General features: G+C 37.9%; 2 protein-coding genes across 4 annotated transcripts; one reads left to right on the top strand and one right to left on the bottom strand.

Annotated features, from left to right (window-relative positions):
- Window positions 1–17,186: 17,186 nt before the first annotated feature.
- ACOX3 (acyl-CoA oxidase 3, pristanoyl) lies at window positions 17,187–51,066 on the bottom strand. 2 transcript variants are annotated; one of them, XM_072336012.1, is made up of 19 exons: window positions 50,946–51,066; window positions 48,516–48,575; window positions 46,333–46,516; window positions 44,600–44,833; window positions 43,464–43,535; window positions 42,395–42,484; window positions 42,137–42,280; window positions 41,398–41,486; window positions 33,904–34,000; window positions 33,340–33,522; window positions 31,890–32,012; window positions 30,244–30,364; window positions 29,387–29,506; window positions 28,660–28,773; window positions 27,917–28,032; window positions 24,978–25,152; window positions 24,437–24,504; window positions 23,906–23,992; window positions 17,187–19,409 (listed from the first exon to the last, which is right to left on the bottom strand). In XM_072336012.1, exons 3-19 carry the CDS (start codon window positions 46,498–46,500, stop codon window positions 19,290–19,292), a joined length of 2,121 nt encoding a protein of 706 aa, XP_072192113.1. In that variant the 5' UTR covers window positions 46,501–46,516; window positions 48,516–48,575; window positions 50,946–51,066; the 3' UTR covers window positions 17,187–19,289. The 2 variants fall into 2 exon arrangements, with proteins under 2 accessions (XP_072192113.1, XP_072192114.1); XM_072336013.1 differs by lacking the exons at window positions 48,516–48,575; window positions 50,946–51,066 and having other exon boundaries at window positions 18,277–19,409; window positions 44,600–44,828; window positions 46,333–46,495.
- Window positions 51,005–64,830, top strand: TRMT44 (tRNA methyltransferase 44 homolog). Of its 2 annotated transcripts, none has more exons than XM_072336015.1 (11): window positions 51,005–51,388; window positions 52,538–52,655; window positions 53,473–53,692; window positions 54,727–54,795; window positions 56,374–56,481; window positions 57,658–57,729; window positions 61,033–61,139; window positions 61,699–61,882; window positions 62,282–62,669; window positions 63,842–63,958; window positions 64,384–64,830. In XM_072336015.1, exons 1-11 carry the CDS (start codon window positions 51,019–51,021, stop codon window positions 64,614–64,616), a joined length of 1,986 nt encoding a protein of 661 aa, XP_072192116.1. In that variant the 5' UTR covers window positions 51,005–51,018; the 3' UTR covers window positions 64,617–64,830. The 2 variants fall into 2 exon arrangements, with proteins under 2 accessions (XP_072192116.1, XP_072192117.1); XM_072336016.1 differs by having other exon boundaries at window positions 61,717–61,882; window positions 64,384–64,760.
- The last annotated feature ends 7,259 nt before the right edge of the window (window positions 64,831–72,089 follow it).

Below are 72,089 nucleotides of genomic sequence, written 5' to 3'. Positions count from 1 at the left end.
GATGATTGTTCCTGGGAGAAGTACTTAGGATTTTGTGTGGTCCATATTTGAAAGACCTCGGACACAGGAATCCCATTTCATTCTAGCAGTAGAAATGTTATTCCAGTTTAAATTTTCCTAACTTCATCCTATGAGAGATCATCTAATTACACCAGGCAAGTGAGCCAAACATAGTCTGGCCAAATTTGGACTGGTTAAGTTCAAGTTTGATGAGTCTAATTTCCCTTGAACTTGGAAAAGCCCCATGCACGTGGCTGAGTGGTAAAGCTAAAACACTCTAGTAGTGTTGAATTGGCTTTCTGAGGCCCAAACACCTTCACATCTTGGCTTAAATCTGAGTGAAAGCTCACAGCTTGGGTCCATATCTCCATCATCCAGCCAAAATTTCCATCAGTTCAATTACACTTTATACCAGCTGCTAAGAAATTTATTTTTCTACTTACAAAACTGAACTGCATTTTTAGCAAATAGAAAAACTGTTCTATCCATTGCAGCCGCTGTCATTTACGACCAAGAGGACTGAATTTTATTCCTTTTTCCATGCTTTGTTTTGCTTCTCGAGTACAGGTAAATTTGAAATCCTCTATGGCATTCAGCAGGCTACATGCACCATATGCCGAGCATTTTGCAAAGAAGTTTAGGTTTATGATAGGATGGAAATGCTTTTAGTTCAAATATGCAGTTAGGGGATTGCAATTTTTTCATGAAAATCTGAATAGTTGGGATAAAAATTCCAGTGGACTAATACTCCTTTAATGTTCAGGCCTGGTGTGTAAGTTCAATGTCTCTCATTCAAGGTGTGACCCTCTTGGTTCTTCCCTCCACAGCCACAAAGTACCATCTAAGAAGTCAGGTGCCAACTGAGAAAAACTACTTCTGCTCTACAAAGGAGCCCTTTTCTTCCACCCTCCCCAAAAGCTGGGGAAGAGTTGCTTGAGTTGTGACAGGTGCCTTTGTAGGATAAATTGTTTGATGGAAATCAGCCCATGCTTGGATCTCTTTGAGAGAAATCTCTTGAGTAGCAACTGTGGAGGTCCTGTAAAAACACCACCCGGAATCATTAGCTTGCTGTCCTTTGCCATTCCTTTATCTCTGAGCAAACTAAAACTAGAGATAAATTATGGGGCTTCAGGCAACTATGTAGAGTGCAGTATTTGAGATGGTGATGTGTGTTCAACAAGAAATGTTTTATAATTGAAAAAGAAAGAGTAGGAGCTAAATACAGACTTCTTAATTTGTTGGGAATCTGGAGTTGGCAGTTTCACTGTGGTATTTATACTCATTTCCTTATTTGAACCAATGTGGTGTGTTGTTGTTTTTTTTTTTAATTTTCAAACTCCAAGCATTTCAGTGATCCAATTCATTTGGTACACATCAGCACGGACAATCTGATAATTATAAGTAAAAATCTAAAAACAGACATTGCCCCATAGACAAAGCACTTGTGAGAAAGAAATCAAACTGGTTGTTAGTGAAATGCTGGCAAAAGGAACCACACATTTTTGCCAAATTTTTGTCTTTTTGCTCAGTTGTGATAAGCAAGTCCAGTATGGTGTTACCTTTATTCTGATTGTAGAGACACAGGAATTGCTTCCTCCCATATTAGTCTCAAGTGCTCAGGGACACTTGCTGTTGGTGTACATCTGTTTGTTTCTGCCAGTCCAATCCATGTGTGATTTCCTGCTTTGAAAAGCTCCTGCAGAAATCTTTGTGCCACACTCCTTTGCAGATGTAGACTTAATACTCCTGGGCAGACAGGAAGCAGTTTCTGTAGGATAGATGTTGCTTATGCAACAAAGAACAAGAGCATGTTGGGTAAGATGTGGCCTGTAGATAGCTGGCTACCATTGGGCAATACAAAGCACAGCAGAACAGTTAACAGCAGAATGCAAAGTGAAGCACCGATGCTGCTTAGTCTTTACATTGCTCAATAGAGGAGCAGTAATATGCTAAGAACAGTCACAGGCCTGTATCTGCCTGGAAGTTAGGAGTCCAGTCTCAGCTAATTGTTTCCTTCTATAGTGGGAGAAAGACAATCTCATTTTAACACTGCAGTGTTTAGTACTGCCTAATGTAAGCATTACTCTCTCTATTGACTATTGAAAAAACCCAGATGCCAGTTCAGAGGCAGTTAAACTAGAAGTGAAAAATCCTCTCCTGGTGATAGAATAACCCATATAGACTTAGTATCAAAAATTTCTGTGGAGCAATAATCAATTTGGAAGCATTCCTTTAAGAGATTTTTCTATTTCCAAAATAAATCATTTGCCTAAAAATACCAGCACTGTTTCAGTTCAGTGAAAACAAATAAACAAACACAAGCAAACAAGAAAGATTTTCATTAAAGGCTTCAATTACTGAATAACAGGATATGACTTTCTACCACATCCTATTTCTAACTGTAGGCTTTTTGAAAAATGAACCAACATAACCGGTGTTATTGCCTGAGCTTTCTGGTAACTGAGCTTTCCAGTGAAAGCTTAGCCTTTACCTCTCCATCAGGTCTGCCAGTGGGTGAGTTCACAATTAAGACAGGAGGGGCAAAGACATCACTGCATCATCTTCCAGCTGTTCGAAAAAAACAAAGAGCACATACTTGGCAGCACTTTAATTTCTATGGTTACTGATGAATAACAGCACAGCTGGGGAACTGTTGCTACAACCCACTAGCAGAGATAATTTAAGAGGTCACACTTAAGCAGATCCATTATAAAAACACTTTTTTTTTGTGTGTGTGTTTGGTTGCTTTTTTTCCAGGCATAATAAAAGTGAAGGTTGTACTTTTTGGATTAGTATCAAGTATACTAGAAAGATAGTCATAAATTTTCCCCCATTGCCATTATAATTTAGAAAGCAACAGGAATCGGAAGGATGTTTATTTACTTATGATGTTAACTCCCCACTAGTGGCCTCTGGAAAAAATCTTGATCAAGACCATGATTTTCTTGGGTTTTACCCATCTTAGATGATGATACTAACACAGGGAAATGCTCCAGGGAGCCCAGAGAGCCTATCTGCCTAGGAAGAACTGTACCAAGGCTTGCTTGCTATGAGGGCAACAATGATACAATTCTCCTGGGAAGCCTGGAAGAAGGAATGGGGTAACCCTGAATCAGAATGCTTTGGGAACTCTGACACAGACTCCTTACATCTCCTGGGTGAAACGGCTGTTCTGTGCTTTTAATTTTGATCTCCACATCCTTTCTTACCTCTTAGGATAGAAGTCTCACAGCCATGGTGGCATCACTGCAAAAAGTCTGCCTGTAAATAATCGATGGATGGGACTGTATGGATCTTTTGGGCAGGAAAAGCCTGTTAGGTTGTTATATACAATGCCCCATTCAGGACAGAAATGAAGGCCAGATTCACTCTTCTTTGGCCTGCCATGCCCAAGACATGGGTTTGGCTGAAGAAAATCCGTTCATGAAAGAGACAGTAATAGAATTTTACTAATTCAAAAAAATAGCATGTGGTTAGGGAATGGAACAACTCCTATTTTATATACCTATAGGTGCAATTGTAAATGACACAGGTAAAAACAGATAACAGTTGTTAATGGACTGAACTTTTGAGTTGATCCACAGAAACGAGCTGCTGCTGTGAATGCAAATGTTGCAGTTTTACATTTCACCCGGCGTACTGTAGGATTACTATTAGTAAAAGGCAAAGGAAATCCATGTAAGTCCTTGTGCAAGGCTCTTCTTTCTACATGTTTTCTACAAGCACTGGAACAAGCGCATCATCGAGAATAAAACCACTGACATCAGTGGAGTTTCACCTGGGATGGATTTGGCCTGCTTCTGCTAACTGCGTCATTACCCTGAAGCCACGCTGAACAATTCATTAGTGGCAGAGAGCTGAATTTCTGAAAGTGTGTGTAACATAACTCTAACCACCAGCACAGTAGAAACTACTCTCAGTAGCTCCTCTGGGCAACCAAGGACACCACTAGATTGAATAAATAAATACAAACAGAGAATGTTTTTCAATTAGCTCCACATCTGGAGCACTGGATATTTTTCCAGCTCTAAAGTTAAGGCATGTTTACAGACTATGAAAGACAGTCCTCTTTACTGTCACACATTTCTGATGATCACAGGGAATTTGATAGCATTAATTCTTTGTATAATAGAGAGATTTTCACTCCATGTGGCCACTTCCAAAGAATGAGTCTGTATACCATTGGCTATCTCATTTCTGAAAATTACTGCTGAAATCTCTGCTTGTCGCCCCAGGCAGTGCTCCCCAGCAGTGTCCCAGCTCCTCCTGGGGTCACTCCCTGCTCACAGCTGCGCCATCCCGGAGGTGATGCAAACTTATGAGCGGACAGATCCATCTGTGCCAACCGGCGCTGATGAATGACAGCACTCTGAACTCGCTTGGTTTACTAGCAGAGGTGCAGCGTGGTCTGAAACAGTGCTTTCAGTGCCAGTTAAAGATTGGATTTGTGTGCTTTTGTCTTCTGTTGATAAGAAGTCTTAGAGAAGAAGGAAATTGGTTCATCTCTCTTGTTTTAGACTATGGATGAGAGATTGTGTCCTACTGAACTGCCAGTTTAAAATGCTAAAAAAGTCCAATAACCAATACAGAAATTCAGTAAATAAATAACACCGCAAACAATATTAGCTGTCACCTAAATTTTCATGCATTGAGACATGCTCAAAATGAACTAATCTGAAATGCTATTGCTTCCATCTTCTTCCCCTCTTTCTGGCTTATGAGCATATTTTTGCTCAGAAACAGCAGTTTGGGAGCAGAGGAAATCTCCTCCATCAGTGGAATGCTTTGCTCTTGCTCCCTGTGATGGCTGTAAAGGACAAAGGTCCTAGATGGATTTCAGAGGCTACTTTGTAGGTCTCACTGAGGCTGGATGGCTGCAGATCTGGAGACATGTAAATGTAGATTGAAGTGCAAATGTAGATTTACAGATCTCTCCCATTCTGTACTGATAGCAGGGGTAGCCATGACCCAGGAGCAAGGCATCGCACCTGGATTTGTGAATGTCATAAGGTTCACCTGAGCCCACTGCTCAAGCCTGTCTAGGTCTCTCTGGATATCATCCTGTCCCATGGGCATGTTGAGTACATCACACAGCTTGGTATTTCAGGAACTTTCAGGAAGATCTCCTTCCTTCCATAGAATTGGCAATTTTGGCAGTTTTTCAGGAGACAGAGTCATGTTCAGAGGAGCCCATTAATTCTGGAGCTGACCAGGCTTTTGTTTGTGAATATTCCTGATAGATGCTGACTAACGTGCACCTGCTGCTCCACCAGATTCCAGTTAACAAATTAGTTGTGGTATCACTTTGCTGTTGTCCCAGATGTGCTGATTCATCCAAACCTCTCCCTTTGCACTCTGATTCACTCTTTCCCTTTCTCCTGGGTCTGAGGCCAGACTTCATCATCTTCAGTAACTCAGGGTTCCTAGGAAAACAAATCACTCTTCCTCAGCCACCTTATAAGGCAGACATTTAATCATCCTCTGTATCTACTGATTTACTGAGATTCTGTGTAAATGAAGGAGCTGATCGTTCATATTCACAAACTTTTAACTTTCTCTAGTCTATTAAACAAAGGCATAAAAAGAATTTTATAAAGACATTATATGTGTCAGTTTTGTCTCTTTATAACAAAGTGTAGCCAACCAGAGACTATAGAGATGCTGACTGATAAGCAGAAGAAGTTTGTTCCTTACATATACATCGGTGTGTTCATGTGTTCTGTATGTCTACACTGTCAGTAAATCAAATATATTTGGAGCCAAAGAAAAGTCCAGTAAGGGCCCAATTAGTGAGACAGCAGTCTAAAAGTTAGAGGTCATGATGGAATATGTGGGCAGCAACTACTCAGGGCTTTGCTGTAAATCCATAGCAAACACATACGGTAGCTTTTTCATCAAGTGTTATCTTTTCATTCAATGTGCGGAAGAAATTCAAGCAAACATTAATTTGACTCCCCTTTTCTCTTCTCTGCTTCCTCAGGGAAATTATATTGCTGGTGACAAAAGAAGCAATGACAGTTTCTGCCTGGGCATATTCTTGGTCTCTTTCTCACCGCAATACTTTAGCCAAGTATTAACTTCAGGTGCATGTATGGTTGCTTATGATCTTCCCTTCTGATCCCTCCTCTCCTATTTTCAGTTCCACTATATATGACCAGACAGATAAGGCTCTGATTCACCTTACTTGTTCAGATTTCAATAGCATTGTCTCATTTCAATTTACAATATATACATATATATTATAGAAGCATGCTTTTATATTTACATATATATATATAATATATATTATGTATTTATACATATTTTCTTATGTTTACTCTTTTGCATGTGACAGCCTTTTTCACCCATACGCGTGCTAATCAGTTTCGAGTAGCATAATTACAGTGAGGATGGATATTCTCTTGTTCAAAACATCCATTGGACAGCTTAGACTGGCACAGATGTTCGCTGTCCCTTTTAAAGCAGGTTCTATGCTACAACTGTTTCAAGGAGATACTTTATCTTTTTCTGTGACATGAGTTAAAGATTTTAGGGACCATTTAATACTCAGAAATAAACCAAGGAGATAAATGGGACAATAGAAAAAGAACTTCTCAAAATTCAAGGAAACGTAGCATGCAGCAGTGCTAATTTGGCACAGATCTTCCACAATAGATTTCATTTTTCTTAACAGAATGATAATTGAAAACTGACTTCGCCTCTTAAATAAACCAGTGACAGCTGGGAAAATCAGCAGATTGGCCCTTTGTGCCTGTTTATAGTAGATTTTGGCAGCAAGATAGTTGATGTAGTCTCTATAGGACACAGCTATTATGTCTTCCAGATGTGCTTGACCTTTATCTTGGAGAAAAAAGAGATCTTGCCATAGAAACTATCAATTTATGTACTCTTAGCCCAGTGTTCAGCTACTTTAAGATGCTGGAAAAAGTGCTCTTGTGTTGGTTATGCTTTCATTGCCATGCAGTACAGTCAAGTGCTTAGATTTTCAAGTATGGGGATATAATTTCAGCTCAATGTGCCTCCAGGGTTTCTAGTATGAGGAATATCTTTAATATGCAAAGGGACATTTAGGAGTTTCTTCCTTAGTTCTTCCTCCTCTACTCACAGTGGGTGGAAGGAGAAAGAAAAATGGTGAGAGCTTTTTCATGGGTTGTCCTTTTATTATTTGCTTGTGTGAACAAGATGATGCTACTGTTCATTTTGACTCTTTGGGGAAACTATATGAGAGGCAGTTTCTGCAAAGAGTCAAGGTGCAGACAGCCTAATGTTACATGCCAGAGAAGCTGCGCTGAGGCATGGGCAGTGTAGCTGAGGTGGTATGGGCTACCTCACAACTCTTGGTGCTATGGGATATCAGCACGTGTTCTTCCAACATCAAGCCTGCATCAGTTTAACTTAGTGAATTAAATTCCAGCTTTTCTTTCTCAGATAGGCAAGATGTGAGGACTGCTGAGGCAGAATACAAGCTGAAATACCAGAAACCAGTGATACACTACCTTGGAGAGTCCTGCATCCTGTTGAGCACATCTCAGACATGCTCAGTGCAGCACTGCAGATATTTTACCACCCCCATAGTATAGTGGCTCATAAATCTGTATGCTGACTGAATCCAGCTCTGCACCCTAACATGGGACCTGAGAGTGTTGCAACCAGGTTGTGCATTCTGAGATGCCTACATACAGCACCTATTGCACTGCGTTGCAATGCTTCATCATTGAATAAGTCAGTATCTCTTGACCTCCTGTGCCAGATAGGCTCATAGATTTGTATCTGAGGCATAAAGATCCCACCATGCCACCTCATTATGTGACCTTGTGTACAGATGCCTCATGTTGGGAAGTTAAGGCACTGGAGGGCGCATAACAGGTTGGGATAAGGTTATGACAGGAGAAACACAGCTGAAAGAAGTCATGAATGGTTGTCCCACCAGTGCAATGCTGTTGGTGCTGCTACAGGTGACAGTGATGAATGTGGCCCTGCCACCTGCCTTGTCTAGGAAAGGGAGGTGAGCTTGTATAGCGCTGGAGGTGTAAAAATGCTCAGAAGAGACAAGAGAAGGCCCAAATCATTTTCAGTTATGTGCATGTTCTACCCAGAGATAAAGCTTTTGAAATGTTTTGACACAAGACTAGGCCAGTTGCAAAGGAGTAGGAGGATTCTGGAATGTGGTGCCTGGAAGACCATATAACAGTGTTTCTGCAGCTGATTTTCTGAGGAGTAGTTTGTGGGAAATAAGAAAGAAACATGGTAATTGTTCAAATTGGACCAAAACTGCATGCAAAACACAAATCTTGCTGTCCAGCCAGAGTGGCTGCCTTTTGGCTTTCCTACTGAGACTGAATTGCTCGCTGGCAGCAGATGGATGGCTGTTTATCTGATGTTGTTTCCTGGAGATAGGAATATTCTTAGGCGAGGTGATAGACAAGGCAGAGCCCAGGTCCATCATACTGAGCCACTGCTGTAATGTCCTTGGAGGGCATGACTTAGCTGTGCAAAGTGGTAGCTCTGAACACAGCCTTCTTTCTGCACTTAGTGACTCTCCCCAAAAGGTAGGAATGCAGCATGGTAAAATGTATTTAATAAAAATAATGGAAATGTTAAAATAACCAGAAGTAAAATGAATTTCAACAGTGTGGGAGGAGAAAACATCTGTATCAGCTGCCTCATTGCTGCATAAACAATACAGTGCAATCATAAAACTGCTTCTGGTCATTCTGTAGCACAGATAAAAAGGTTTTTCCCATACATTCACCAGAAGCCCTTCTACTGAATCACAGACTGCCTCAGTAATTTGGTAACATTCGGTGAACTGTGTAAACAGCAACATGCAGATGTTTCAGCCTGAGCCTCCACAGGCGCTGTTATTGTCTAGACCACTGGAGATGGGCAGGTGCAGGCCCAGCACACTGCCAGAGATGCTGCTTTCAGTCTGTGTCCTGCACTTTGTTTTTGCATGGAAGAAAAAACACAGATTGTCTTCTCAGCACCTCCCCCCGCCTCTTTCAAAATCCATGTCATGTGCGCAAAGAAATAACACATGCATGTGATTTTTGTCAGATTTAAACAGTTTTAGGATAAATAAGGAATTGTAAATCTCACTCTGGTCCCTTCATCTTTTTCCTTCCCCTTCCCCTTCCCCTTCTTCCCCTTCTTCCCCTTCTTCCCCTTCTTCACTTTCTTCCCCTTCTTTCCCTTCTTCCCTTTCCTTCCCTTCCCTTCCCTTCCCTTCCCTTCCCTTCCCTTCCCTTCCCTTCCCTTCCCTTCCCTTCCCTTCCCTTCCCTTCCCTTCCCTTCCCTTCCCTTCCCTTCCCTTCCCTTCCCTTCCCTTCCCTTCCCTTCCCTTCCCTTCCCTTCCCTTCTTTTTCTTCTCCTTTACTTTATTATATGTTGACTTGCTTGCTTTCCCACTGTAATCTGTATGAGATATATTAGAGTTTGCATAGGTGCACACTGTAGTATAATTCATATCCTGTGCAGTAAGGTTGGATTTTAGAGTGAGTTTGTATTTGAAACATGGAAACAGTACAATGTAATAATTCAAAACACATTGAAACTTGCTTAAACAATTAGAGTAGCTGTATGCATCAAAATGCAGTTTGCATGAAAGCTTCAAGCTCTTAAAAGCATTTTGAACCTACATCCCTATATGTTAATCCATGGACACTATATAGTTCTGAGTTTTCTCATAGCAACCACAAAACAACAAATGATTTCCCCAGGTTATTTAGGCATACCACTGCTATTAGGTCCTCTGATTTTTAATTAAAATGAAATAGCTTGTTTCTGAGCTCTAGTCATCTTGAGATAATTAGAAGTATAATATCTTCTGTCGGATGCATTTTTTAAAGTGACACTAAATCCCTTCTGTGACTTTACTACTCAAAAGTATAACTGCAACTTCATTAGACCAATGAGATGATCCAAAATTTTCTCATAGACTTAAAATGTAAACTATGCTTGCAATTCTGCTGCAATTCTTAAATGTAATAAGAGAGTTCCCTCTCCCATTTTTACAGTGTTACTCTTGTGATAATAGTCTTATTAACCTTAATTTTAACTATGGTTTGTTAACACCACCTTACAAGTACCTCTTTGCCATTCATAACGTTTTAATAATGTGTTAATCGCTCTGACCATATTATGACTCCTTGTTATAAAACATTTGGTTCAATCATACACACGTGCCTAACCTTTCACATTCATTTCTAGCTGAATTCTGACAATAAGAATTAACAGCTAGAGGGAAAATGACTTGGCTAAGCCAGTTTCATACAAGCACTTAAAAACCACTTACTCTTTGTCTGTACACATGTGCACAGATTGGCTTGTAAATAAACATGTGTGTTGCTGTATCTGCCTGTGTCCATGTGTTTGTGAAATCTGTATCTTCTAAATGTTGCAACATGCTGCAATGAACCGCTGGATTTTTAGATGTTTTTAGAGAATAATATTATTCCAGGTGTTGCCTAGATACATATGGAAGCAAAAAATAACTGAAAAACAAATGTCACAGATGTAATTACTTAAAGTAGAGATTTCCATTGTGGATGAAAACCTACTGTCAGACGGTATGGACCTTATGTCCAAGCATTCAACAATTTTTTAAGGAGTTTCTTGCAATAACTGTTGACTTTTGTCTCTCACATAGTAAAACTTACTCAATCTTTTATGTATCCATTATTTCTTTTCTTCTGGCCTTGAAAAATGCAGTTCTATCCATACAGTTTCCATGCCAAATACAAGAAATTATTTGCACGTTCTACTAGCACAGGAACTTGGCACTGTCCCTGTTCTTTGTATCTTTCCAGTGTCTTCTATACTAGATTAAATGTGACGTCTTCACTCTCAAGGTTCATCATAGCCTATTCCTATCTTCGAAATCTTTCATTCACTGATAATTTATGTACTCCAACCTCCATTATGCCATCCTTGATGACAAGTACTGGTTACCTGTTTTCTCATCACCTTCCTTTCTGAATTAGGAAGGTCTCTGAAAATTTCCAGAGACCCGTACCATCAACTACTTTTACAATCTCCCCTTTAAACTCCCATGACATCGAGCATATAAGGAAGATGTGGTCAAAATAGGGAACCGGAATGCTAATGCTGTATATACTGCTATCCTGTATTGATGTTAATTTGCTCATAATGCATTATTTCTTGCCCTCTATTTATATTGCTGAAGATAATGGGTAATTTGTTTCTGAGAGCTTTGTACAGTAGTTATGATGGTGGGACCCCAGTTTGTAACTTCATCTCTCAAGCATTTCAACAAGCCCTCCTTCTCTCTACACCAAGAATCCCACAAAAACATGCCATAAAAAAAATAATAGTAGACTTCTACAATAACAACCACACTAGACTGTTCCAGAATGTTAATTACAATTTAACTTTGAATCTGTACTTGAGAAAAGGTCAAATTTAAAGACTTACACAGATGCAGTTAGTCTTGTCTTGAAGAACAACATTTGATCAGATGAAATCTTGAGTCACCTGAAGTCCTGTGATGAGGGAACATCTATAAATATCTGTATGGGAACTTTTAATAGTTTCTTTTTAATCTGTTATATCTGAATGGGAATTTGAATGCATAGGAGAAAAAGATTCTGTCCTACAGAAGTAATGTGATGGCTCTGAGAAATGGTAAAACACACCTCATTATTAACAAGCTACTGTGTCCCTCTCAGATAAAAAAGGCAATAATTGATCATGTTGTAAGTTGAACATCTCAGAAACATACATTTTATGGAAGCTTTTGCTCTCTAATCTCAGTTGAAGTAAAATATTCTTTTTCACTGCGATATTTCCAGGTCAAAAAGAAAAAAAAACACATTTTTTTTTTTTTTTTCTCAAAATGTCTAAATCCTGTCTTGTGAGATTAGCTCGTGAATCAAGATTTGGATTAAAGTATTATGGGAGAAGTCAAGCAAACAGAGAGATGACTCAAACAGTTGAGTGCCAGGACTATTTCTTAACACACGGTAACTCATCCTCTGCTTGCATATGGAATCCTCCCACAATGAACAGGGAACTGGCAACAGAAGTGAAACTGCAAATGGTCCAAATTTTGCTGCAGAACTGGGCTCACAGTGAAGAGAAACCAGAAAAATGGACTGAGGATGATAGGACATGGCTAAGTAGTGCTGTCTCTATTTCTTTGCTTGTCAAAACAGACATTCTGGTAGATAAAAAGGTAAAATTTTCTTTGATCCTCATTAAGATTCAAACAAAAACCTTAATGAAACCCCAAAACAGGAACCGAGCCAAAAACATAGAAGGACAATCCTTGAATTTGTGCTCTCATTATCGTCCTGCTGGCCTAAAAGAATTTCTCACTCATGAAGCATATAGTACAGTGGTGCACCATCTGATGACTGTCACTGGGCCACTCTGGAAGTAAGCCCACAGGTGAAACCAAATAGCAGCTCTGGATGAATCCATACCTATGGGTCGTGCCTTGGATAAACAGTGCTCCATGAAACTGCTGTTAAAAGCAATACTTGGTTTTATTTGCTGCATTGCACAGCTCAGCCCTGAGAGTGCTTCTGTTGAACAAATAGCTGGGCTGCAGGTTGCTTGGTTTTTTTACACATTTGGGTGTTGCTTCCCTTTTATGATCCTGTTAAAGTTTGGATGGCACTACACTTCCTCAGGTGATGGAGGCAGTTTTTCTACACTATGTGAAAATTGTGCTACCCCTGGCCCATGCTTCTGGCCATGGAGCTCATCCATAGTTTTGGATTGGAATGGAATATGTAGTTCCTCTGAAGCTGGAAGAGATTCTTTCAACGACAATTTGTAAAGAAATCAAAACAAGCACAAAAACCCAATTCCACCCTCTATGTATCAAAAATAAATTTACAAGTGGGAATACTCCTCAGGAGATGTTTGTTCTGGCTCCTCCATCACACAGTGTAATTCAGCCAGTGCTCAGTTTTGAACTTTTCCAACACTCATCATTGATAAACTAGATGGAAAAAGCCAAAAGTTTGTGTGGGCTAAAAAAAAAAAGAAAAAAATAATCATTATTTAATGACACTCACAGAAGTACATTTGGAGACGGCAGTTCAAATGGCACCAGCTGTTCTGAAAAGATTTGCTCTGTACAGCATGCAACCATAGGCCATTGTTTGGTTGTCCCAAATAATGTGTGATTATGCACACACTTTCCTTCAAAGTAAACCATTTCCTTAAACCTCTTCTTAGTTGCTGGACACAAATTAGATTTGTTTTGACATCCAACATTTTGTTCCACTTTTGGACAAGCCACTAACGTTGTAATCGCATCATATTTTAATCTCCTCTTTGATGTACTAAACACTGAGTTCCTCCTCCTTCCCCTTGTACTACACTTTTCTCCAGCTTTGAAGTCAATATTGTTGCTCCTTTTTGCATCCTTTGCTGGTTTGTTTTTGAACTGAGGAAGCAGTCGTCTGGAATCTGGTGTCTGTGAGCGCAGACAGAGACAAAATTACCCTCCTCCACAACATTCTCATAAGTTAGCCATGTCTAAAATGTGTTATGTGAGTCTTTGCTACTATGCCGCATGAGGAGATCACACCAAGTTGCTTGCCCACCTTGACTGCTCTGAGTTGCTCTTATAAATAAATCTTCATTATCTACCATGCAGTTTCTACTCTCCAGGCAGACCAGCATTTTTATAGGTCTAAGTATGGATGTGATAGGCTGGACTTGAAAAAAAAAAGTGAGGATCTTTTCTCACTCTTCTTGCAACACTTCCGTAACCTTTAAAAGTTGTAAACACACGCTTTGCTCCCAAATAAATTAATACAGAGCAGTTGCTGATCCACAGTCAGCCACTGTGGAGAGGAAAGCTTCACCCTTATCTCAGCCTTATCTGACCTAAAGTGACAAAATCGATCTCTACCCCTATTTTTTTGAGGAAGCTGTTGCAATAGTGGGATCAACAAAAAAGGCTGATTTAAACTTATCAGGCCACTCAGACTGTGCTGTATCTCAAGCTTTATTTATCAGTACACTGATTCTGCACATTTTAATACAAGAGAATTTACACATACTTCCAGCTCATTTATGAAAATAATAAACAGTAACAGGTCTAGAATTATCCTTAATAATGTCCCTACAGCAACGATCATTTCCTCACTGATGGCTTTCTGAGACCTTGTCAGTTAGGATGTTCTTAATCCAATTTATGTGTGCTACTCATGTATGGAATCCTGATTTTTTTAAAGCACAATGTAATGTGACACCAATTATAGTGCCTTAGAGGTAAGTATGCTTATTGCTTATCAAATGTGTATAAAAAAAAGAGTTTGAAGAATCTCCAAGAATGATACCAATTTTGCCTGACAAAGCCTATTTGGTATGAACTTTTGAATTGATATTTATTGTATTGCTATATATATTGTTGCTATAATTGCTATAATTAGAGTTCTGTGTTGGTCCTTACCCAGGCTATTTTCTAACTCCAGGTTACCTCTCTGTGTACTTTGCAAGCAATTGTCCTTCTAAACAAAATCACCATGAATCGAGGCATCTTCTCTGTCAAATCGCTGCTTAAAGATGTTCTTTGCAGAAAAGGAGGAATAACAATGGATATTTTATGATTTGGCAAAAAGTGGGTTTATAGCAAAACTATGAATGCAGAGAAGGTAACAGGTAGGTGACATGAGCTGGGGAGGATGTCTTGTGGGAGGAAGGAAGAGCATGGGCCAGCAGGGAATGATCTACCATAGCCTCTCATCTTTGCAGTCTTCTGCAAATCTCAGCAGATGCTGGATACTAAAGTTTACACCAGTAAATCTGTTTCAGGAAATCCACTGGAAGTTGTTCTAGCTACACACCCGCCAGCCTATTCTTTAACAAACACAGCAAAGGAAGTTGTGATAGAAGCCGCATCTGTTCAAGAAGGAGATTCATGCTGTGGAAAGACTGAACAAGTGCAGCCCTGCTACAAAATTCTGAGAGAAAAAGATTGCTTTCATCAAACATTGCAGTTTTCTATCTTTCTGCCTCTGAAAGGAAATGATGTGAAATGTTCTGCTTGTGTTTGATAAACCGGTGGCCTAGCCTGCTTGGGGAAGAGTGAAGCCTGAAGCTTCTGTTCCCACTGACACTGCTGTGGGCAGCCTGCTGTGGTCATGGCTGTTCTTCCCTTGGCTGGATCCATCTGCCTCAGATTATAGCATCACATGGTTGCCTCAAGCTGTGATCTCCCCACTGCTCATAGTTCTCCTTAGGCCAGTGAACCGAGCTAAAACAATCCAGAGCCTTACTCTGAACTCAGCCTAATGAGACTCAGGAATAACAAAACACTACCAAAACTTGTGGAATTCAGTACTCCAAGAGGATGTTCATTCATCTGACAGCAGTATGTACACGAGTTAAATCACCACTCAGGTTTGAAAACACATTAGGTCGGAAAGGAAAATACATGAATAAAGGCAAACAGCAGAGAAACTTACCATACTGCAGAACACAAGATAAAACATATACTACTGTGGGAATGAGGATTACAGACAGAAACAGCGGTGTATGTGTCCATGCCTCTGTGCAGAAAACAAGCACCTGTGGAAAGCTGAATCTACAGATCTGCAGCTCTGAAGCTGTTATGATCCCATCTGACTCACTAATAACCACATCTGACACCACTGCTACTGCAAAATGTAATGTGAAATGTCCATCTACGTATCATGCCACATCAGCAAGGAAGGGTGTGCATTCAGTGTCCTATTGCACAGGAACACTTTGCTTTTTGCTGATATGGAACAACATTTTGGTTTAGTTGAGTCTCATCAGCACAAAAATCACAACACAGCGGAAACCAGTTTGAAATACTCTTTTCGTGCTTGACAGAGTCACAAGGAAAAGAAATGCCACCATCCAGGAGACAAGCTACAACGGGAACAGTAAAAACTGTAGTTCAGGGCTCCTTTAGGTATCTGCTTGGCATCAGCTTTCTGGTGACAGACTTAGCTGCCTGCCTTCATGTGAAAGAAGAGATTCCCATAGCAAAATTGTTCTGGGCTGAAGCTATTTGACAGCCTTTGACCCAGTGCCCTAACCAAGTTAAAATGTTACATCCAATATTATCTGGCATATTAACTTGGAAGGAAATGACTTTTCTGTTCAGCCAGAGGTCTCTTATTTAATGCCCTATAAGGAGGAACAAACTGCATATAATAATGACATCTTGTGGTAGGTGTTGAATTATTGGCCTACGACTTAGAAGAGAACTGGATGCCAAATTTCATTGCATCTTTCTTTCCCCATGATGCAACTCAGCAAGTTCACACAATTTCATCTGCTCTGAAAAAGCTGATATAGGAGACCTCTGGAACCTTTGGATTGTTGTTAATTTCAGAGGAAAAGGATATTTTTCTTATCTGGTTTTGTTGACCTGGATTAACATAACAAGTCAGAAATTAATAGTATTCACTGATTAAAGAATGTTTTTTCACGTAGATATTCTTTTAAAATATATTAAGACTTTGATAATTATTGAGCTCACAGAATGAGCCTGACTCTTATTGCACTGTGGCTTTGTACTGGATGTGAGTAAATGGAAATGATAGCCTCTGCTGGCAGCATATAAAGTCCAGCAGCTGCTGACCACCTGGCTTGCAAAGTCCCTGCGTGGGGGTACACAGATGTGGGGTGTTACAAAGAGCAGCTCCCTATGGTTTTCTTGTACACCTGTTTCACTTTTACTTATTCCAGCTTTGGCACTTTGTGATCCAGAGCGTGGTAATATGTTCAGGTGGCCAACTCCTTCCATGAACTGTATGGATATTCAAGGACCCTGCCGAAGCTCTTAATTTGGTGCAAGCTGTGTGGATGACTTGCACAGTTCATATTAGTGTCCATAAGCATCACATTTTAGTGAGTATGCAATTCTAAATGCCCATAATCATATTCTTCCCGATGGACTCCATGCAGTACTTGCTCTAGTCAAGGTTAGGAGCTTTACAGTACAAACAGCACACTTCCCTGTCACTCTGTACAATCCTTATCAGCGCAGCACAGCTCAGCTTTCATCAGGTCTTATGGTTGCTGACTAAATAGTAGTAATAAATAAAGTTAGCAGGAACTATTTAGGGATATATTTCTACAGAGGAGATATGATTCTTTCTCCTGTTGTGTTTTGTGGGGCTTGCTGTGCCTTCAGTTCTATTACAGCACATCTGATTTCTCTCTTTTTTTTTGGATTAAGAAAATGGACCCAGCACTCCTTTTCTTCTGGGCTACAAAGGCCTCACAAATAGACTTCTAGCCTGTATGTGAGGTTTATATACAGCTCTGGTAGGTTTATATATAGCTCTGCCGCTTTATTTTCCTTCTTCCCATCCATGTGGAACGAGGCAGGAAGAGACTGTGTCATTACGAAGCACTGAGAGCTTTTTTTTTTCCCCCACTGGAAGATGCCACCTATTGGACATTCTTAGAAAAGCAAAATATTTCAGAGAAAACAGCACCTCCGGGTACTCAGAGATGGTAACACTGTCCTTTCAATGCATTCTCTATCAAAGACCCTATGAAAAGAGGCTAAGGAAGCTGGGGCTGTTTAGTCTGGGGAAAAGAAGGCTGAGGAGAGACCTTATCGTCCTCGTCCAGTACCTGAAAGGTTCTTACAGTGAGAGTGGGGCAAGTCTCTTCACACTGGTGACAAGTGACAGGATGAGGGGAAATGGCCTCAAGTTGTGCCAGGGCAAGTTTAGGTTGGATGTTAGGAAACACTGCTTTACAGAAAGGGTAGTTATGTAGTAGAAGAGGTCGCCAGGGCGGTGGTTGAATTGCCATCCCTGGATGTGTTTAAGAGCCATTTGGATGTGGTGCTCTGGGATATGATTTAGCAGAGGGTTGTTAGAGTTAGGGTACTGGTTAGGCCATGGTTGCACTTGATGATCTTCAAGGTCTTTTCCAACCTGGGTAATTCTATGATTCTATGAAAGAAATGTTGCCTTTGTTCTGTGAGATTTGGATGGAATTGCAGAAGTCGCTACAGAACTCCCTGATCGCACTGTGTGTAATTACTTCCTTACAAACTTTCAAATACTGACACTGTAAAATTCCATAAAGAATCTGATTCTGCTCAAGTCAACTTCAACATTCAAATAACTCACACTTGTTTAGCATCCCAGGCTAAAAATCAGCCATAGTTAATCATAAGTAATACTCAACTTGCACATGATAAATATTCACTTTATATTGATATTGTCTACTTAAAAAAAGGAAAACAGAATTTGGGTAAAACAACCACATCACTTCATGTACACAATAAAGGAAAGCAGGAACCAGGTTTTCATAGCATATATTAAATATATTTCACAGCATCAAATATTCAAATTTTCAAAATTCTGTTAGTCTGTTCCATTTCTGAAAAGAAGTATAATAGTTAAAATTATCTTAGACTTAGCATAGCTGAAAGAGAAAAATCCCCATACATTCAATAAAGCCCATCACTATCATGTGTTCTTCTAACACTGTATTTATTACAACCCATATGAGTAAATTCTGACCCAAAACATACGTGCAATTTCTGTTTGTCACTGTATCCCAAGCTTGACATTAGTTCCGCAGTACAGAAAATGTTACAATCAGCAAAGAACATATTCAAGAGTTTTTTGTTTGCACTCTCATACATTTTAAAATGTATTTATGAGTCACGTTCAATTACTTGTATGTACACGATATGAAGGCAGATTATCTAAAAATCCAGCCCTCTTCTGCATTGAAAGGACAATCCATTTGTTTAACATAGAGCATATGAAGTAAATCAGAAGTGCCTCGAGGACTTAAAACAGCTGTGGGAAATGATTCCCATCCCCTTCTAAAGGGTTCTCACTCTTGGTGTTCTTGATGCCTTTTTCCTTTCTTCCCTCAGATTCCCTTTCATTTTCATAATATTATCCTAGAATCTTGAAAAAAATACCTTTATTCATCTTGCTCATGAACCCTAATGGAAATGTTTATTAATTATCTAACTTCTATAATATGCCTGTGAAGAGAAGGGAATGACTGGAACATTTTACTTACATAAACTCTTCAAAGAAATAATCACTACGAATCTTCATTCTTTGCATTTGAGTAAATATGAACAGCCTGCAGATGTGTTGCTCCCACTCCTGTCATTATTATGTTAAGAGTCCTTGAGAAGAGTTGGACTATATTTCAAAGTTACTTTAAGACTTGGCGCTTCTTGATGAAAATCTCTATCAGTGTTTGACACACAGACCCATTTCCTCCTGATGTCTGAAATACGGTGTCCATCTCAGGCCTATCCTCCAGCCACTTTCAAGTCGTTTGGTTTACAATCTTGAACTCAGCCTTCCTGTAACAGGCTTATTAATACAAAATTCTGCCCACCATGAAGGTCTGTTCAGAACTTTGTTGCCTTGAAGGATCTCGGCCCACATATTTTTATATAACTGGAAAAAAACAAAACAACAAAAAAGAAAACTAACTTACACAGAAAATAAAACCAGGAAAATTTCTGAATGATAGATTATCAAACACACTGGTTGAAACGAGACTGTGGCTGAGTTTCTAGGTAATCAGTGTGAATAATTATGCACAGATAAGAGTAAATGCAAAGATAAAGTGCAAAATTTCAAAGTACTGTGAGAATCGGGTATTTGTATAAGTCATTTCCACCATCCTTGGATTAAGAACAGTAATCCTTACAACTTTTTATTTGCAATTTGACATGAGTTGTATTATCAAGAGCAGAATCCTGTAAGCAAGGTTAAACTAAGCTAATCTTTGCTCTGTCCAAACCTGAAGACTGAAAGCACTCACGTCTGCTTTTACCTTTATTTCAATACACTTCTGAAACGTAACATAACTTATCTTCCAGATGTGGACTGCTCGGTCTGGATATAAGAAATTCCTCTCTTCGAAGCAGATTGTTAGCTCATCACTCTTCATCAATTTGAAATTTAATGTGGAACAGTTATAAAAAGTACACAGGAAGTCAATTCTGCAGAGATGTGATTTTAGAAATATTTGCAGGTCATAATTCACTTAGGCTCAAAACTTTAAATAACATTATAGAAAGGTGACGGTTGTATCTTCAGCAGAAAGGCTGAGTACAGTACAATACCACATTAGTGTATGTAGTATAAACATGGTCACTGATGTAAAGTGGAAAGCTTCTCACCTACTTGAAAAGGAGGCTTGGCCCTGTGCATTTGTGGTGATTTACATAAAGTCATTTAAATATTAAATACATTTTCACTGTGATTACATTGGCTAAATTTCAGTATTTCATCCATTCCAAGCTCATTATTTAACATTTTTTACTTAAACTTGAAATAATCATGGAGATATCACGCTTCTATGGGGAAATGTTGTCCAGATTATTAAAGCTTCTTTTAAATAAAATCTGAATTCTTAGTACTAACAGCTATCCATTATAAATTTGGAAACTTTATTATCTGTGGTTTGTGGCAAAAATCACTCCAGAATATGTACTAAAATGATTGCATTCATTTTTGATAACTTGCAAAGATAGCAGTGAATAGGAACCAACACAGTTAGGAGGCAGGAGTTTTATTAAGTATTATCTTTGACCAAATGGCTGGTAGCCTCTTTCAAATTAGAACTGAAAATATTTGCACAAGTTAAGAGACACAGACTTAGAGGCAGTTCAGAAATCCTTCCTGAATTCTACGGAAGATGGGTTGGATATCACAACTTGAAATTACTTTCTCAATATGATGTAATAACTTTGCAAAGACTTTAGCAAGTATTTAGTACAGTAGGAAATCAGTGCTGTTTGCAGTCCTATCTGCTTGTCTCACATTGTTCAAAGTCTGTACTGCAATAAATGCAGGTAAAGCTGTCTGATGGTTTCAGAAGTCCCAAGATGCCATGCTGCTGAGCTGAAGATACATGGTCTCTAGAATAAATTGATATCACTGTTTCACGATTGCTTTAATAAACTAAAGAAAGTCTGTAAGAAGTGTATACATTGTATTAACTTCAGTGATATACGTAGAAATAAAACAGTCCCAAATTCCTAATAGTAACAGTATTAACAGTAATCCCTAACACTAATAAGTCCCTATGGCTTTTGTATTAGTGGAAGAAATCAACCCAAACTTTTTGTTAGAGTGCACAAAATAACCCAAAGAGAGGCAAGTCAAATCCATGACATGACAGCTTTATCAGCTACTGATAAGCAATCTCCATCTGACTGTTAGAGCGAGGGTAGTATCTCAGGATCAGATTACTGTGTATTTACCCCATATTTGATATTCTTGGCTATAGCATCCACAACTTTTACGTGAGAGAGACTATTAGGTACAAATGGGCTTTTGGCCAATACAGATATCCTTAGAGTCTTCGTATGATGTTCCTTCTTTCAGAATTAGCTTGGGAGTGTTCATTAATTTAAGCCTCAAAAATCTACAGAAAGGAAAAAAAAGGCTTCCAGTGATAATTATGATCCTTTTGTTGAGGTGGTTTGATAAGCAGAGCAAGCCCTTCCACATTTATTTGTAGAGACTGGGTTACCAGAGTAATCACTCTGTTAGGTCAGCGTCTCTTTAACATCTGGGCTGCCTTCTTTATTTCTTGATCACCATGGGAACAATGATCAACTTTGACATAAAGACACAGACAAAGAGTACTGAAAAGCATTGTGTACACTTGACTCAGCAATCCTGTCAAACTTCCTGGCAGTCTCCCCAGGCTGCAGTGATTCTCTGCAGGGTCTCTCCATGCTAAATGAAACTGCTGTACTGTGACATCAGTCTCTACATAACACTTATCCCACATCTTGGCCTGCTGAATAGGGTTGGCCAGTAAGCAAGAATGTTGGTTTGCTGAGGCTCTGCAATGAAACACAGCTCTTGAAATATGCCAGGAGAAAAAAAGAAAAGAGAAAAAAAACAAAGCAAAGAGGCACCATGACCTCGCAAAGCCAAATCCATGGTACAACCACATCCTGAATCGTACTCATAGGTCTGGTTATGACAACTCTGAAAGGATATGGCAGAACTAGAGGATAGGTTATACACTCATTAAAGAAAGGAGAGCTGCTGACAAAACATATTCATTCAAATCTGTATTAAAATCAGAGATCCCTATAATAATGTTGACCCTTGTACTGGTTAGTACCAAACTGCCACATACTGCATGGGATGACAGTTGGGAAGCACTTCCTGACAGGTAGTTCTGAGATGGTCAAAGCAGAGTAGAACAGTGAGAGTAAGGAAGAGATGTGAATCTATCACAAATCAAGTGAAACAAACAAACAAATGAACCAATTTCTTCTTGTCTTGAAAAATAATTATATTTTTAAATATTTAATTGTAATTGAATAATTGAAAGGATAGATCTGTCATTAAATGCTAGTAACACTGGCTAGTAACAGCCACAGTAAGTCACTATGCTGAGGTGGAACACTCCACTGTTTCCTGTTCAACTAAAAGGCTCAGTTATTGCAGCCCAAACAGAAAATTATTTATGCATAACTGAAGTTCTTCAGAATTATACAGAATCCACAGTAGAAACATTTTTATCTTGAATATTCTCATTTATGCTTTGTTTTCTTCAGTTTTTATGAATCAGTGTGATTATAGCTTGCCTCTCCTCAAAGGCATGAGTAGAAAGAGCAACATGTTTGTGCTAACTTACAGTTCTCCTTCAGTTGTGGAATGACTGAGAGAATGACAGGAAGGAAGCTGGTATGCGAAAAGCGCATTTGACCAAAGGCACTCTGAGAACTGTTGTTGCAAAGACAGGATTGTACTTTGAGTTCCTGACCACACACTCATCATTCTGGTTTCTCCACAGCAGTGTCTTCTTCAAGTGGAGGCAGGTTTCTAAGTCATGAATGGACAGTGACTAGGGAACTGCTTGTTCAATGCAACCTATACACCAGAAGTCTGCAATGGCAGCTCAGGGAAGATGACAGGATGTTCGCAGCGCTGTTTTGTAAGCACCTTGAACAGTCATGTTCCAAAGAATTACAAATGCTCTGAAAGAACAAGTGCTAATTTTTGATGGATCTACAGGTGTACCCAAGATTAAATCAGACATATAGTTTTTCTTTGGGAATCTATGTGCACTTCAGACTCCTGAAAATGCATATAAACAGCTAAAGAGCTTTCCCAAAAGAGCTTAGGTCAAAGAATTCAGTTCTCCTTCAGTTCAACACTATGAGGAGAAGCTTTAGGCTGAAAGTAGAGGTGTTTTGGGAAAAACACTCTAGTGATTCAGTTAAAATTCCACAGGTGTGAACCACCAGGAACACTCCGATTTCCTCCACTGAAGTACAAAATACCTATACATTCATTTGTGAAGTTCTGTGTACTTTATCATCATTTATGAGATGGTTTGTTTTTAGTGATTAAATATGCATTCAGATGAGTTATGTGTTCTGTGATCACATTCACAAATTTGCCTGGGTAAAAAAATGGAATTTGGACCTCACTCTTCCAGAGTCTGGTAAGTAGAAGTCTGAAACAGAACTCTTTTTAGGAACTCAAGACTCTCCTGAGCAGAAAATATAGTTCAGATAAATAAAGTTATGACAGGGATATACCTCAAAGCCAAGCAAAGCCATAACAATCAGTGGCTGAGGAAATTTTGGCTTTAGCATATATGGGTGGAATTGCATTGTTTATTGCAAAAGAGTAGATAATGGAGGGGAAAAAAAGAGAAAAAAATAAAAAAGGGGAAAAAAAAAGAAAAAGAACAGCTACCTTGTACAACTATTTCAGGACCAAAAGAAGTCAGATAGTTAAAACACTGTAGACCAAAGTTTCCCAACTGAAGCAGACAGCAAAAGCCTAGTAGCATTAGAATACAAAGAGAAAATGAGGAGCAGGAAATTTGCTTCTGTCCCTTTGTGCACATTCCCTTTATGAATAACACAAGAATAAAAGGTATAAATATAAAGCACAAGAAGTCTTACCTCCCCGTTAGCTTTACCAATGGGAGAGTTGAGAATGAAGTCAGGAGGAGCAAAGACATCAACAAGGGCAACTGCATCATCTTTCAACTGTTTAAAAAGAAAATACACACATTTGGCAACTTCTGTAGTAGTCTATGATTACCCGTGAACTACAGAGCAGCATAAAGGTGGTTTCTTGATTATTATTTTACTTATAGAAGAAAAATATGATGCAGTCTTAAAAGCTTTTTTGTTGACAAAACCAATTCATGAGTTAACACAGCAGTGAAATAAATAGCATTTGCTGTCTTTCCAATGACAACAAATTAAAGATCTTTATTTTTTTAAGTTATATTTTTTTCTCTTTTTCAAGTAAATGAAATAGGACTTGATTTAGGGTCAATCAGTTACTAATCTTCTCTTACATCCAGTTATTCAGAAACTCTTGAGTCAATATCCTCCTAACTTACTCCCCCAAGTATGGAATAAATGTTATGTCTCTTATTATTTTTATTGTTATTTAAGCACAACAAACAATATTGAAATACTTACCCTGCTACAAAGCTCCAGAATAGCATTTTGAATAAATCTACCAGCTTGTTCACCTGAAACATAGCCACCTGCAAATATATTCACAATGAAGTTTTCAAAGAAGCTTAGAGCAATTAAGATTACACTGATAAAACCCTTTTACTAAGGAGTTTATCCATCCGGTATTTGAGACTAAATAGATGCTCCTCTGTAATTGCATTTACTGCCTTTTATTAATGAGATGATTGCAAAACCATTAGGCTAAGACATTTGGATCCTCTGCTTTTACCCCACGCACTTAATCATGATGAAATTTGTGAGCCTTCCATCATCTCTAAGCTGAGAGTATTCTGGGTTAATTTCTAGCTCCAGATTCTTGCTCCTGAAAATTCTGTCCAGGATGAATGTTTTAAATTGTGTGGGCAATAAGAAAATGCTATACTCTAAATCCTAATAATGTGTCCCTCCCCTTGCTAAAATACAACATGGGAAAAAGTCTCTAAACTTTAAGATAGGGCTATTATAAAACGGCATGCACAGTGTACTCAGGGAATTGTCTCACCTTGATAGAGCACAGCCAGATGTTTACTTAAAGACCAGAGTCCATAGAGAGCACTGAGATTCTTAAGCACTGGCTGCAGAGTAGATGGTATGTTGGGATCATGAGTGTAGTCGTGGTATCTCTGTAAGACTGTTTGTTCAATAAAAGCAATGGCTAATGATCGACAGTAATACACCTTAGGAAAAAGCAGAGAAGGATACTGAGCAACAAAATACAAGGAAACAATTCCCAGCTGCTGCAAAATAGTGTTTCTGTGGTGATATTAGTGGAGATTTCTTGACTTAGATCTGTTGATACAGCTTGAGATTAAATGAAGTCTAAAAAGAAACTCTAGGAGTAAAGCCTTTCCACAATTTCTTCGCAAAGTTCAGTCATAAAATGCCACGTGAAACATCCCTAAGAAACGAGATCCAAATTTTCCACTGCTTTCCATTTTGGGTATTGTCTTAACAATCTAAAGGGAACACATATTGTACACCTAAAACATAAACAGTGGTTTGGCAGTGCTTGTTGCACCCAGACTGAAGAGGAGCAAGCAGGTATATTAGAGAGAAGACCAGGAAAAATCCAATCTGCTCAGTTCAAGGTCATCAATAAACCTACACAACTCAACAATAAATAAGGTAGGCTTACATTTTTCTAGAAACTTATAAAGATGATAATGGGTTCAGTAAGCCCTTGAAAACTTACTACAGCTCATTCAATTAATAAAATTTGATCATGTTAGCATGAGTGGATTCAGTACAATATATTTTGAAGGAACTATCCAACTAATCCTTGACAACTATCTGATCAGAAAGGCAAGTCAACGCTTCATAGTCACTATTAATATGAAATATATAACCTTAAGTGATTGTACTCACATAGAAAGACTTGTCTACTTTTATATACTTCACCCTTAAGGTATGATGGTGCATGTCCTATGATAAAGTAGACTGACTGAAAACATATGACCTGATGAACAGAAGTGGAATATGGAATCATTGTGGCTGATTGTTGCACTGATAAGAAGTGATGCTTGCTTTTTAGCTCATTTATTCAGTTTGTATCATTTAGAATTGTTCAATTAGTTTTCCTGTTTTTATATTAAAAAAATACTTGCATCACCTTTACATTTAAATTTATTGTTAGATTTTAAAAGGAATGTTCCAAAGATCACTGTCTCTTTCTTGATAGCAGTACACTGGCATACATTGGTTCAATCTCAGATGCAAGTTTGAATTGCAAAATGTTTACTCCCTGCAAGTTTAGGGATGACTTTCCCCTTACTAGGTGAACTCATTTATATCAGAACATTGCAATATGAATTCTCTAATGACATTGAGATAGGTCTCAATATTCCAAATGAAGCATTAAGAATTAATTTCATATTCTTCTCTCCTATAAATTCTATTTCCTCCTATACCTTTACTTACATTTCATATTATTTCTATCCATATCCTGGCTGAAAATAAATGGATCTTCCACTTTCTGAGGTTGGTAATCTTCCAGCCAGTGTGAAACATTAAAGAGAAGTAATATAAAGCACTTTTACCTTCCTGCCTTGGAACATAGGTTAGGAATCTCCTCCAGATCTACCATACCAAGAGAAAACACTGTGTGTATTAGTCAGCCACTGGGCTGACAGACGTGTTTCTTCATGCTCAGAAACTTTAAAATCGAATATGAATTAAAGCACAGATTGGAAATCGTTTCTGGATGTTTTTGAGGTATGTTGTTTAAAATAACAAATCCTCTTGTCCCAGAGACAAATTGTAGGACAAAAAGAAAACCTAATGACCTGGGCTGTATCAAAGCCTATCTGAAAAGCAGTTGTGTGCCTACATTTCTTTACATTTTAGCACAATGAACATAAAAGAGAAGTGAGGTGAATAACATTCATACTGCTGTGCAGGCCGTCTTCTCTAACATTCTGACTCTGGCATCAGCCTTAAAAGAGTTGGACAGGTGACAAGCAATCAGATTTGAATTTCTAGATCTTATTTTGCATTCAACTAGAAGGCAACTCTCATTCTGAATTTGACCCAGAATGGCATCTCTAATAGGCTGCTTCAAGGGCTAAAATAGGAAAGGTTTCCTCTACCACTGGTTTTATAGATATCATCCCTTTTTGAAGGCAGGTTGGCTTTTTATAGGTGAAGAGATAAATATTCCTTCCCACTTTTAATGAGCTTTGCAGGTAAGGGAAGCCACACTGCCCATCTCAGGGAACAGATTTCTTTTTTCAGTGACAAATGGCAAGTTTTCTTTTCTTGGATACAAGCCAGTTTCTCATGGAGGTAACAGAAGAATTTGGGGACTTTAGGGATATAAAGTGAAATTTGGAGTTAAGCCACTACTAGCTGTTAAAACTCTCTTGTGAGAGTGTGGATCTGCTATTTGTAGATTGTCAATGTTTCCTTTTCAGGTTCCAATGCTGTCAGTCTGGTATCTTTCATGAGTACTTTGCACTATAGAAATTGGAGATGGAAAAGACCTATTAGGTCATCTAGTTTACCTACCTGCCAGAGCAAGATTTTTTCCTATAGTATGTATTTGGCCACAAGAGCAGATGGAGATGTAATAATCAGATGCTGCAGTAGATTTAATAGCAGTAGATTTAGTTTTCAGAAGTTGTGATACCATACTTACACACACCACTCAGCATATGCCTGCAACTTTTCTGAAAGGAAATATATCTTGGAAAACTTCTGCTGACCATAACTGTCCTCTTTCTATCATGTTCAGTACAATGCAAATGGACAGGAATTATATATTATTAATATATAATTATATATATATTATACATTATATATATATAATTATATATTATTAGTTAGATGATTTGCTGCTTTGTGCTTGAGGAAATTTTACTTAATGACACAAGATAAAAAAAAACAGCATCTGGCAAATGTAGACGAAAATAAGCAAGTAAAATAGGAAAGCTGAATAAGCACTACCTGACAGTTGTTTTTTGCCTCAAAATCACTGCATCCAGACTGCTTCTCCTTTCTCAGCTTTAGGTCACTTTCTCGGAGCAAGTAGCAAACCAGCCATTTATATGCTGCTAAAGGAACTGTGCATAAGGGAAGAAAGCCAGAATTGTTAATATTGACGTTTATAATGCTAGAATTGACATGCAGATTCTGCTGCAGTCTCATTTGTTATCTGAGATGAAATGTGAAGGTGTTTCTAATTAATCCATTAATGTAATACTTTGGCTATTATTGCAGCTGGAATAAATAAATGCTGAATAAGATGGATTGTAAAGATACAGTGATGACATACCATGCCTGTCCATACACTAGTTCCAACTGAACCAAATCTAAAAGACAAGGTATATACACAGCTCAGTTTTGAGACAAGTATTTTCTGATTTCATGAAACTTTCTACCTTATTATATTCTCTCCTGTATTAAGACTTAGGTCTACAGGCTACTTACTCTCTTCTGAAAATATAAGAATAGAAATAGATCTACATTTTGTGAACCTACCCCTTCACTTGAAAACAGTAGTATAGCAGCAAAAAGCCTAGATCAAAAATGCTATTCTAGAAAGCTATTTAAAAAGGAAATGCATTTTAATACATTTAGTACAAAGAAAGTCATCAAATAGTGATGTGACAAATACCTAATAATCTCAAATATCTGAATCTGAAAGGAATTTAAGATCTAGTATGAGTTGAACAACACCAAAAGGCTACCTGAGGAGTCCATGCAATCATCAACACTATTGGCTTTGAATTTCCAGCCAATGATATGGTGGTAGTCTTGCAAAAAGTTTACTGTTCCAAGAGGAGATTCAAAAGGCACTTCATCTGAAAAACCAAAGAAAATAAAAATTACTTACAAGAAAACAAATCACTCTTTGGAACTAAAAGTCTACTATAAAGCCATGATAGGTCACGTGCAACTAAGACACAATACTCATTATGGTCTACTCCAGGCCAATGTGAACTGGTGCACAAGAGGTGAAGAAACGGTCATCTCTGCCTATGAGCCCTGTAAGATTCAGTTCCTATCACTAACTTTTCTAGCCAGTGAAAAACTGCTAGGAAACTGAAACAAAATCATTTATCTATAGAACTACAAAGTGTACTGCCAGAGTAGCTGACTGCTACAGTCAGGTGATATGGCTTATAGCAACGTTAGGAGTAGTTTCACTGAACTAAACTGCACTTCCCAATAAATATTACTTGACTTAATTAGGGATTGCTAAACTTCTAACCAGCTTCTGCAAGACTGAGAACATTTCTTGCAGCCCATATCTGTGGATGTGTGAATGTATCATATGATGGAGTCTGTAGCACATTATTTATGCTCTACAAAATGATTAAATGATTATCAGTTGCTTTGAGACAGAAAATACCTCTTAATTCCATTATCTACTCACTGCTGAGTCCAACACATGATTCCAGAATGAAAACTTACTTCTAATGCAATTCATCCAGCTCATTAAGTAGTTGCTGGTTTGCTGAAGCAGGACATTGTTATCTCCCTCATATGTGCAGTTTGGGTCATTATCATTCCGGATTTCACCCAGACGATTCACTTTATGAAAAAAAAGTGCACATTTTAATACGTAGTTATACATCAGTCTAGACTATGAGGGATTAAATAATTGTTCTGTGACAAAGTGTAAAACAGTTGTCTGCTCCTGTATGTACAGACATTCTTACCAACATATGAGCTTGGAATTTCACTGTTCAGTTTGTGAAAATGAATATATTGTGAAGACTTTAGAAAAGTGTGGCATTCATTTTAGAAGGGGAATTCTCAGTATAATCTGTATCTTTATTTTTGGAACTAAAACCAAATCATACAGACTCTTACTCTTTTCAAACGCTGGTGTAGATACTGCACAGATTAAGGTTCTTTTTTTCTTTTTTTTTTTTGGTACTGTCAGGTATAAAATAAATGTTAAAATACAGATGTGAGTGGAAAAAGCCCTTTTTAAACATATTCCTAAAATTCAGACACCATGACATAGATTTAGACTAGATATTAGGAAAAATTCTTTACTGAGGATGGTGAGACACTGGAACAGGCTACCCAGAAAGGTTGTGAATGCCTCCTCCCTGGAAGCATTCAAGACCAGGCTGGATGGGGCTATGAGCAACCTTGTCTAGTAGGTGGTGTCCCTGCCTATAGCAGTGGGGGTTGAGACTAGATGATTTTAAGGTCTCTTCCAACCCAAATCATTCTATGACTCTCTGAACAGCAGCCAAATTACATGTGAATGTAAACATTCTCCTTCTGATCAGTGCATGTAGCAGTTTGTGACTTACTGGCAAGGTAACCATGTCCTCCACAAGCTTCTCGACACTCCTGGGCTGCCTGCTGAGCAGTCCAAGAAGACAGTGGTTTGCTGGCAGCAGATAAGGCATGAATCTCACGTCCCAAATCAGCCTTTGTGAAAATCAAGTTACAAGTCAGTGATAATTTTTCTGAGATCTATGTAAGTGTAGAGCATTTTTTTTCCTTTTGCATTTTCCTTCCCCCCAGAGTAACCTGCCACAAAAGCTTTTGGATACTAATATTCTCATATGGGACAGGAAACATTGCAGGCAATGGACATACGGTTAGGTGGCTGGGATGTGCTAGCTGACATGGTATTGCATGGGATAACTCCCTGATTACCTCCCAGGGATGGAGTGGCAGGTGGTTGAAGCATATCCAGAGAAAGCTTCTGCCTCCTCTGTGATATAAACAATCCCTTTCACTCAGGTCAACAAGGGGATATTTACATTATTTACTGCCTTCCATGGTCTTCATAGATCTTTAAAGCACCACTTTTGCCAAGAATCTGAAAATTTCAATGGTCCCACCCAAAGTTCTGAAGAATTATTGTAGCCTGCATTTATACTACTAATGATGGCCTTCCTTTGAAAGAATGCTTGGAAGTTCCACATTACAAAGAGTTTCTGGAGATGCTGGGTTAAAACTACCAAAGACAATTTGAGAGAAATTCTCCATTTTTGTTTGTTTCTTTTCTTTTTCTTTTTTTTTTTTTTCTTTTGATCTCCTCTAGAACAGAAGGAATTCATAGGGATTAAATTGTTATAATTGTCAAGAATCAGATTTTTTCTATTACAGTTTGTCTCTGAAGGCCAGTATTTTGCCTAACATTAGTGACTGCACTGGAGATCTCTACAGATAAAACATTAAACAATCAAATAACATTAAACAATTGAAAAGACACTTCTTCTGTTAGAATATCTAACCACTAGCACAGAAATCCATCACAGACCTTATTTTAGCAGGAAAAATATGAATGTTTAAATGATCATAGCAATACACAGCCACTGTGTAGGCCCTAAGAGTTAAAACTGTCAAGATTTAAACACATGTATATAATTTATATGCTATAAAAATTCATTCTGCAGTTATTTTGGCTGAGAATCAGTCCTTGCACAGAGAGCAATACATCAAACTACTTCATTTATGAAGGGGTAACTTTTGATGGACTAAGTGTGGTTGAGAAATTCAGCATTAAGACTCAAAAATCTTAATGTTTTTCTCCAAAAGAGTATTTTCTAGTGCTTGAATATGAATTGCAAATTCAAACCAGACTTACATTGTCTGTACAGTAATTAATAATAGCATCAATTTGAAAAGTTTTTGATAAATACCTTCTGCAGTACCATATTCACAGAAGTCATAAACTGAATTTATATTATCATATAATTACAATAAACAGTTCTGTGAAGAAACATAGTCTTAAATACCAGCGAAGCCAATAAAACTTTAAACACTCCATCAAAACTCATCTGGGTGCTTTTCAGAATGCAGCTTTATCCATCGCTTTGCATTACTACATTTCTGAGATGTCATTCTTGATCATAAGATGACTTCTAAGTAGGTTCTTCACTTTAACAGTTTCCAGTCTGTTGTAGAAAGAACTCATCTAAGAGGAAATATGTAAATATCTCACCTGTCTCTGACTTCTTTGCTTTGTCAATAAACCTGCATAAAATTCCACGAAGTTCTCAAACAGTGATTTGGAGAAATAATCTAATACATATGCAGCAGCTAGATATGGAAGAAGACGCCATTGCTGAAACAATAAGTAAATAGATTTGATTACTAATTGATAAACATATATACTTTACAGTTTTATACACATAAATACCTCATAATTTTGAAACAACATTCGTTTTACTTTGTTCAAATTGAAGAACTGTATTTTATGGTGAAGACAGCTTAGCAATAACCATTTATAAACATAATTAAGTGTAACTAGTCTATAAATTAATTACAGTTATGCTTTCTCAGTCCATGAATTTTACAAATTTCTGATAAACATCCTGTTAAACCAGTGCAAAAGTTCACTGTAACTTTGGGGACCAATGACATATTTTTTCTCTGTGTTTATAGAATGTCTGGCATGCCAGGGGCCAGTCATGATTCATATGTTTCTTCAGTATCAACACCACAGAGGGTGTAACTGTTTCACTTCTTTATTAATTGCTGATGTAGGTTCGTCCTTGCTGAATTCTGTGAAAAAAAACACAGGGCTGGATAGAAGAGAAACTGACATCTTAATGTGCAAATCAGATGGAAACCTGTAAAGGAAAGCGGAAGCTCCTTAAGGAAGCAAGAAGGGACGGAGAGGTTCATCAAGTATAGCCTACAGAATAGGATGAACCTGAGCAAACCAGAGGCTTAAGGAAGTGGGATGTTGCTCCAGGTTCATAAAAGTAAGGTGGAAAGAAAGCAGATTTTGCTAAAGTTCGTTGAAAGCTTTGAAAACTTCCCAAGTTGCAAGACTAGTTGGAAAGCCTGGGGGAAAAAAACCACACACATTCACTTTGCAAGGACAAACTGGATAAGTTTTTTTTAATGTATCTTATGTGGTAAACTTTCTCTTTCAGATGATTCAAGCTCTCACTATTTCCCAGTTTACTATAACTATTCTTGTTGTATTGTTTTTTCAGATCAAATGGTGTTTTTCACCCGCATATTCTTTGGAAAAAAATACTGGCTATATTCCTCTCAAAATTAGTGATGGCTTGGGATATCACCACAATGAATGGCATTGATTTGCATACTTTTAAAGCATGAAGTCTAAAAAAGAGAAAATCAGGATAATTGCAAAAGATGCACTGACATTTTTTATGCTATTTTCTTCATCAATACTTTTTTGTGCACATAAAGAAGAGTCTTTCACAGAAAAGCTTATTGTTTTAGAAGACAGATGTTTCAAGGTACTTCATAGAGATATGAATATTTTGTTGTATTTTAGCTATTCCAAAATCTACACTCCAGACGAGAAAGACAACTTTAATGTCACCTACACCAGCCTCGCCATTTCGATTTGCAATAGCTCTAAATCTGCGTGTCTTTATATAAAAGCCTATAGGTGCAAAGTCCAAAGTTTTTACCTGTGTTTGATATTCAATAACAGGTATTTCTTCTTCATCAGTCGGTCCAAACTGATGGCGAGTTGCTGAGAAGCGAATGGCTATCGATAAGGCAAGCTTTAAATTGGTCGTAGAAACTGCTGTGATCAGAATTCTGCCAGTGGACAAGGATCCAAGAGCTGCACTAAAACGCTCCTTAACATCCTAAATAAATAAAAGGCACAGCCTAAATGGTGAGGCTAATACTTCATTGCCTGCCTCGAAGATACAATTCTGGCAGGATGATCAGAAGCCCAGTGGACTGGGAAATTTTCATTTATGAACACATTCAGTTAAGCTGTTCAGAAAAAATCCAAAGTAGTTTTTCTCTAAGCTCCTATGGGACTGCCAAGGTGGTTTAAATAGCAGGAAATCAGTAAAACCAACTAGGTGAATTGAGTCATCTCTGAAAGCCCATTTGAATATCAGCATTCACATCACAGCTGTTTAGGTCAAGGTATCAAGCGCATCCCAACCTATGAGAGCCACATGCTCAACCTCTGTATATTTAATGAACTATATTAATGAAACAAAACTGATTCCTACCTTGAAAGAACTTGAGTATTTTCCTTCAGGTGAAACATCTCCACTTATATTCAGTATGTTTTCCTTAGGTATCCTGACATTGTGGAACATGGCAAACCTGGTCAAAGAAATACACAAATAATGTAAAATCTACCTTGAAGTAGAGTAGAATCTCTACATTAGAGAGAAAAAAAAAGTCACAACAAAAACAAGACGGCACAGTGCTTATCAGTGAATCCATCAAGCCAGGGAAGTAATTTTCACAGAGTATGCCTGGAAGAACAAAGGCTTTCACAGGGCAGCAGAAGAAGTTCAAGCTGGGAAATGATTTGCTATCACTCTTAACCTCGAGGTTTTTTCAATAATTAAGGTGATGCTTAAAAAAGAGCACTTAGGGGACCTTTTGAGCAACTCCATAAGTGAATACATAAAAAAGAACAACTAATGGAAGAGTAATGTGTGTTCTGTAAGTGGATGGACAGTAGATAAACTTACTTAAAAGTTACTTACTAGAGACCTTATACAGAATCAGTGCAACAGACACTTTCACCAACAGCCCACAAACCTAAAATGAACTTTCAGTCTGCATAAACATAGGCAAGTGAGTTATCTCAGTTGTTAAAAGCAAGTGACATTATCTTTTCTAAACTGTGACACTCTAGCATCAGCTATTAGAATTGGCAGAATGTCCCAAGTTTTTGTATTCTTCAGGAAGAAAGCATATGAACTGTCTCACCCAAATGGACAAAACAACTTGGCTCAACAGCAGTAATATCTGCTCCACTCACTAATATCTCAGCATCTAATAGCACTTGAAAAGCTGTATTTGTAATCAAAGCAAATTCCTTTTGCTTGCCAATACAGGCTGATCTACTTAATAAGGCCCACGAGATCCAGGTCTTTCACATTAACAAATCACATATGAGATGCATTGCTGCACATGCTTTAAAATTACAAGTTGTTTCCAAGGAAACATAGCTGCATACTGAATTTATTCAGCCTTAGAGATACAGAGTATTTTCAGACTTAGGCACAGAGAAAAGCAGGCTATCCTAACTGGACTTACCCATTCTAAGAAGTACTTTGTTAAGTGCATGTTTCAGTGAGACAATGCTGCTTCATAATAGAACCAAATCTGGCATTAACAAACAATGTCGCATCCATCTTTGTTAATATTTTTTCTTATCACTGAAAGTAAAACGTCTAATTCAAAAAGGATCTTTTGGTTCAATTCACTTCGTCCACTCTCTATACAACAAATGAAACCCATCACACATAAAAATGTATAGTGACTGTTATTTTTTAAGCAATAGCATGCACGTTAGATAGAACTAGAGGGGTTATTTTTATTATTACTCACTACATTAATTACAAATGAATGTGTATGGCAATGTTTAAGTTCCTAGTTCAGTGTTTTGCTAGTTGTACATCCACAGAACAACTAGGAGCTTGCTCCTAAGAGCTTACAAAATAAGCATTAGATAAGAAGCTACAAATGTATTCAAATAGTAAGGCAGACACTAATAACTGGAAAATACTTACAGTCAGACATATGTACAAGGCAGCTACTTCTGCAGCTTATTAAATGTTACCTAGAATCATTTAGATTTAAAAAGACATACTCTTCTTATAATCACTTTTTTTCATAGCTAGTGAACCATAATAATAAATGTCCAATTATTATATATTATTATATAACAACCTACTTTCTGAATGTGAAAATTAGCTCATACACTAAGACAATTTAAGTTTAGATTTTTTTTCTTTGATAATTGCCATTAGAGATTATTATTTCCTTTTTTTTCTGTAAGCTGCTATCAAATCAGAGGCAGGTACAATGGCAAAAATGTTGAGAAGTGTAGGAGTGAGGTGGAACTAGCAATTAAAAATCCCATAGAAAATTCTCACAAGCAAAGAAATATGATACATTGTCTATAAGTATGAGTGTTGACAATCAAAGCAGAACCTTATAGGACCTGGGAGCTACGCAACCTTGTGACTTGACTGCCAACTGCTGTTATGCTCCTTCTCAAACAACTTTGCAATTTGAAAACATTCGACATCCCGGCCAACTTGAACTTGATCTCAGAACATATTAAAAATAAATAGTAAGCTTTAATGAAGTCAACTATTACATTTCTAAAGGTTATTAGCCTAGGAAGCATAGTGAATAGACACAGACCACATCTGTCAACGCATTCAGGGGAAAATCTCCTTAAATAATCAAGGAAAAGTAGAAATATCTTACAATCACTGACCTGTATATACAGTCATGGGGATATCAAGTACCGGTAGGTTTGGAAAATGGCTACATTTCACGTGTTGATGACAAGACCATAGGCTTGAAAGCTGCCCTACTTGGGCCCTCTTCTACATAGCAATTAGTGTTTCTGAGATTAAGAGCTCTCTTCAGGAAAGACAGATAGCTGTCACTTCAAATATGTTCCACAGAGCATTAAAGAAACGTGGAATATTACAAAATCTAATACATGAGTCAAACAACTGTATTACGTACATTTCCACCTAGATTAGAAGAGCAGAGTTAAAAACTATTCCAATAGTAGCATTTTTGTTTGGGTTCTCTGGCCAGGAGTTTAGGGAACATTTCAAGCAAAGTTAATCTTCCTGACTTTAAATCATGCAATAGTAATTCATCTGGTGTGCAGTTATGCTGATAAAAAAAAAAAAAGAGCAGCTGGAAAAGCCATGAGCTCCTTTTGCCAGTACTAAGTTAATAAGCTGTTACCTATGGTACAAATAGCTCAAATATGCTTTGGTGAATTTCAAACCCACACAAACACGTTTCCTGCCAGCTTGTGTTATTGACTATGTTAGAGCTGGTACACTGACAGTTTCTTCCATCCTTCTAGGCACAAAAAGAAAGCAGATGAATGGAAGACTAGAAATCAATGGCTGTTTTGGGGACACAGTAAACCTTGGGAAGAAATAATTCTTGAAAAATTTGTAGAAGAGAAAGAAAACACTGCATATTCCATACTGAAACTCACAGAAAGGTTACAGCTGAGAATTACAGACAAGCTGGGGAAATCTGCAAGGCAGAATTTAAGCTCCTGCTTTTATAAACAGGACACTAATCTAAGAATGAAGGTCTGCAACAGAAATGCCCAATAGTAGTATTAAAACAGCATAGGCCTCCTAATCCTATCTTAATAGACTTCACAGAGACACTAAGACCCATTCACCATAAAGTGAGTGAGTTTAAGTGCCAGTCCAGCAAGGAGTTCTGAGTGTGTAGATTCCTGCAAAAGTCAAGAGCTGACACAGCTCTGCTGAGAAAAAAAAAAAAAACAAACAAAAAACAACAAAAAAGACTGTCTGAAATGCACTGCAGATGTGAAGCCCTAGCTCTGATGATGATAAAACAAGTGCATGACCAAATCTGAATCTCCCCTTTCCCTTTAGTACTGCCAGTGCCTGTTACTGAGATAGCTATCTTGATGTACTGGCTGCAGCTTTGCAGTTTTGAGGTACTGGAAAGTGACAAAAATGAGGGGATAAGGCAGTTCTCTTCAGCAGTGCAACATCTTAGCAACATGCTCAGTACTGTATGCATCCATACAATATTTCAGTTTGACTGTAGAAACTAGGTGGAAAGGTCAAAGCAGGGGAACATCAACGATGCAGAGTCACTGTTTTGACTTAAATTTCAAATATACAAGATATGTCTCACAAAATATTTGGTTTAACTTTGAAAGTGGCACCGCTCATAAGGATTGATGATAACGAATGCAGATAACTTATGGCATTTTTAACAATTATTTTTATTTCATAGCTGCTTCATTATTATTGCTCTTTATACAATTGATTGTGACTCTGGCCAGAAGCTGGAGGGCAATAAAAAATATGGACAATCATTATTTGCTTAAGAAGCAGGACTGATCTCTGTACTTGCTGTCTTATTTACATCCCTGTATTGTCCCTTTTCCTGTACAGGAACAGCCTCTTCTGTGGCCTTGCAGTGAACCAGACCTGACAAATGATCTGTATGAAAACAGACCGTATTTTTGTCAGATTAGTTTTCAGACAGTTCCAGCTCCCTAGCTGTGTCCAGTGCACAGCTACACAAATGCTTGTTCCAGCACAAAGGAAAAGGCAGTGTGGGAGTAGAAACAAAAACCCAAGGGAGCATAGTGTACAACTTATCTTCACCAACTTCTGCTTTGGATTGTAAAATGAAGCTCTGAGAGACTATTTAGGCTGTAAAATTTACAGCTCCTGCTTTCATAGTAAAACAACTGCAACCATTAGGAAATCTAAGTAAGATTTAACGGCATAAATACTGAGAGACAAAAACACTATAAAGGAGCATGCTTTTGTTTGGTCCATGCTTAAAACAGCAGTAGCAGAATCTTTATGAATTACTGGCACTGAAACTGAAATACTACTGAACACACAATAAATAAATAAATTAACCATTTAGAAGACATAATACAAAGGACTTAATGACGTACAATGCATGCAAGGAACTGCAGGTTCTGAAAGCCCAGAATACAATCTCTTTCCAGTAGGGATTCTTCTGACCAACAAATCCCATTTACCCAATTCCTGTTGGGTGCTGTGTTTGTTTTCTGGTATCCAGAACACTGAATCTGGCTTCAGAGATTGTTAGAGAACGCAACTGAACGATTTTCCAGGCTGTATGCTCACAGAAATCGCATGTTAACTGTATATGAAATGTTTAACTGCTAGTGAAAAATGATCAGTGTTCCGAAGTCCATCATTATAACTGCACAATGCTAACAATCCTTCTTCATTCAGAAAGAGCCCCCTTTGTAGGGGACTACAAAGAAACCAGTTCAAATAAATAGCTTTCTCTTTGGCAGTAGTTTGCTGTACCGTTGATAGCTTAATTTGACTTGTTCTTCACTTACCATAGCTTTTGTACACTCACCAAACTGTATGCATGCTAGCAGCAGATACAGCTGTATGAGCTCAGAACTTGTTTTACATAGATTGGTACATTCAGTACTACTTCAGAAACACAGAACTAATTTTCAGACTCTTTCCTCATACTCAGTTGGTTGTTTTCTCTTTCTGAATGGGGAAAGCAGCAGTTAAAACTGAAAAAACATGAAATTGTTTCACCACTGATTTGCTGCCAATCACTTACTGATGTGCACTGAAGTAATGGATAATATTGGCAGTGTTACTGAACCAGAGTAGACAAAATCCCCAAAACCAAAGAGGAGAAACACAAACACACATCAGCACTTATGAAAGCTGTTGCCTTATGTCTCTCTCATACCTGCCACATGTTAAGGAAAATCCCATGACTCTCAAACACTCAGCTTTTAGTGACCATTTTTTGCCCCAGATATTTCAATTTTGGGACCTCAGTGATCAGTACATTTGAAAAAGTGCAGGACATCTTTGTATTATGCAAATAAAGACTGAAGCACTTGCATCCTCTGGTGGCAGCCTGATTTATTTTTTGGTAACAAAACACAGGAAGAGACTAAATTTACCATAAGAAAAAAACTGTACTCTGCCTTTGGTCATGCATACATATATTACAGAACATTTTTTGAATGATAGAAAGGAACAGATTTTAAAATGCTTTGAAGTGATCTTGTCTTTCTAAATAGGTAGCTGAAGTTACATTGATTTGGAAAATACATGATTTTGGGACATTCTAGCAGTGATGCTGAGAATTACTTAGAAAGTCAGATTCTGAAGGAGCAGACTACTCAGTTGGGTCTGCACCTTGAAATCTCCCACATTACTTTTTAAATTCTTTCTCCAGAAATCATTATGCTCTGCATTAGCTGTCAATCAACCTTCAGCCAAACAACCCAAGAGATTAATTTTCTAAAACCATAAAATTATTCTGAGCACGGGGAATTTCTTCCCCATTTCCTACGCATCCTATGCATGTTTGAGATACCTGTGTACCCATACTGAAAAACAGTAGTATAAACTTCTCCAAATACAGGAACAAATTCTGGTATCTTTTTTAAATTTCCTGTTCTCTGAATGAAACTCTGACCATTTATCCTGAGCATAACACTGAAGTATCTATAGTAATTGAACAAACTACAGACATATACTGATAAAAACTGGCAAAGCATGCAGTAGAGATTAAAAGTAACACTTTAAGTCATAGCATAATGGGATCTAATTTAATCTGCTTTATTAAATAAACATGAGCATATAAAATACATGCAAAATTTTCCTTTTTCTCCTTTCCTTATGTTGTGTTTAAAACAATACTGCAAATTAAGAATGAGTAGCAGAATTTGACTATTTCTACTGAAATATCAAACTGAACTACTTTTGGAATGCTCGGGCCCATGCTGTTGTGCCATCTGGTGGCTACAAGTTTGTAACACAGACGCAGGCAAAAGAATCCCACCAGAAACACTAGAACCTCTTTTACAGGCATCTCCTCACACTTTTCCTCTAAGACTTTCTTTTCTGCATGTTTTATTTTCCCATTCATCTGTATCTTCATGTAACAGAGCACTGATGAGAATTATCTGGATACATATAAACTTTGGTTCAATTTTTGACATTATAGGTGCTTGGGACAGCAGGAGAATGCTGGTACAGGCAACAAAACTACAGAACACCCACATCCTTTTGGAAAGACAGTCAAAGCCATTACATTACAAATATACCTTAGGATGTCCACACTTTGCTAACTTCAATAGCATACCATGTAGAACAATAACTGAATAAACAAACAGAACCAACATATAAAAGTAAATTGGAAGTAAAAAAAAGTGACATCAACTCCTACTCTCTTTACTGTTTTAGTCTCTGACTTTACCCAAAGCTATATAAACAGCAGAGAGATTAAAACATTAAAACATGAAAACATTTAAAAAATTGGCCATTCATATGCTTAAGTCAACCTCAGTTTCCCTAACTCCTTCCAATCAGACCATGACTGAGAAATGGAGCCATGGATCTTCTTTATTTCAACCATACACAAAAAAATACAAAAAAAGTAATCAACCTTCTCCTTCTTTTCTGTAATAAACAGGATTAGACCAGGAACCCTGTGATTTAAACAAGACAGCTAATGAGTCTCTGACCTGGGTCTAAGATTCAGCCCTACTGGGTCAGACTAATCTAATATCTTTCCTAACAATAAATCTTGCCTGTGGATTTCTGTTATCCTTGCCGTGGGCTGGAGTTCAACATGCAAGATAACTGAGAGCTTACACCTGGATGAACTTAGAGGCTGACATACTTTAGTTTGTAACTTCACAGACTTATTTCAGTATTATTGTTGCAGAGCCTGTGATTGTAAGACTGCCTGGGGACACTCACACTGTTATCAGCAGCACTTTAGATTCTAAAAAGTTCTTCAAAATTGATGTGTGTGAACACACACACACATACATATACATATATAACTTAAATAAGAACAAATTAAAGCCACTAGCTATTTCGCAATCTCAGATGTACAGACAGAATTGACACAGGGTATTTGCACCACTACACATGATACACTGTAGAATGCTTCCTCGTTTAAATGGATTGACTTACCCGTTATCCAACCCATTCTGCCCAATTTTCTTCCCTATGTCACCAACCATCACTCCTGGCATTGGTAGGAGAGTTTTTGTATCACGAATCTGCATAGAAGTGGAAGAAAATATCATTTCCATTCCTCAGTGGAAATATTAGTCATTGACTAAACTTTTCAAATAGTAAAAATAGGTCCAACTTGTATTTTGTTACTAGCACTAAAGGAAGGTCTTTGTTTTTCCAAGCACGCAGTCCTGGATTTAAATCATAGTTATATATCCTTTCATTCGGGGCACAGATCCTGTAATAAAAATTACTTAGGCCAATTAAACTACTGTGTTAAATAAACTCTAGCACAGATTGAATAAGCACTGAAACCTCAATTAGATATAAAAAATGCAGAAGGAACCAAGAAAACTTCTGTATAATATTCAACTTTCAGTCTGTTTTACTGTCTACAACTTTTTAACTTTTCACTTTAAGCCAAGTTTCAGGACTTCACATAGCATAGATTATTTTAACTCTTAACTATTCTGCATTTTCCAGCTGCATAAAATTGATGTAAAATTGGGTGTACAACCACCACAAAAATACAGTGAACAGTTAAAAACAGAACACTTGTTACATTTGCAATAAATGTTGAAGGCATTACTTAAAAGTACATGATAGTCAGACATAAGAAACAGCACTAACAGAAAATCTTTGAGGTCTCTTACCCCCACAAATAGACAAAAGATTAACCATGTTTCTATCCTACCTGTACAATGAAGGAATGTAATCCCTGGCACTGTCCATCAGGAGTGTAGAGTTGGGCATACACAACTGCATGTGTGGCATGTTTCCCCATATTACCAACCCAGAACTTTGCAGCTTCAAAATCAGGAGAATTAATGACAAATTCCTGCAGCCACAAAATAAAAAGGAGCAAAATGATCAAAATGATGAAATCTATTGAGTACTTCTTTGAGTACCTCAGACAAACAGCACTGAGCTCTACTACTGTGCATCAACTAACCTGAGTGTTATGATCAAATGTAGCAGTGGTCCGTATGCCTTTGGTATTAGTTCCATGGCTGAGTTCGGTAAGAGCAAAACATCCAAAAATCTAAATAAAGAGATATAAGGCATAATTCAAGACTAATTAATTAGGGCACTTTAAACCACAACATTTGCAAATGACTGAATATTTAGATACAAGCTTGTATTGCAAAGAAGCCAATTGGATATAATCCTAAGGTTGGGAGTACCTATGATGCCTGCAATAAGGGAAAAGATTTTTCTCCTTTGCTGGCTGACTTACTTAGGCAGGCAGAGATGGACAGTTTTCAGGTCTCAGCTGAGAGAAGGACTGTGCAGTGAAAATGGGCGAGTTTGCTCACGCTACAAACAGTTCTCACTTCCAAAGTCAAGGGAGAAGTGGAATGAAGCTGTTTACTTTTACAAAGGCAAGGAGTCTAAATTATTAGCAGGGGTTACATTTGTATCATATCAATATATGATAAGCCTGGGGATCAAGCCAGACAGTAAATGCTGACCAGGAAAAAATGCATAGGATTGGCTCTTTCTGTATCAGAGAGGATGCACTTACTTACTGAGCAGTGCACTTGGTTCTAGTTCTCCTTTGGACTCTGTGTGATATTTCTATAGTGTGAAGACATTAATATTTTCCAGCTTATAGCATTGCTATCGAATATTTCTAGCATCTCACCAAGGATATGTGCTGCACAGTGCATGATTCAGATGTGGGAGTGTCTAAGTATAAAACTTGCTACAATATTGTTAAAAGACTGTGGGGGGGAGAAGCAAAACTGGCATAGCGTCGTCTACATTGTCTTTTGGAAGAAGTCTCCAAACTTAGTCTGCATGTTAACCTGTATAGACTAAAACAGATTCAGGAAATAGCATAACAATTGCTAGTGAAATAGTCCGGGCTAACTGCTTGAATGTGTGCTCTTCTGTCTTCCTTTACTTTGTTATTTATTGGTAGGTACATACCTACGTAGATCAAAAACACTACAAAAATGCATTTAAACGTCATGGTTATGAAAATACCCAGTTCTAAAAAGCTATCAAAAGAAATTTACCTCCATGTTATAAATTTTCTTCATGAAGTCTGCAAACCTTTTTGAAGCACTCAAAATTGTACCTCCAAATACCTGCAAAAACAGAAAATAATGAATGAAATCAGTGACCTCGTGATGGAAAACACAAATGTATATGCATAAGAATTTGTAGTAATGATATTCATTAAAGAGATCAGGTAAAGTATGCTGGCAAGTAGTAAACTACTATTTGAATTATACCATGAGGAAGTAAGTCAGGACTTGATCTTTTCCTAGCCTCTTTACAGAGGGCTGAATGTCCTCTGAGGAAATAACACTGAAGAGTGAGACCAAAGACTAAATGTATTATAGAGATAAAAATACTATTGTTGCAGTAGCAAATTTTCACTGTTCAAATCTGGTCAAGCCTTCACTGCAAACTCTTAAATAAGCCTTGTGAGCTCACTTTCCACTTGTGCTTGTGGATATCTTCTTGAATAATGCAAAACTCTAAGAATATTCTAGTTTGCTGAGAACTGAAGGTATTTGATTCACAACCAAACAAGAACAAGAGATATGTTCAATTTACTAGATGGATGTCCCTAAATCCCAGACCTCTCATGTTCTGCAATGAGTATGAATAATTCAGCTACTATTCTATACTATCAGCCATGTTAAGCATTCGTTCTGAGACTAATCTAGGGGCAAAGTGATGAACAGAACCCACTGATGTCAGCGATCATCTTTACACAGATTTCTGTTACTTCTATATTCTGCCCTGAATCAACACACCAGGGGCTGAGGCAAGAAAGCTTCAGACAACTGTATACAGAGTTGTAGTAGAGACACAAACACCAAACAGGGCCTATAAAACCTAGTTCTTTTCGCTGCTACTGCCATTGAGGAGAGAGAAGGGACAAAAGAAGGTGGAACTGAAGAAGTCAAAATAGTAGCTGTGCCTATGCTGTTGCACTCACTCAACAGGATTCCGGCTAGCTGACAAAGATCTACTAAACTAAAGTTACCCCACAGATCTCTGAGTCTTCTAAACAGCTAAACTGAATTTGATTATTGAAAACAAGGGGCTATATATTGTTGTAACAAAACGGGCAGAAAACCAACAGAACAAATAAGAGTGTTACAAGATACTTCAAAAATATTTTTACAGCTTTACTTACACCGCAGTGTAAGAAAAATTGGAGACATGGAGACCAATCATACATTCCTATACAGATAACCATATTTAATATCTTCAATGGGTTCTCTATGATCTCTTGCTGAGTAAGAAAATCATACTCAAAGAGCCTTTTACAGCGCAGGAACGTCAGCTCTTGATACTTCTCACGGCTCAATTCTTCTCCAGGATGATGTGCAAATAAAGGATCACTTTCTAGAGCAGAGAAGATTCTGTTCTTGAGGAAGGAAAAACAATGATTTGAGAATGTTAATACAAAGGAATTAACAAAACAAGTTAATGTAGAATAATACCAGGCCTTAAACTGTAACGGTTCGATATAAGTTTATAGAGCAAAAAGCTCACAGAATTAAAAAATTGTTAAAATTGTCTATCATTATGGATACAGTTCATGAAACTCAACTTTACAAAAGCTCCTTTGTCATTACATAATAAGTGTGGGACTGATTCACTCTGAATGTAAGAGAATGGTTTGGTAAAAGTTACATTCTTTTTATAGCTGCTTCATTATTTCACTATGAAGCTGCTGGCGGGCAGCACTTGTACTTAGATTGAAGACAAAATCTTTTTAGTTATAAATGTCATAATGGTAAAGGCACTAGGCTACCACAACTGTTCTGCTGCCAGATGAAAGCAGAAATGTACTCCCTTTAACAGAATCATCATATGTACCCATTTTATATGAGGATGCACAACCTTCAAAGTTTTAATTTTGATCTTTTTTTTCTTAGATAGATTCATAAAATCATGGAATTATTTGTTTTAGGAGATGGCCAGCCAGGCCTTGATGGGCCAAGGGACGTGTCATCCACACCTTCTCCTGGCAATCTGTCCCAGTGTCTTATCACCTACATAAGTAATTTTTTCTTAGTATCTAAATTTACTCTCAATTTCAAAACAATGCCCCTTGTTCGATTACTATATGCCTTTATAAAAAGAACCTCTCCAGTTTTCTTGTAGGCACCCCTTATGTACAGCAAAGTTGCTAAAATGTCTTCCAGTTAAAATGTGTACCAGTTAGATGCAGAACAACGCCTCTGGTTCTCCTACAAGTATTCTAATAATTATGATGAACCTACAAGATTAGCTTAAATCCACAAAGTGCTAAATCACCATCAAAATGATCATTCTGTCTCCTCCTACATCTTTCAAGTCATGCATTCCCACATCATCTTTTGTGTTGCAATTTATCTTTTTTATATTAGGGATTGCTGTCATTCAGTTAGGCAAGCTAAACTATCCAACACACACCACACAAGCATTATTGCAAACACAAAGACAGTAGGAACTTATGTCAGGTCAAAGAATGACAGAAATAACATGTTCAGTAGTGGCATGTACTCAGATGAGTTTAAGTAAATTGAAAAATCAGGAGATATATGATTTAATGCTTCTCATAAAGAAATATGACAGATAGAAATTCTTCTCAGTTTGAAAAGGACAATGAAGTCCTGCAATGCTGCACCTGGTAGTGCCTTATTAGACAGCAATGTAGTTAGCTTAAAAATTCAACTCTGTTCTGAAAAACAGATGTGCAAAAAGAATTTCTTCTTGCTCCATATCTAAAGACTATTATTAAATACTCTGTGTTTCAGAATCATATATGTTTCTTTAAGTCTTTATGTTTCTTTTATGTTATGTCTTTATGTTTCTTTTATGTTTCTTTATATGTCTTTAAGTCCAAAATTAAAAACACTTACTGTCTTGCTAGCTTACCTTAAGCTGGATGATATCTTCACCATCGAGGAACACTGCCATCTCTTTCCAGTTGAAGGAAGCTTTCTGTCTATATTTGGAGAGAGGCCCCCTAGGGAAATCTGGTAGCAAAGTATTCCAGGAACTTTGGTTGCCAGTGGCTTCTTTTACATTCAGTGTGGGTGCCATTGTTAGTCAAACAGTTCTGCAACAAAGAAAGTCTACATTATGAACTGAAGTACTGCAGATTAAGAAATCAGAAGGGTTGTTAATTAAACCCACAGACTTGTTGTAATGTGTGAGTAAGGCAGTGCAGAACCAACTAAAAGCTTGGCTGTCCATTTTTCTAATCCAGTTGCCTTGGTATATACTAAGAAAAAAATGTCTTTGATCAAATGTAAATGAATTATATAGCCTTTGTTATTAAAACATGATCTAAATCTTTTAAAATAAGAACAATATAAAGAAGGAACAGCACTGGTAATATTCTGTATCAAGAAAAGGGCGATCCAAGGAAGATAATAGGATGTTTCAAATAACATAATGTGAATGATTAAGCCACCTCACTTCTACCTGAAAGGCAAAATAAAAAAGAAAAGCACACAAACATGAACAACAAAACTGTGATCAAATACAGGAAATGCCAAAAATATCCCCACTGTACTGGTTAACATTTAAACAATTATTGGTTATGTATTAAGATATGCTATTGAACTTAAGCGATGAACTGCTGTTCACATATTAACACAAGTCAGAAGACTTCAGAGACCTGACAGGAACTCTGCCCTTATCTTTCACTGGCTGAATATGTTAATAAATAACTGGCTAATAATGTTAAGTACACCAACAGCAAGAAACAAACTCCTGTAAAACTCTGCATATTTGCATTTCCTTCACCTGAATGAAGAAAGTAAGTATGAAAGCAGACTTCCCAAACCCACAAGATATTTATTCAGGAATTGTCATAATCAGCTACTTTCACACATCTGCAAAATTCCCACCCCCCTTAAAAAAACTCTTTGGACATTAAGGGTTTTCTTGGTGCTGTTTTCTTTTTTTTTTTTCAACTTGGCTATATGACCTATTTTGCTACATATTTTTGCTCATGCTTTCACGAAACATGATAGAATTTTCCCACTATCTAAACACTGTACAAAGGCTATAAACCCTCCTAAGGATGCTTCCAAATAGATGAGTAATATCCTAACACAACAAAATCATACTTTTGCACTTCTGTTTTGCCAAGATGTTTCTTAAGCACTTGAAAACTGAACAGAGCACACTGTTTTTTTTTAATCAGAAGAAATGCTTTTTCCTCTTAATCTCCCATTTTCTTAATCGATTTTTATGTGGGATAGACTCTGAGAAAGACAAAGACATTTTTCATTTTAAGCGATATACTTTAAACGACCATATGACAACTTCTAGATATGACAGATACCACTATACATAAACTGGAAGCATTTTCAGATCAGTGTAGAAATGTTACAGCTGAATTTGTCAGGTGCAATGCAAATATATACTGATAGATTTTAAATGAAGCTTTCAAATTTAATTTACCCGATTTGTTGAATCCTATTTATTAAGATGAGTAGTTTATAGTACCTTTTTTCTGAACATCATTATATTATCTGGACAAAATAACTTAAGTTTTCTGCAGCTAAAATTCCTCCTTTATTTTGCAAAAGACAGATCAAGACTTAATTTCCAGATTTTCTTTAATGATTAATTTTCTGATTACAGAAAGAGCAGCAGTTTATTGAATGAGAGTGCTCTCACTACTCTAGCATTCAAAAGCCAGCCTGGGCACAATACTGTTACTGCAGGTATCAATCCATACTTTGATTTGTGAATTTCTGCAGAGATCTACAAATAAATTGCATTTGTGTACTAATATATTCTGCTGATATTAATAATTCTCCAGAAGAGCTATTAAGAATAAAGAAGGATAAGTGTTATCAGGCATGAAGATACATTTATATCCTGAAGGTACAGATTTAGCATTCAGTACATAAAGGAATCCACACAGAAATAAGGAGGACCTTCATTGTCATGCAGCTCCCTGCACTCAACCAACACCATCCTGTCCTTTTTACACTAGTTAGTGTGCCACTTTGCCTATGAAAGTGCTGTTGCACTTTCCTCTGTAGAGGAAGAAGACTGGGGAGATGTATAGTGGAAATGCTAAGTCAAAATTTACTTACATTGCAGATCAGTGAGATTGTTCAAATGCTAATATCTGTGTTTTCATGCAGAGTCCAACACTGCAAAAATAAATAAATAAATAAAATTCTCATCTTCCCACTAGGTTTTGATGCAAATTAGTTCTCAGCAAGCAACCTTAAAATTAATTAGCAAATCAAAACTGGCAATTACAATAAGAAATACAACCAAAGGTAGCTCCACAGATCACCTCTATGCTGCTTTCAGCCCCACAGAACTGAGTTCCACTGATGTTCTGAAATCAGCCTATGGACATGGCAGAAAATAAAAGCATGGCTTATTTAGAACTCACTGAAAATTGTTACAGTTTCACACAACAAACACAAAGTTAAAAGCTTTCTTATCTGGAAGGTGCTCCTGTTAGTAATTCAAGTTTATGGCAAGACAACCCTCTTTGGGGTTTCAGTTGTAAAATCTCTATTTCAACTGTCAAAATTCAGGGCAGGTGATTTTTTATTATTATTATTATTATTATTATTATTATTATTATTATTATTATTATTATTATTATTATTATTATTATTATTTTGTTTGAAGCGTGAAATAATGATTGCAGAAGGTGGTACTTTTTAACACCAAAGTGTGCTGAGATGTGCTTCCTCAAACAGAAGGGGTCAGAAAAGCATTTCTATACTGAGGTATTGCAGTCAAGGAAAGTTGGACCTTATCACAGAATTATACAATGGTTCAGGTTGGAAGGGACCAAAGCATCATCCAATTGCAATCCCAGTGCCATGGCAGAGCTACTAGCCACCAGATCAGGCTGCCCAGGACCCCATCCAACCTTCTCAGGGCAGCCTGTACCAGTGTATCACCACCTCCTAAGCAAAGAATTTCTTTGTAACATCAAACCATCTAACCTTGCCCAGGTGGCCAAGAAGGCTAATGGCATCCTGGCTTGTATCAGAAATAGTGTTGCCAGCAGGAGCAGGAAAGCGATTGTCCCTCTGTACTCAGCTCCGGTAAGGCTGAGTACTGTGTTCTGTTTTGGGCCCCTTGATACAAGAAAGACATTGATGCCCTGGAGTGTGTTCAGAGAAGAACAAAGCCATGAAGGGTTTTGAGCACAAGTCTTATGAGGTGCGGCTGAGGGAACTGGGATTGTTCAGTCTGGAGAAGCCTCTGGGGAGACCTCACTGCTCTCTACAGCTCCCTCAAAGGAGGTGGTGGCAAAGTGGGGATTGGCCTCTTCTCTCATGTAACTAGTGATAGGACTGGAGGGAATGGCCTCAGGTCGCACCAGGGAGATTTAGTTTGGGCTTTAAGAAATACTTGCTCTCCAAGAGAGTCACCAGGTGCAGGAATGGGCTGCCCAGGGAGGCGGTTGAGTTGCTGTCCGTGGAGGTGTTCAAGAAACATTCAGATGTTGTACTAAGGAACATGGTTTAGTGGGAAATATTGGTGGCAGGTGGATGGTTGGACTGGACAATCTTGGAGGTCTTTTCCAACCCTGGTGATTCTATGACTGTTTATCTCATCCCTTCTAGTTTAATGATATTCCCCCTTGTCCTATCACTATCAGACTGTGCCAAAAAGCTGGTCCCCCTCCTGCTTGCAAGTTCCCCTTGAGCACTGGAAGACAGGAAAGAGCTCTCCCTGGAGTCTTCTCCAAACTAAACAAGCCCAAATTCCTCAACCTCTGCTCAGAAGAGAGGTGCTCCAGCCCTCTGATCATCTTTGATCTTTGATGCAGATGCATCTCCTCTGCACCCACTCCAACAGCTCCACACCTTTGCTGTGCTGGTGGCACCAGGTCTGGACACAGTACTCCAGATGGGCCTCACAAGGGCAAAGTAGAGGAAGACAATCTTTCTACCATTCTGGATGATCCCTTTTTAATTCAGCCCAGTATATATCATTGGCCTTCCATGCTGCAAAAGCTCACTGCTGCCTCATGCCCAGCTTTTTGTTCTCCAGAACTCCTAGGTCCTTCCTTGCAGGGCTGCTCTCAATGACTGCTTCTCCCAGTCCGTACTTGTATTTGGGACTGCCTTGACCTAAGGGCAAGGAGTTGCACTTGGCCTTGTTGAATCTCATTAGGATCACTTTTTAAGCCTGTCCAGGTCCCTCTGGATGGCATCTTTTCCTTTTATGGTGTCAACTGCACCACCCAGCTGGTGCCATCAGCAAACTTGAGTTCAATTCCGTCATTGTTGAAGATGTTAAAGAGCATCGGTCCCAAGACGGACCTCCGGAGGACACTTCTTGTCATTGGCCTCCACCTACACATAGAGTCACTAACCACAACTCTCCGGCTGCGCCCACCCAACCAAACCCTTTATCCAACTAATAGTATCTCCCGCAACTCTCCAATTAAGAGACAAGGACGCGGTGCGGGACCACGCCAAAGCCCTCGCACAAGTCCAGCTTACTGACAGCAAATTACAGGGGGGCACGGACGCGCCGTTTACCTCCGCTCGCCGCCGTCTCCGCCTCGGGAAGTGACGGCAGCAGCCTGCGACGGCGCGCCTCCTCCCGCCGGCCATGGGGCTGTTGGGCACGGCGGTGGTGCGGGGCGGCGGAGCGGTGCTGCCCCGCGGCTTCTGGGTGGCTGTGCGTGTGTGGCTGGAGAAGCCGCAGGTGGCCAACAGGAGGCTGTGCGGAGCCGTCATCGAAGCGGAGGGTGCGGTGCTGCTACGGGAGGACGGAGATGCGTCTCTCCACCTCGGGAGCTGCGAGGAGCCGTTGGGCGCTGCGGAGCTGGGCCGGCTCTGGAGGGAGGTGTGCGGGGATCTGTTGCCTTTCCTCACGGCCGGGCCAGGTCGGGAGCTCCGTGCTGTTCTGAGGGCTTTGCTGCCGCGGGCGCGGTCCGCAGGGCCTCCCGCCCCAACTGTGAAGGAGCTGGTGGTGCAAGGTGACTTGTTCAGGTGTTTGTGTTCTGTGGTGGGGCTGCACCGGCAGTGAGTGGTGATAGGACAAGGGGAAATAGTCATAAACTGAAGGGTAGAAAGTTCCTTGCAAATGTGCATTGAGAACATCATCATAATAAGGGTGTCAGAGCACTGGAACAGCCTGTCCAGTGAGGTTGTGGAGTTTCCTTCTCTGGAGATGTTCAAGACCCATCTGGAGGCCTACCTTGCAACCTGGTCTGGGGATCTGCATTGGCAGGGTTGGACTGCATGATCTCTAGAGGTCTCTTCCAGCCTCTGCAATTCAGTGATTCTGCGTGATATTGCTGTTTTTAACCTGTTAAAAAACACTTTTGCAACTACTGTGTAAAGTAATAGTGGACACATTTTGTCTGCCATGTGGCACAGCATAAATTCCATTAGAGTGGATCTCTAGGAACAAAATAGAGAATAAATTAAGATGTTAAGGATAGTAAGTGAGTACCAAATTGTGTCACACCATTTGTGGTTTGCTGCCATCTCCTCTGTTTTATTGGTCACTTCAGAAGACATTTTCTGTTCTTCCTTGCATAGAGGTTAATTGTATAGGGTGTAAGCATTTTATTCCACAGGTGAGAGATACCATTAAGATCAGTAGTGTGAGTGTGACTTTATATGTTATGTTATACATGCAACTTTACCTAAAAACAGACCTTCTCGGGCAGTAGAAAACAAAACTGTTATTGATAGTATTACTGATTACTTGATAACATTGCACTGATAGTTTGCCTAATGTTACAGTGATACATACAATCATAGAATGGCTTGGGTTGGAAGGGACATCGAGGATCATCAAGCTCCTACCCTCCTGCTGCAGGCAGGGCTGCCAGCCTCCACATTTAGTACTAGGCTAGGCTGCCCAGGGTCCTGTCCAGCCTGGCCTTGAACAGCTCCAGGGGCAGGGCATCCTCAGCCTCTGTGGGAGGTTATATCTCTGTTGACTTGGAATGTACATCCCAGAACTCCAGATTTACTGTGTGGTAGGACCAAGCAGCAATAAAGCACTGTTCTCTATAGTTTGCAGTTAATATAGCAAGGAAATGAGTTTATTTTTTGTGTTGAACGATGTAGTTTGTACCATGGAATAACATATCACTATTTACGTATATTTTCAGATGTTTGCAAGGGAACTGTGACCTTTCTGCCTTTGGAGGAAAACAGTGAAGGAAAATACCAAATTAAAAAGTGCAATATTTATCAAATTCAACTTACACACATAAAAGATGAGGAATGGTAAGTGCTGCAAGTGAGAGAGAAGGGGAATCCTGAATTATTGCAAAGGATCACCTTGTGTTTTAATACTGATATCTAGGTGTTTTGGTTTTCATAATTTGTGTGATTAATAAATGACCAGTGGTGTGATCTGAATGCGTGGCATTCTATTAAACACACAATACTAAAATCAACATAGAACAATTATTTCTCAACTTTGAATTGATATATTGATTCTGTGTGTGGCGTTTTCTTGTTTGGAGGAGCTGACTGTATCTGTGATGAATGCCAGGTTCTGTAGGTAATAGTAAGGTTGAAATACAGTTAGCAATTGCTTTTTGGAACCAGCTTAAACTGGTTCCAGACTATTACAGCTTGGTCCTGGGCATTAAGGGAATGATTGTTCCTGCTGGCAGCTTGCATAACTTAGGAAGTATAATTAAATTTAAAAATCAGGTAATGAAATGTCTCAAGTGATGTATTTGTGAATTACCCACTATGACTTGTTAGTGTTTGGATTATTGTGGTAAATCAGGTTGTGCATCATATGCAAGTTGTTAAGTCATCATAGTAAGTCTAGCACAGCTTCTCAAACAGTGCTTAAATTAGTGATGAGATGTCAAACAGAACTTAGGGAATACTGCTCCATTATTCAGTAACTTCCCTGTTTTATTTTCTTTTTGTTTGTTTATTATGTTTTTCCTTATTCCTCAGTCTACAGTTATACCTTTACTTGATCTTCTAATTTTTTTCCACTTAATTATGTTTTTTCCCTCTTGAGGTTGTGAGATGTATAAGTGCACTCTACTTCACTAAAGTTATTATTTTATTTTTCAAGGTCTGTGTCTATTATAGCTCCATCTTCAGAAGATTGGTTTTCAGATGGAATAACCTACCCTAAACTATCGTGGCTTGGAGATGTACTTTTGTCCAAACTGGCTAAGTGGTCTGTGGAGCAAAAGTGCAGTGAGTTCAGAAGTACGTTGTCACTCATTCCCATAGCAAAATACAGCAAGATCTATCAAGATCTTAAAGAAAAGTACAAAGAGATGGTAAAGGTAAGTTGGGTGACAAATGTGGTGACCTCGTTCTTTCTTGTCACTACTTTTTGTTGTTTTCAGTCTTACGATGCTTTCTGTCCCTATTTTTTTTTTAAGTAGTTGACTTGAATTGTATGCAGTATATTTTGTTGTGTTGTTTTTTCATCTCTTACTGTGTATGTGAAGGAAAAAAAAATAATTTTCATAGTATTTGGAAGAACTAAAGTGGAAAAGCAGAATTTTGAGCCACATCTGCAGCAAATATCATGTGGAGTTAGACATTTCCCATAATGTAACGCTTGTCTTTATGTAAGGAGTTAGCAGCAGATCAGTAGATGGAAATACTAAGTCATTCTCACAATGAAACATGAATACAGTATGTCCTTCAAAGCCTCAAGGGGTCAGGAAGCACCATTAGTTAGTAAGTAGGCTAAACATTTACTACTCTATTTAAAATAGCTGCATTGATATGTTTGTCTGAGTCAGAGGAGCAGTGTTTTTAGTTTCTTATCTTGGATACACCTAAAAAAGGCGATGACAATCTTAAATACTGTATGGCATAATTTGGTAGAGACCGAAGACTAGCTACAACGGAAGACATGGGTAAATGATCTTGTAAACCACTGTTTCAGATTTTGATTCTTCATGTTCTGTTGTGCCAGGGTAATTCTATGTATCATATGTTGTGAAAATTAATTTATGAATATTAATGTTATAGATGCATTTAGTAGGAATAATATTAGTATTCTTGCCGTAAGAATTAGAATAAGCAAAATGATGCGTACTCTAATGAACAGATACAGCAGTTTACTTCAGAGCCTTAAGATTCTTGGAAACATTACCGATTGAACAATAGCAAAATTTCTTTTTATGACATTATTTTCTATGAATCGCAAAATCTTGCAGTTTGTATTTGTTTTATGTATATATTTAATCAGGTTAAAATGCAAAACTTGTCAAATGCAGAATCCTGATAAAGAGATCTGGATATTCATCTTCTTTAAATGAGAACTTTTTGAAGTATTTAAAATGATTTTATTTTTTCTCTGAAGGTATGGCCTGAAGTGACAGATCCTGAGAAGTTTGTTTATGAAGATGTTGCCATTGCCACTTATTTGCTGGTAAGGAGCTGTTTTGCTTAGTAATCACAGAATTGTTGGATGGTTTGGGTTGGAAATGAGCTTGAAGACCATCTGGTCCCAACCCCCTTCCCTGTGCAGGGACACCTCCTGCTTGACCAGGTTTCTCAAAGCCCCATCCAGCTTCACGTAGGGATGGGGCATCTACAGCTTTTCTGGGCAACCTGTTCCATTGCCTTACCACTCTCATTGTAAAGAATCTATTCCAATTACCTAATCGAAATCTACCCAATTGTAGTTTAAAGCTGTTATTCTTTGTCCTATTGTTTCACTTCCTGATAAAGAGTCCCTACTCATCTTTCCTGTAGATCCCTTTAAATATTGGAGAGCTCTATAAGATCTCCCTGTAGCCTTCCTTGGATGAAAGACCCTCAGTTCTCCCAGTCTGTTTCATCTAATATTTTACAAGCTTCTAACAGAATTTTTCTGAAGAAAATCAGTATTTTTATTTTACAGTTTTTCAATTGACCTGAAGTTATTACAGGTATACAAAGAAAAAGGAAGAGGTTTGATAAAAAGGTGTGAGTTTTTGCTTGATGTTATTTGGTTTGTTTTTGGTATGTTTGCTTTTGTTCTGATTTAAGCATACGGTCTGGAGTGTGAAAGTGCAATGACTGTTACGTTTAAAAATCTAAAGATAACCTGATGAATTGATGGCTTATCTGTAGCTTCTTTCCCCCTGGCTAACAAGCAGCAAGGTACCAAATATTAATTTCCATAGGTGAATATTCTTGACAATTTCTGCTATCCATAGGAAAAATAAGAGTGAAGTACAGACTATACATTTGTCATTGAAGGGGAAAAGGCTTCTGACAGACACAGCAGGAGTCTACTCCAGGCCTTGCAGGCAAACATCCTGTTATTAATACTAACAAGTTCCGAATAGCAAAACTACATAGGAGTAATTACTTATCTACAGAGCAGGAGCTACAACTGGTCTGAAAGTTTTGGGATCCCTTCAGCTGATTCAGAATTTGTGGCATCTGACTCTTGTGAAGTAAATTGAATTTTCTTACCTAGTTGGTGGGAAATTGCAAGTATCAGCTTATAGCCAGTTGATTGCAAGGAACATTTTGGTCTTTATTTTCAGCGTTGCCATCAGTTCTTTCTTTTATACAGTGGATATAATCTCTTGCGTAGTATTACATGAAGATACACTGCTGGAAGTTTGCTTGCTACTCCCCCTTTCTTCCAGTTGTCAGTCTCTTGTGCCATTTGTTTTATCAGCTTATTTTACCTCTGTGCTCTTTGATTAGTTTCTACTTCCAGATGCTCAGAAGTGAGTGGAGGTTGCTTAACACTTAGAAAATGCTTTATACTCCAAAACATGATCTCCTCCCCTTCATAAGCAGTTCTAGAGTTTGGTTTTTTTTGCTGTTTTTTTTTTTTTTTTTTTTTTTTTGCTGGTTTTTTTCTTTCTTCCTCAAGTTGTTTTCTCTGCAAATACAGTGACTGCCTTGTGACATCTATTTTGTCTCACAGCATTCTTCTTTTACTAGCTACTTTTTGCCAGGGAAATGTGTGAGTGTAAGTCAAAAATGCTTTCTTTTCTTGTCTTAGGTTCTCTGGGAAGAAGAAAGAAAGGAAAAAGGATTGGCCAAGAAGCAGTCGTTTGTAGATCTTGGATGTGGAAATGGCCTACTGGTTCATATTCTTAGCAATGAAGGGGTAAATAGAGTGCATTTTAAAATAATGAAAAGAAATATAATTCAGTATTCATGTCTTGCTTTTCTTTAATTTGGCATGCAAGTAGCCAAAATTCAGTTAATTCTTGCTATTAGAACAAGGCTTTGGTACTTTTGTAACAAGAAAAAGTTAGCAAAGCTTTAGAAACTTTTAATTAATTAGCTGTTTTAATTCGTGCAATGGGTTGTAGTGAAAGCTATTTGTCTTTCTGAGGCAAGAAAAAAGGAAGGAGGGAAAAAAGGAAAAGTAATAGTATAATTTAACCATGTTGTAAACCTATCAAAAAGAAAATGGTAGTTTTAAAGTAGAGATTCTCTCTTGTATTACCTTTTAGAGCAGATGTTTCTTTTATGAAGTTAATTTTATCAAAACTGAAGTCTACTCATCAGAGCCTGAAAGTGTTTTTGTACTTAAAAAGCAGCTCTGGGGTTTCTTATTTTGTAAAGGCCTAACTGCTGAGCTTTGTTTTTGGGAGTGTTGATTTTTTGGCAGCAGCAAAATTCAGATTTTTGAGGCACATGTTTTGAAGCAGAAGTAGCAAAGAAACTCTCTGAGATTCAGCAAAACTCAATTGCTCTGTAGTCTCAGAAAATTTCATCTAGAACTTCTGGGAAAACTTAGTAAAAATAGCAGAGGAAGTGTTCGTTAAACAAGCGTTTTGGACTTGTGTGACCAGAAGAATTTGGTCTAATACTAGATACTGTATTTCCCTGTGGATGATTCTTTTTTCTACCTCATTGACAAATACGTTATTGACTGTCTAAATTTTGTCTTCATGAGACTCATTAGTATTTAATTTGCAATAAATATTACTTCTACACAGGATTTTGAACTTGAAATACAGTTACTTAATGGATTTTTTTGTTCCCACCTTAATTTCCAGTTGTTCTTTTTCCTATCAGCTTGTACAGGAGAAAGTGTATTTAGATTCCAATAAATCAGTTCAGTAGTTGGATAGTTGTTCTTCCAGGAAGGACTGTGTAGACTAGAGACTTCTGCCTGAAACGAAGCTGTATTTTGTTGTGTGACTGAAGAAGTCAGTGTTAATATGTAGATACTGAAGAAGTCAGTGTTAATATGTAGATTTAGACATCTTGTTTGAGAATTTCTACTAAAAATGGTACTTAAAAATGATACTTTGTTTATCAAATATTTCAGCATGTAGGTCGAGGAATTGACGTGAGGAGAAGAAAAATATGGGACATTTATGGACCAGAAACTCATTTAGAGGTATTATGCAAATGTATGTAACTTTATTTGTTTGTTCTTTGCTTCAGACTGTGTTGATAAAAAACTATAATTAAACACAATGGATTATAGACAATTGTTTAAAGCATTATGTGGGTTTGGTATAGTGTCACCCATAGGTACCAGAGGTAGCTATAGGGAGGATTAATAGAGGAATGCTGCATCATGGTCTTGCATATTTGCAGTTTGCTTGTTTTCAGCTTGGAAGAGCGATGTGATTTCCTGTTACTTGTGCAGACATTAACATTATGAGACAATCCTTGATTTTACTGGAAGTACAATACCGAACAGCTTTGCTTGTAATTCTGTACTTCATAAAATATGAAAGCTGTGAGTAGTTTATTTATGAATTAATAACAGAGTCGCTCTGAGTGTCACTCTGATCTTGTACTGTGCTGTTCTGTTTGGGACAAAAGTGCTGAACCTCAAAAGAGACTCAACAGAAAAGGAGAGATATGGACATGTTAGAGAGTGTCTACAGAGAGACCACAAAAACAATCTGAGTTTTGGAACACCTTCCCTATGAGGACAGGCTGAGAGAGCTGGGGCTGTTCTGTCTGAGAAGGCTGTGGGAAGACCTCAGAACGGACTTTTGGTATGTGAAGGGAGGCTATAAGAAGAAAGGGGACAGGCTTTTTAGCAGAGTCTGTTGCAACAGGGCAAGAGGAAATGGTTTCAAACTAAAAGAGGGGAGATTTAGATTGGATATTGTAAAAAGCTTTCTCCTTGTAAGGGCGGTGAAGCACTGGCACAGGTTGCCCAGAGAGGTGGTGGATGCACTGTCCTTGGAGACATTCAAGGTCAGGCTGGACTGGGCTCTGAGCACCGAATTGTGCTGTAGGTGTCCCTGTGCATTGCTGGGAAGTTGGACTAGATGACCTGTAAGTGTTTCTTCCCACTCACGATTCTATGACTATTCTGTGCTGGCCTTGTGGTAACTCATTGCAATAGCAATCTTCAAAAAAATGGAAAGTTTGAAAGAGGAATTATATTTAAAAGGTCATCATTCTTGTTTTTATGAGGACACAGACAATTTGAGCACAGCATCATTTGTTTCAGCTCTATTTGATCTTGGTATAATGCTTGTTAATGTGTGGTGAACAGTTGCCCTTTGGAAATGGTATTTTCCTAGCTTCTTGTTCTCTGAATTTCCAGAGTTTCTCATCTCTCAAAGACTGTGAGCTTCCTATATAAAAAATAAGACATCCTGTAGCTATTCTCTAGTAAGTTTGCTTAAAAACTCATTCAGCAAGTCTTCAGATACTGACAGCTTACTTCAGGTCAACAAAAGGAGCAGCAGCTTTCATGCTTTGAAGATGGTATTGTCACATTCATTTTTATGGAGTCTTCTCTGCCATTTTAGGTATATATTACTAAAACTGTCAGATTCCTTTCTTACAGTCTGCAATTACATCTTATGAGCAGCTTCAAGAAGCAATCCAAAACATGAAGCTGTTGTGCTCCTTCATTCCTTTTATGCTATATTAAGTCACTTTTGATCACACTAAACAGTGTCTTCTTTTTCCCTTTGTTTTATATATACTTTTTCTGCCCCTTCTTTTGTGTTGTGGAAATCTTTGAATTTTGTGCATCCATTTCATATTAGGTTCCAACTATTCACAATTTCTCAGATTTCCTGGCACACGGAAGACTTTTGAGCAACAGTTACTGCTCTGCAGCCTGAAGGGGGTGGTTTCTGTTTGTCTTGTTTAAGGGAATAAAACGGAATTTGTACAGAATGCTTGAAAATGACAGACAGAAACAAAAATATCCAGAATGTGCGTGGAAGGAACTACTGATTTATGTGGGAGAGAGTGGTCTAATAAGCAAGAAGGATGATTTTGCATTGCTCCTGTAGCTGCAGGACCCACAGATGTAGAAAGCGCCTGCTCACAGCCTTTTACCATCAGATGTTGATTTTGTTTTGATTTTAATTTAAAACATGAGCTGCAGAATAGATATTGTCATCTGTGGCAATCAGTCCCAATACTAATATAAAGGAATGTAACAAGTGGCACTCTAGCTCGCCAAACTGCTGTGAGTTATTTTGAATATAAATTTAATGAGGGATCACTGTCAAAATGCAGAGTACAGCATTGATGCTGCGTCTAAGTTGAATAATCAGTACTGAAAGGTAATGTAGGAATTACTTGTTTAAGCATGAGAAAACACTTGTCAAACACTTGTTTTAACATGCCCATTTGTTACGTGTATTATCTGGACATCTGTATGCATAACTGAAAACTAATAGAACTTAAAGTGCTTAATATGGTGCTTAAAGTATACACCAAATTGATAACTCACAATGCCCAAACCAGTGCTTTCTGATGAATGGAATAAGAATGGAATAGAAATTACCTGATACTTCTGCAATTCCCTGTTAACTTTCTTGTGAATTCCTTTGAGTGGCTAAAGTGAATGCTAACGGCACTTTGGAGCTTCTAAAATTTGAACTGAGGAACTTGTCCTGATTCTGGTGCGGTTTTGTGTTTGTGGGTTTTCCTTGTGTTTATATTTTAAAGAATATCAGAATAAGGTATTTTTGATACTAACAGCTGTTCCTTGAGTCAGTAGTGTCGTGGTAAGTGGTGATGTTTCCTAAGTTTTGTGTGCTGAAATCCCACAAGCAGAGTGTTATTGTAAAGATCACCAGTGAAACTTTCTTTCCTAACCTGTTGATTCCTATATTTGCTTCTGATATTGCATGTGTCATAAGGTAGTTCCAACACAGCTTGGACAAGGATGCAGTGGCAACATATGCAAGAGGTGTTAGGCTATATTAGTTTTATTATTCATGAAATGTGGTATTCTGTATAGTGAGATTTAATTTAGGGAATGCCTGTGAAAGAGAAGATAGTAGGAAAGCTATGTTCTGATTAATTTCTGACCTAGGCTTGTATGACATAGCAAATGGAGTAGGACTGTGAAAATACATGTAGCAGAAATGAATGTGACAAGTAGCAAGAAATCGTAAGTAGTGTATGATATCTGATTACATACGTTTAGGATGCCAGATTTCTTCATCAGACTTCTTATTCTGCTCTCTGACCAATATTTTGAGAGTTCTTGTCATCAGATTCATCTTTTTGAAGCTATAAAAAATTACTGCTTGGCAAAAGTACAAATTGTAGAAAATACTGTTCTCTTCTGTGGTTCTCATTTCCCCTGTATTCTTCTGCTTTTAGGCTTTTGCATGGTTGCTTAGTGCTTTATTAACAAGTAGAATGAAAGAAACTTTTAATAAAATTTACTTCTTTTTTTTTTGTTGTTGTTGTTTTAATGAAGGAATCTTCTATAGTGCCAGGTGACAGCCATGTCTTTCCAGATACTGACTGGCTGATTGGAAACCATTCAGATGAATTAACACCGTGGATACCTGTAATAGCTGCCAGGTATTTGATGTGGGTGGGGGAGGCAGGAGGAGCGGAATTTAATAGAAATATTATTACCTATGTATGCTAGGTGAAGAATACTTCTTTTGCAACCATACCAGCTGTTCTTGCAAGATTTGCTTCTTATGATGGCAGTTGATTATTTTTTACAAAGTGTTTCTCTTTTGCTTTGGAGAAACATGGAAGTTGTATTTATTTTATCAGAGAATTCAGTGTAGCATTCTGCTTTTGAATTTCAAAATGAATTCTGTATTTATTTCTTAGATGTGAATCTTGTTTAAAAATAATTTAATTGCTGTTGATCCCACATTTCCTTGAATTGTTCTTCTGTAATAGTTTGGTGCCGAGAGTTTTATTCCTGAAAAGTTGGCACAATAATTTACTATAGCAAATAATTAACAAATAAATATCCTGGAGCAGCGTCATGTAAATATAATTTCTCGAAGCTTTGTCTCTTCATAAAACTTTACATCAATGCTTTTATCTGATGGGTTATTTCTTAAATTTGTGTGTTTATGGAAATAACTTTAAATTTAGCTGTCCATTGTCCTTCTTGTAGGTCTTCCTATTCGTGTAGGTACTTTGTGCTGCCGTGTTGCTTCTTTGATTTCCATGGGAAATACAGCCGAAGACAAAGCAAGAAGACTCAGTACAGAGAATATCTTGATTTTGTTGTTGAAGTGGGATGTGTATGTGGTTTTCATGTGGAAGAAGACTGCCTTAGAATTCCATCAACAAAAAGGGTAATTTTGGACTGATAGATTACAATCCTAAATACAAAATGATTTATGGTTATTTATTACATGCTTCTCTGAAGGATGAAAAGCACTTACGCTTTCTGCTTTAATTTTTCCATCTGCCAATACTGGTTACTTGCACTTAGCTTTGTAGGTTTTCTTATTAGGAATTTCAAATTGAATTGCTTCTGGAGCAGAAAGAGGTGTTCAGCTTTAAGTTTTGAAATAACAGGTCAGATTATTTAAACATTTTGCAGCTTTGCTTGTGTGGCAAAATGGATTATAGTTTGGCTTCTGGGTTTCTTCTGTGTAGGACACGGTTGTTTAGTGAGCACCGTGATGTAGGAATTAGACTGTATAAATGCTACAATATAAATAGTGATTTACCTGTTTCTGCTAAGATAGGTGTGCCTTATTGGAAAAAACAGGACCTATCCACCTACAGAACGTTCATTGATTGATGGGCAAATAACACAGTTTATTCGTAATCGTCAGTCCTGTGCTGTGGTTGCACATGACAGAGAAGATGGATTTAATCATAACAATCACTCTGATGTGTGCAAAGGAGCAAGCTCAGAACTTCCCGAAAATGTGACGGAGACGGCTAGTGGAATTTGGATGCCTGGATTTCAACCCAGAGAAAAAGCAGAACAAACTAGAAATTGTGCTGCCCTCCCTCGGGATTTTGTAGATGGTGTCGTTCTGAATGTGGCAAACTTGCTGTTAAATGCAGTCCCTACAAAATCGTGTTCTACTACTCATGGTGGGAATAAGAATACCTGGAATCAAGGAGGTGAGATAGTCTTTCTAACATTGCTGCATTGCCTTTTGCTTCTGCTGGTAGAGGGTGTATTTTCTGATGAATTTGTGACTGTAAATCTAGCAAGTGAGATAGACTTCAGGAAATACCAGAGACAGTGTGTAGGAACAGTTAGGTTATGGCCTGAACCAATTATTACCTGTTGAATCAATGTGGAAGCACAGGTGGAAGCAATTCACCTGTGCGACTGGGAGGACCCAGGGTCCACCCTCCCTAACCTCATTTAAGGGCTGGCAGCCACAAAGGAAGCATCTCTGCTTGGAGATCACCTCCTTTGGAATGATCAGCAAGCACCAATCCTCATAAAGGGGAAACTACTTCTTTATTACCAGATTGTAACTGCTGCCTCTTTTGGATAATCCAGGACTGTTTTAAAGCAACTGTATCTACTGCTTCCTATCCTTACGACAGTGTTATAGCAAAGTTTTGTATTTGGATTTTTTGTGGTGTTTTATAGCACCCTGGGGTGCAAGTAAAGTGCGTAAGTGTATTTTGAAACTTTTTTTGTTTTTCTTCTCCTCAATACTTACATTACTTACATACTAGAACAGAATCTAATTTAAAAAAAAAAAAAAACAAAAACAAAAACACAACAGAGTTGTGTTCAAAAACATGACTTTGCATCTAGATGAAAAGGATTTGAAATACATTGTTTGATAGTAACATAACTTGCTGCAGTTCTCTAAGAAGTGCTTTGAAGTGCCATGAGCAATTTTTAGTTGTCTTAGCCTTAGAATGAGAAGAACTTGTGGTTTATTTTATAAATGCTCACTAAGCTCCATTTTCCTGTGTCCATTTTATTATTTACTTGCTGTAATTTGTTATATATTGTTACAGAAGAGCCTTTGAGTCCTTTTCTTTTCTTTTTGCTACATTTGCATAAAGAGTGCTTAGCACAATGCAGATGGTATGTTACTGAAGGGGGGAAAAAAAGGGAGGACACTTGAGCACTGTAGAATGAAAACTGCCATTTTACAGACTATATACGTAGAAAACACACATATTTTGTGATATAGCACAGAGTTGCTATAGTACTTGTAAGTAATTCATAGGTTCTGTTCATAAGCATTACTTTATGCAGAAGTTAGGGTTTAGTAGGATTTTAGGCATACGCATTTTTATAGCCACACCATTATCTATTGCAGAAAGCCTTTCCTTGAAAGAAGTAGCAGAACATTTAAATAAGGAGACTTTAAAGAGGCTGAAAAGTGAATATGGAGGCCTGCAAACATTGCTCAAGAACAATCATCAAGTATTTGAAGGTAAGAAATAAATAGGCCTTTTTTTTGTTTGGATTGGCTTTTTTCAATCATCAATTTTCCCCCTTCTACCCAGTCTAAATTGCAGTCTAGATTCTGAGCATTTTAGTATAAATTATCTTAATTGATTGTAGTAAACAGAAACCCCACCTCTATAAACCCCCTCTATGAAGATGCTAAAAAGGTACCTCAGCATGATAGTAAAATATTTCACAGGGAAATAAATGATTTTTCTTTAGATTATGTCTATATTACTTCAGTTTCTTGTGCATTACTTTCTATTTCTGTACAAATGGTACATTTAGTTTTGTCTGAGTGATCCATTTGTTGAAAATATGTTATTTGCTGACTGTCACTATGCATTTTTTCCAGTACAGTTCCCTTGGCTGTATATTAGCAGCTGAATTTATGTTTGTTCTTAATCTTAGTTCTAGATGGGAGAGTTCATATTCGTGACTGGAGAAAAGAGAAACCATCAAGGAAAACTAAGCCTGAAGTAAAACGATGCCTTTCAGCTGAAGCATTTAAAACACGTCTCTGTTGGTTTTTCATTCATCATCCTGATGGTTGTTCTTTGCCTTCTGAATCTTGTCCATATGCTCATGGGACTGAGGAGCTAAGACAGTCTGACACTATTAAAAAGAAAAAACATATACGGTGATAAAAATGCTGCCTCTGATATTGAAGCTTGTGTACATAACTGTATTTGACTGACTTTGGGACTGCTTAGTCCATGAGGCCCTGCAAAATTTGGAGGCTTTTCTTCTCGTCCCAATATATTTTATTATTCTAGTTAGTTTACTAGTTCTGCTGTATTTTAATTCCTGTACCATTGGTATGAAAAGGTTATAGTAAAGTACATATAATACTCCTGGATCTTGTTTGCTTTTCTTAAAAAAATCCCTTCTTTCATACTGATTGGAAACGATTCTTGATTTGATGAAGAATTTTCTGACAAATTGTGAAGGTTAGAACTAGGAACTGATTACAGGACAGAGAAATCTAGGGCTGAGTGAGTAATGCATCTGAGAATTCTGTAACTACACAAGGAGTCTGAAAAACAAAGGAAGGAAACTACTGAAGACCAAGCAGAGGAGCAATGAAAGATGAAACTGGAAAAGTTTTTGGAACAGTTTCAAAGCCACTTTGTTTACTCCCTTGCCTTTCAGCTAACAGATTGCAAAGAACTCTCTGAAGTGTTGTGTTCCCCTCCTCTCCTTTTACATTTCTCTTCTGATCCTGGAAAAAGATAACTAACCTAATAATTGCAGTAGATCATGTGTCACATTATCTAATATGCTGCACTGTACAACTCCCTTGCCTTCCTCTAACAGGGGCCATGGCTCACTGAGCCTTTCCCAAAGGTTCTGCAGTGGCATATACAACATCTTGTCTATAACACTAATCAGTGCTTTGTTACAAAAATTACAGGGCATAAGCCTTTTTAAAGGAGAGAAACTTAATACTTTGAGGGGTATTTGAAGGTAGTTAAGTTGTAGGAATAAGGGAAAGCATAATAGAATAAGCCATTTAAAGTATAGCTCTCTGGAGCAGGACAGCATAGTAAGGTGATGTGTAGTTACTGTTGTAACAGTTTCTGAAAAATGGTCAGCTTATGAAGGGCAAGAGTTAAGAAAAGACATAGGGTTATATATGTTACTTGCATGTAATCAAGTGTGCCTTAGCTATTGCTTGGCTACATGCAGAGTAAGAAGAGCTCTTCAAGATGCTTATTTATTAGTATGTTTGGTGACTCCTCCAGGTGCAGGTTGTTTCCACGTGTTAAAGCCAGAAACAAAACTTTAAATTATTTTCCAGTTATTGCCATCTTCCCTGATGTTTCATGCTGTGGGACAATGTGTTTGACTAAAAATGTCATTTCCTGAATTAGAGTTCACTCACCCGTGCAGGCCTTAAGACAGATGGATTTGCATTAAGTTGGGGTTCGGAAGCTGAAAAGGATTGTTTTTATTTCTTTATTTCCAACAAAGGGAGAATGAAATACACGCCTGGCTGACTGAAGTTACAGATACTAATACTCTAGTCTTTCTGCTTTAAAACTGTCTTTGTGCATTGCTATGCTAACTAGCATATTAACGTATTAGCATAGCACACTATTTTCTTTACGTAGACTTTGTATCCTAAACTCAGCAACATATAGATCTGTCTCAAATTCTTGATCACTGTTCTCAGTTTGACATCACTGCAGGTGACAAGCCATCCAATAAGCCTGTAATTACAGAATCTTCTCTGTTTGGAGAATGGGTGATAGAATGTTCTTCCTCCTTATTTTTGTATGGAAATATTAGCTTTATATAAGCTTAAATATACATCTGTGCTAAAAGCATAAAGATGATTACTGTATCTTGTTGCTTTCTCTGTGATCCACAGCCTTAGAAGGTCATTCAACTTAGAAGGTCATTCAAGGTAACATTCAACTTTGGCAATAGATGAAGGCTAGTAGTGGATATAAACTCTTAATAAAAACCTGTTTATCCAAGGAGGGAGTTGAGCCTGAAATCTCAAGCACTGATGTGACCCTGTCATTTTACTGCCTTTTTTATTGCCATCACTACCCATTAGTAAATTTAGCTTTATTTGAAACCTGTCATAGTAGAGTGAAAACAGTTGATGTTGATGGTCACAACACAGAGACAGAAGGGTTAGATTACAGATTGCAATCATAGAAATGCTGGTAGCTGGAAATATTTTAAATAGATCTGTAGAAGAGTTACATTCTCATACAGTCTCCAGATAAATATTCAGCATAGGAAAAATCTGATTGGTTCCTCCCTAATACCTCAGTAAAGGGCTGAATTTTAGGTTTTCATCTGAAACGTAACAAATTAGAAGAGATTACTTTTCCTTATGGAATACATGTATGTATCTTCAGAAGTCTTCCCTGGCGCATTTCAAACCAGTTTACTTTTCTGTGTTTGTATCATTTGCATCGTCCGTTTATGAAATTGCAGTTTATTCTTCATGTTATCAATTATTAGGTAGCCTTAAGCCTTTAGAGGAAGTCTTGCAGCTTGTCTGACAGCAAAAACAGGTCTGAAGATATGCTTTGTAATCAAACTGTGCCAAGCTTTGGGGCTTGTTTGTTCAGATTCAGAGTTTTAAATGATAATTAACACTTCAGTGATCATAAGGATGTGTTTTTCTAAGCTGAATTTTAAGTAATCTAGCAATGTAAAATAAGCAAGAGTCAGCTATCATCAGCTTTGCCATGGCAAACATTTCAAATGATGAAGAATAAAGTCTGAAACAAGGACCAAGTGACAGCTACATCAGATATTGGAGCAGTGGTTCACTGAAGTATGTAAACATCAGCTGATGTCAGACATTCACACCTGCTTGGTTATGTTTTGTTACTGCTGGTAATTTTTATGGCCAAAAGAGCATTTTCACACAAATATTGCAGTTATTAGGATAGTCTCCCAGAATACAACGCCATCATCTCATTACAAGGAGTACCTTTCATGATCACCTTTGCTGACTGATATATCATGCTGCATCTGTGAGGAGCAGCTTAAGATTTTCCTTTAGGGTTTTGGTGTATTTCCTCTTCTGAAGCAATGGTTTCATGACTGGGCTTTAAGAACTGTGATTCCTATTGCCTGCTGTTATTTGGACTTGCTGAGTTTGTGTAGTTCCTTCCTATTATCACTTCATATTTTTCAGGTAGATGTACTTAACTGCTTCAATGCCCAATTACTGTCTTGTAACTGCTTCTGTAAGTAGCTTCTAATGGGGTGCTGCTAAAATTCTGCCAGATGAAATCAGTTTAGCAATCCTAACCCAGTTCCATTCTTCCCTGCCCAATTTCATTATAACAGCTTTCAGCAACTCTAAATAGGTGAGTATAACTTCAAACTCCTTTGCAGCATGAGTGTCATGCCAAATCTCTGTAACAGCAGAGTGTTAATCAGGGATCACTGAATCCATCTGCATTGGCCTCCCAACCAGCCACTCTGTGCTCCTTACAAAACTGCGTAAGAACTCTAGCTACCTTCACTGGCCTTTGATCCATCGTGAAGCACAGGACAGGTATTGCTACTGTCATCTCTGTTTTACTGTGTAACAGTACAGGTTTCATCATTGTGGTCCTTCTATTTTTTTTCACCCATTGTATTAAACATTTTGTGAGGCTGTTAGAGAGACTGTATCCCAATTAAATGTGTATGCATCACCTATTAGCAATGGTCTGGTAATGCTCTGAACATTAACACTGACCCTTTTTGTCCAGTTTAGTCCTTCAGTTATTCTTTCTTGCATTTGGAATCTCAGCAGATAGGAAATACTTTCAGTGAGGGTCGTTTTCTGCTTTTTGAAGAACTTTAATGACCTTTTGTCCCTTCTTTCAGTGTTGTTTGAGTGCATTGGTTCTGATCTCACTTTTAACAGTAGAAAATAGAACAGAAAGGCTTTATTAATAACCTATGGAAGTACCTAGATGTGATTCATTGAAGTCAGATGCTTTTGTGTAGGTGCTGTGCTGCTTTTCAGTATGGCCAGCAGGTGGAGAAAGTGAAAAAGAAAGCTAACAGCTCCTGCAGCAACTGCAAATGTCCAGGCTCAAAAGATTGAGATTACTTCTTCTACTGTTTGGGAGAGTAACTGTATTGTCTAGAGATTTAAGTACCAGATTACTTCATTGTATTGTATTTTTCTCTTGAAAATCTAACTCCAGTACAATTCTCTCTAGGATCTTTCTTCTGTATAATTGTCTAAGCAAAATTACATTAGTAAAATTTTAGTACATTACAAATGCATGGTGTTATTTTCATAATTTGCATGATCAGATGGAAGGCAGTTGATTGTTTCAAGTAATTTTTGCGATCTAAATTGCAAATTGTTATTAAAGAAACTAGATATGTAAGTGATATTGCACAACATAATTATTCCTCTGAAATATTGTTTTCTTTCCTGAAAATGCCTGTACTGTTCTCGGTCTTGCAGTGGGTGAAAAAAGAAGGACCAACTCTTCTCCATTGGTGAGTAAGGAGATCCTGAACTGTGCAAGTGTAACTCCGGATAGAAATGCAACAGTTTCTTTTTTGAAGGCCTCTTGGTACATCTTCAGAGGCCAAAACAGGAAAATCCTGTACAGTTGTATAATTCAGTGTTCCCTGGGAATCCTTAGGTGAAGAAGTGTGTTTATGATACAGTTAAGTGCCTTTATGTCTCTCCTGTGGCAGCATTTTAGCAGTACCCCAGAGAAAGATTGACTTCTGAGTGGAAAGATTCTGACTTTAAATACTTTAAACCAGTATAAAAGCCATTTGATATGGCATCACATCAATATCACGTCACTATCAATCTGGAAGCAGGGTCACGAAGCTATACTTCAGTGCATCACAGCTGAAATCTGACTCTTGGTGGTTGCTCTGATGACAGGGGAGAGGTTTCTCCACAACTGGAAGGGAAGCCCTACTGCTCTCGTGCTTTTTATTTATAGCCAGTTTCTGGTGTAGGAGAAAAACATCAAACCGCCTCTTATATACCTGGCTCTGTTAAGCTTTACACAATCCTTTATTTGATTGAAAAATAAAAAACACTTTATTAATCCCCCCTGAAAGCAATGATCATATTTTCTGTTAATTTCTTTGAGTTGCAGGATCAGACCTTGATGCAGGCTCAGGTTCCTTTGGACACCATTTCTGCCATTACTCGTCTATCACTGCACTCCCCCTCTGCACTTCAGTAGATTATGGGCTCCATTTTATTAAATCCAGACATATTTTGTAACTTTGTCAACAGGAGCTCAGCTTTGTCTGGAAATACTATTCTTAAATATATGCACTTAATGGGAAATGGTTCTTTTTGTTGTGTTTCCTTCACAAAGGATGATTGTCACTGTTTAATCAGCAGTGAAACAGAATTCAGCATTTTCACACAATTTTGTTGAACAGAAGACTGTTACTTCTGATGAAAGAAACAGAGTATGCCCCAGCTAATTCTTTAAAGTACTTTCATCTGTGGATCATTGTTATGTCTTCTATAGGGTCAGAATAAGTCTGCTGCTCTTTGCACAGGAACTAATTTCTTCCAGGCATTGTGACATTTTGCAGATAGCAATGTCTACATCTGTGGAGAGTGAAACATGAGGCCAGCTATATGTTCTTAGGAGAGAAACCAACAGGTTGCTTTTCCACCTCTTATTGCATATTGAAGAGAAAGAGAGATAAGGTACGTCTCAGAAGGAGAGCACAACAGAAGGTTTATAGAGCAGATGAAAAGCAGAATTGCACTTGTATTCCTTGGATCTCTCAAAAAGAAAGAACTACTGCCTACATTGCAAATATATGTCCACAGGAATAGTTCTGATTGCTGGCTGACACTGAAAATAGAGACACTGTACTTTTAGTCATTGAATATGTCAACCGCTTTGTCATTTTGCTCTAGCAAGTGGAAGGCGTGCAGGCAGAGATGAGGTCTGTGTACTCAGTTCTTTTGAAGACTTCTTTTATAGAGTACGTCAAACAGCTCTGAACAACTCTTCTTTGACTCATTAGCTGTCAGAAGCAGATGTAGACTAGATGCATAAAGCTGTTTCTTTCAGACAAGAAAAGCGTAGCTGCAGTATAGTCTTCCTCTGTATAGTAGTGTCACACACTGGAACACCAAGTTCCAGAGGAACACGTGGAAGAATTTCTTTGAGGATAACAGAACACTGAAACAGGCTGTGCAAGAGCGATTGTGGAGTCTCCTTCTATGGAGATGTTCACAACCCTCCTGGACACTTTCCTGTGTAATCTCCTGTAGGGAACCTGCTGTAGCAAGGGGCTGGACCAGATGATTTGAGACGTGTTAAACCTGAATCATAGAATCATAGGCTCATAGAATCACAAGGTTGGGAAGGACCTACAAGAACATCTAGTCCAACAGTCCTCCCTTTACCATGCTTACAGAAAACCACTAAAGCACATCTCCTAGCTCCCAATCCAGACACTAAGGATATATTAAGAGTCCTTAGTAGTCTTAGGAATCGTATTCTTTTTTGTAAGATTTGAGAGTATTCATGTTACATTTGTAGATTATGCCTTGCAGAAGGTCTCATAAACTCCTTGGAGAAGCTGTTGGTACTTAAAATGGAGAGGATAAGATTTTTATGTGAATTTTAACAACTGTATCAACAAAAATAGTAAACTAGTTTTGGCAGTCTTTGATTTTGAGCTTTGTTGTAGTGAGTCTCATTAGGTAACTGCTTGGACAGCAATGTGCTGGTGTTGTAGTACTTGTTACATTTCTGGAATAAAATGATTCTGATGCAGAACTGAGTTTATAGTCTGAAAGGATGGCAGTTCCTGGAGAAAGAAGAAAAGCAAAGAACATAATTAAACAAGATCATTTTAAATTATAAATGCGTAAGCTATTTGAGATCAGTGAGATGAAATTCAGGATGTCCAAGTGCAAAATACACGGTGAGAGGTACATGTTTGCAAGCAGGGAGGGAGAACCATTAATGCAACATGTGGAGTTACAAACTGCATGGTGGGTCACAAACTAAATGGGGAAATTAAATGGGGATGGGTAGCATTTGCTGTAAAAAAAAGGATAAACTAGATTCTGGAATTTATGAACAGGAAGCTCATCTAGAGGAAGCAGGAGGGTGAGACCTTGGGTGAAGTACATGTCTGTTTCTTTACACTGTGGCATAAGAAAGATGTACATACATTAAAAGAAGACCACAGGAGATCGATAGAAATGATTAGATAGTTAAAGATCAAAGGGCATGATCTTTGGATGATATAAATCTCTTCAGGCACAGTCACTCCCAAAGAACTAAGCTGATTCACACCAGCTGAGGAGCTGATTAAAGGAGTTATTTTTTAAATTTTCTATTTAATCTTACCTTAACAGTGGCAATTTGCATCAGATTCTCAGAGCCATCAAGTTTTCCCCAAGGCATCCAGGGAAGAATTATATGAGTGTCATAATTTAACTCACTTTTTTTTTTTTCTTTTTATCTTAAATTGATTCTTTTTTTTTTTTTTTTTCACTTTCTATTTTAGCTTTATTTAAAGATGTACACAGTTAAAGAAGGAAGTACTTTTTTTAAATACGGGGCACAATTATATACAGGCTGGGAGGAGTTGTCCTTGAGAGCAGCTCGGCAGAGAAAGACCTA

The sequence above is a fragment of the Excalfactoria chinensis genome, chromosome 4 (assembly GCF_039878825.1).
Source record: "Excalfactoria chinensis isolate bCotChi1 chromosome 4, bCotChi1.hap2, whole genome shotgun sequence".
NCBI lineage: Eukaryota > Metazoa > Chordata > Aves > Galliformes > Phasianidae > Excalfactoria > Excalfactoria chinensis.
The sequence above is the reverse complement of the archived record's forward strand: the minus strand, read 5'-3'. Positions and strand labels throughout refer to the sequence as shown.

What these genes read in the sequence shown, in the direction of transcription:
- ACOX3 (XM_072336012.1), bottom strand. Translation starts at nt 46,500, where the DNA reads ATGGCACCCACACTGAATGTAAAAGAAGCCACTGGCAACCAAAGTTCC. An exon ending in CATTTGATCATAACACTCAG is followed by an intron (nt 42,281 to 42,394) that starts GTTAGTTGATGC and finishes TTGTGGCTGCAG; the next exon opens with GAATTTGTCATTAATTCTCC. An exon ending in AGGCAAAAAACAACTGTCAG is followed by an intron (nt 25,153 to 27,916) that starts GTAGTGCTTATT and finishes CTTTTTCCTAAG; the next exon opens with GTGTATTACTGTCGATCATT.
- TRMT44 (XM_072336015.1), top strand. Translation starts at nt 51,019, where the DNA reads ATGGGGCTGTTGGGCACGGCGGTGGTGCGGGGCGGCGGAGCGGTGCTG. An exon ending in CACATAAAAGATGAGGAATG is followed by an intron (nt 52,656 to 53,472) that starts GTAAGTGCTGCA and finishes TTATTTTTCAAG; the next exon opens with GTCTGTGTCTATTATAGCTC. An exon ending in GAATACCTGGAATCAAGGAG is followed by an intron (nt 62,670 to 63,841) that starts GTGAGATAGTCT and finishes TATCTATTGCAG; the next exon opens with AAAGCCTTTCCTTGAAAGAA.